The following is a 72,089-nucleotide window of genomic DNA, read 5'->3' as shown; positions in this document are numbered from 1 at the left end:
AACATACACAAACAGTACTGTATATGCACATAAATGATACTTTGGGCCGGCGGGGGCGAGATGTGTTTGCAGCAGAGAGAGATCCACTGCTCTCTCTGCGCAAACATCTGCACATTAAAAATTATTTAAAATACATTTTTATTCATAGTGTACATGTGCAGGGGGTCTCCGGAGCTGAACCGCGTTGGTTTCAGGTCCGGGGACCCCCTGCTCCCCGAGATACAGCCCCCTTTATGAGGTGCCGGTATCCCTCTGCATTTAAAGGTCCCGATCACGTGACCGCGGCATGTAAACCAAGCAGAGGGATACCGGCACCCCCTAAAGGGGCCTGTATCTCGGGAAGCAGTGGGTCCCCGGACCTAAAACCAAAACGTTTCTGCTCCGGAGACCCTCTGCACATCTACACTGTGAATAAAAAACATTTATAAATAAAGAATCATTCCTTACATTAGCGGCTATGTGCTACGGTAACGAAGCAGCATTCCTGTATTTTAATAATATTGTACAGTGAGCAGGGGGTTCCCTGAGCCAGAAATTAATGCTCAGGGGACCCCCTGCTCCTGCACAATATTATTAAAAATACAGAAATGCTGCTTCATTACCATAGCGTATAGCCGCTAAGGCAATGAAGGTTTAAGGCAGAATAAACAATAAATATATTACATACATATTTTTAATGTGTGTGTTAAACCTCCCTGCCTTCACTGTAATCTATGTAAAAAACCCTCCCCCTATTGTGTGTTTTAGACCTCCCTGCCTTCACTGTAATCTATGTAAAAAAACCTCCCCCTATTGTGTGTGAAGCTTCCCTGCCTTCACTGTAATCTATGCAAAAAACCCTCCCCCTATTGTGTCTGCTAAACTTGCCTGCTTTGACTAATCTGTGTAAGCCCCCCTCCCAATATTGTGTCAGTTAAATCTGCCTGGCCTGTTTTTATGTGAGTGCAGTGTACTGTATGTAAATGTGGGGAGGGGGATCCCGTGTAAATAACCACACCCACTACCCACTACCCACCTGCACATGGCCCCTCCGCTGCTGCAAAAAGAGACAAAAATTAAAACATACAAAGTAATGTCCCCTAACCCCTTAATCACCATAGCGGTTATTAACCGCTACAGTCATTAAGGGATTAACCCACCCTCACCCACCACTCGGGATGCCTACATACCCTCCCACACTACCCCCCCCCCGTGAGGCCTAACCACCCAGTACCCACAAGGGAGGCCTACCCACATACCGTTGGGGAAACACTGCCCCCCCACCCCCAGAACCCACAATAAAAACAATATAGTGCCCCACAATAAACATCATTCTATTTATTAAATACAATACAATATTAAATACATTACCCACCCCCTGTGCCCTCCCCATAAATACAACATTTATTCTTTTACATACAGGGTTTATAACGCAACCCACGCGAGTCCCCGGTGGGCTGGCGGGGCACCTGGACAGACCTACAGTTTACCAGCAGCCCTTTTTACACAGGTTCTGGAGGCCTGCTGGTGGGTCCCGCCAGCACCATGGCCCCCAGGTGGTCTCCTTGGGTCACCGTGTGCCACAATTGGGTCCCCACGGTAGGCCGCGGATGTCTGGGAGCCCCGGGTCAGACCCACAGGTATCTGCGGGGCCTCGGGTGGTTCCCTCGGGGGTCTGGGGAACTCACGAGTGCTCACAACGGGTCCGCGGTGCCCCCACAGAAGTGGGACCACACATCATCATCCCCGCACCTACGGGTCGGCGGTGCCCCCACAGATGTTAGACCACCGCTTGATCCCCGCATGTGTCACCCGTGGAACCACCAGCTTGATACCCTTGGGATACCCGAGGATATCCGCAGGTGGTCTCCAGAGGTCCCACGCAGAACCACGGAACCAACCCTGAATGTAAAAAAATAAACCTGGCCTATACATTCAATACATACACCCTCCCACCCAACACCTACAGTACAATAATGTGCAAAATAACTATTATCCAGATATGGATAATAGATTAATTGCCCATTATTAAAAACATTAACTAGCATATACAGTACAAATAAATAAAGTACTACTGACCTCATCAATACGAAGTGTCCGTCGCCAGCAAAATCCTTGTCTTGCCATCAACATACATAGCAAATACAAAGCCAATACATTGCAATTACATTCAGATATTAATTAACCCCTTAAACACCTTATCAGATAATAACCGCAAAGGTGATTAAGGGGTTAAGTCACAGTGGCCCGATACCCACCCTTCACCCATGAATTTGTACAGTGGCTTCATCATGCAACTATATATATATACTGTATATATATACAGAGAGAGAGAGAGAGAGAGAGAGAGAGAGAGATACAGTATATATATATATATATATATATATATATATATATATATATATATATATATATATATATATATATATATTGTGACAAACGCCCCTCTTTTGTAGTGCTGACGTCTGTCTGGGTTCTTCCCGACACAGTCTTCTAGGGTTAATTATACAACAAACAGGATCATGCAAAGTATTATGCTGCTTAACTCAGGCTTCTGCCTGCTTTATTTTCATCCAAGTAAGGTACTGCAGCTTTAACATGTGAAGGTTAGAGGTACTCAGATACTTTCATTCAGCAGTTCACATATTTCAGTGTTACAATATTTCCCACACTGTTATTTCAAGAAATAAAACCAAAATCATATAAGCAAAATCCTATCCCTTTCAGGGATCTAACTACACATCAGAATCAGTCTCTCTAACAGCTGCTGGCCAACTAAACTGGTTCCCCAGCTTAAAACAATGCTCTCTCATTTAGGGTCACAAGATACAGCACAGTCTTGTAGCAACAGCAGTAACCATTTGTTTTGTCTTATCTGTATGTGGTGTCCAGGCAAATCCTCTGGTACTGTGATACAAACGGGCTGTCAACCCTGACACTGGAAACAGGGGAGCAGCGATACCCCCAGCCTCCAGGCTCTAAGGAGAGAGAGTGAAATGCAAAACCTCTCTGCTCTAAATACCTGTGCATGTGATTAGAAGAGCAGGTGAGGGAGAACTAGAGCCATTGTAATCTGTGGTCTGGATTTTCCATCCAGCTGCCTGAGTTAATGTGAAGCTGTGGAACGGATCATTTTTAGCTATTCCTGCACTTTCTGCTCTAAAATGGGGCAGAAAGCTGCCTAACATCTTTGAACTATGTCACATATCCCCCTCCCCAGCTCACACCTACTGGGGTGAGCGGCCATGGACCTCACTGGGGTGAGCGTTCTACCTGAAATACTTGAGCTAACTCCTCAGTACAACATTAAGTATTCACATGATACGAATATGAACTTCATTATAAATTTACCAACCGAAAAGGGCATTTTTTTTTTCCCCCATATTGTAAGCTACCAATATTTTTTCTCTTATACTACAGCCTTACAATCTTAAGGGCCATCAACCCGGTATATTAATTTGTAGTTTAGCTACATTTTCAACACAGAGAACCAATATAACATTGTAATATTGACAAAATGCTTATTTGCATAGTTAAGTGTCCGTGACATAGTCCACATGTGTAATAAAAAAAAAAAAATCGGTCAGTTCCCCCAAACATTTTTTTTTTTTTTTTGACTTCCAGACCATTACACCCTTTGACTTTATTTCATAGCCCGCTGCAACCTGCAAATGACTGGACTGTTTCTTTAGCTTCTGATGAGACCCTTGGACCAGATTCTCCTTGGCTCCACAGTGTGGTCCAGATTGGTGAGATATGGGACTATTCAGGCGCCGTGTTAACCTTCGTTGTTTTTTCTTTTCAATCTTTGATTTCCCTTTTGTGGCCATTACCAGGCCTTTGGGTTTTGGAGACCTAGTTGCCTCTGTACAAACGTAGTCCATATTAACCACGTCATCAGGATCTGTCAACAAGTTTGTGTTTTCAGGAACTGCCACCCACTTGGCTAAAACATCTTCTGTGGTGTCCTGGGTGTGTCCACTAGTTTGATAATCTTCTGGACAACGTAAATGAGATTGAGGATCTGGATTTTTGAATTCCAGATCAGGGAGTATATTCTCAGGAGGGTGCCTATCTGTTTCTGAAATAACAGCAGCACAATCAAAGTCAATTCTTTCTCCTTCCTCTTTGTCATCAGTGAGGGCATTGAGTTTACTTTCCCTGGTCTCCTTTTGTGACCGTGTCTCTTTTAGCCTTGGAATCTCTTTCTCCAACTTCATCTTTATAGCAAATCGTAATATTGCAACAGCATTGAAGATACACGTATAGGAACGTACAGCTTGCTTGGTTAGGAGGTAGGATTGATAGCCCGACTGAACCACTTTAGCCGCTTCTCCCATGTCCGTCATCTGTTTCAGAGCGAGGTTTAACTCTGTTTCATTTTCTCTATTCTTGACCTGCAGCTGCAGGTGCTCCTTCCGGGTCTTGTCCAGCTCCAGCTGCAGCCGGGCCCCCTCATTTGCCGTGTGGTCCAGCTGCTTGTAGATATCAGCCATCTCGCTTTTATAGCGCAGTGTCAGGCAAACCACCTGACGGACGGACACCTCCTCTCTCTTGGCGCACTGTATCTCGCGCTCAGCCATTTGCTTCTGCAGCTCTTCAACCTGATCGTGCCAGACCTCCCTCAGGGTCTTCACCTCTTTCTGGTGCTTGCTCTGGGTTTGCATCAGCGCCTCCATTTTTTGGAGCTCTGCAGTTTGTGTCGCCTGGATCGCCGCTGATTCTGTATTCTGCAGTGCTTCCTGCATTTCTAACTTTTCCTGGATCAATTGCTTCTCCACTTTTTCTGCTTGGTGAAGCTTCTCATCACCTTCACTGATCTGGTCAGTCAAGTCTGAATTTTTCTGTGTCAGACTTACATTCTCTCTTTTTACAGTCTCTAAATTACTCAGGGTATTCTCATAGGTTTCCTTCAATGTACACAGCTCTGTGCTGCGAGCGTAGACCTCATGGCGTGAGAGTTCCAGCTCTGCTTTAAGCGCATGAACCTCTTGTAGAGCCTTCCCGTATTTCTGTTTTAGGATAGTAATTACGGTGTTGGCCTTTTTCAGACTAGTCGTCACCTCTTCCAGCTCACTCCGTAAGAGAGACTCTGTTTTCTTCAAAGCCTCGTGCTCTTGTAAAGCTGGGAGTATACACCTCTGTAACTCTGCGTTCGTTTCTTGCACCTTCTTATAACATTCTCGCTCCTTCCCCAAATCCTGCCACAGGACTTCATAATCATGGCGGGCAGCTTGGAGTGCAGAAACCAAAGCCTCTTTACCCTGGTTCAAGGATTCAGCTTCCCTCTGCTCCTCCTTTTCCTTTGCCACTGTTCCCGTGACAATTCTGCCGGTCCCTCCGGTCTGCAGCACATCTTGGCGCCTTTCTGACGCATGTCCTGACAGCGCAGGTTCAAGTGGCTCGGTCACTTCCCCTGTGACTTGAGGAACAGTTTTCTTTTTCTTCTTCTTTCTTTTTGCTTTATTAGCTCCAGAGATATCAGTGGTACTGGGCACACACTCACTGGTATCAGCTTCCACATCTTGCTTGCACTCACAGGGCGTTGCTTGCTTTTGCAGCCGTTTGTCTTTGAAAATTTTGGGGCACACATCTTCCATGTGACCCACTTCACGACAGGTCCAGCACACCAAATTCACCTGTAGGTATGGCTCTCCTCCAGGGGCCACACACGAATCGTCATCATCATCATCATATGGCCTGAAGGGACACTGTTTTGCATGATTATGTACATTACAAAACAAACATTTCAAGTCGGCCATTTTAGAAACCCGGTAGGGACAATTGCTAGCTGCAACTTCACTCACTTCAGCAACTTACATACAGCACTTGCTAGCTGCAAATTCACTCACTTCAGCAAAAGGCATTAGCTTTACAAACAGCACTTGCTAGATGCAAAAAAAATTTTTTTTCTTCAGCAAAACATTTTGGTTTTCTGTTTGGGTTCAGGGTGCTATTGCATCCACACTTCGCACATTCTCTGTGTATGCTAGAAGCACAACTGATATACACAGTGGAACAGACTTCACTCATAGCATCTGTATTTTACTTCAGCTGGGCGGCCATTTTAAACCCCCGCATTTATTTGCAAACCCACAGACTTTAGTGTCTGCCCGCATTCTCTTACATATGTGACAAACGCCCCTCTTTTGTAGTGCTGACGTCTGTCTGGGTTCTTCCCGACACAGTCTTCTAGGGTTAATTATACAACAAACAGGATCATGCAAAGTATTATGCTGCTTAACTCAGGCTTCTGCCTGCTTTATTTTCATCCAAGTAAGGTACTGCAGCTTTAACATGTGAAGGTTAGAGGTACTCAGATACTTTCATTCAGCAGTTCACATATTTCAGTGTTACAATATTTCCCACACTGTTATTTCAAGAAATAAAACCAAAATCATATAAGCAAAATCCTATCCCTTTCAGGGATCTAACTACACATCAGAATCAGTCTCTCTAACAGCTGCTGGCCAACTAAACTGGTTCCCCAGCTTAAAACAATGCTCTCTCATTTAGGGTCACAAGATACAGCACAGTCTTGTAGCAACAGCAGTAACCATTTGTTTTGTCTTATCTGTATGTGGTGTCCAGGCAAATCCTCTGGTACTGTGATACAAACGGGCCGTCAACCCTGACACTGGAAACAGGGGAGCAGCGATACCCCCAGCCTCCAGGCTCTAAGGAGAGAGAGTGAAATGCAAAACCTCTCTGCTCTAAATACCTGTGCATGTGATTAGAAGAGCAGGTGAGGGAGAACTAGAGCCATTGTAATCTGTGGTCTGGATTTTCCATCCAGCTGCCTGAGTTAATGTGAAGCTGTGGAACGGATCATTTTTAGCTATTCCTGCACTTTCTGCTCTAAAATGGGGCAGAAAGCTGCCTAACATCTTTGGACTATGTCACAATATATATATATATATATATATATATATATATATATATATATATATATATATATATATATATATATATATATATACAGTATATACACACACATGATGAACCAATATACAAATACATGTAGAAGGGTTATCAAAACCATACTGTCCTACAAATAACACTGCTCCATAGAACTTCTCCATAGACACACTACATTAAAATCAATTTCCTTTAATAATCCCAACTGATTTTACAATCTAAATTATCACAATCCAATGAAAAGCCAATGAAACACCTCACATTCCAATATAAATGATGCATAAAATCTATGCACCATATACATTCTGCAAATGAATCAAACAAGTAAACAAAAATCAATTAGCAATCATTATTTACATCCCTAAACAATTCACACTCCATCCCGAACAATGAAACAATTAACTAATTCACGCCTGGAGCAGAACAATTTAGCCTGTGAAAAAATACAGTACCGACCAGAATACAACCTTTAAAACCAAGGCAACACACAATACAATACCAATGATTACATCTATCTAATTTTAAAATACTTTAAACTCACAATAAAGCATAGCAGCATAGACAAATTAATTTAAAACACATCAAATCAAGCGTTTAAAACAACATCACTTCTTACCCTGTATGTATATATCTCTCTAGACATATATACATACATACATACAGTGGCAAGAAATGATATACCTCAAAAAAAAAATACACATGTTAAAAAACCTTTTGAAAAAATTAACAAGTTAAATAAAATACATTTCTTTAGTTCACTTACCATTACTTGCCCCCACCGATTCCCGTTGCGCACCTTACTCACGAACCAATCCACTAGGCACAGGAACCCATAAAATAATAAACCATAAAAAAATAAACTTTAAACTAAAAATCCAAATCAATCCACGGGTCTTCTATTTGTAATCCACCTTCATCTGTATTCTTCTTTCTTCTATCTTCTTCCGGGCGGGGCGGGGTCTTCTTTCCGTCCTCGGCCACGCCCTGGCCTTTTTTCTTCCCCTGGGGGTCCTTCCTCCGCGGCGTCTGGCTTCAAAATGAGACGACATAGGTTTTAAAGGCCTATGACGTCACATTTCGTCATGGTTCCCACGGTCCTGATTGGGCCGTGAAAATCATGTGGTTTGGCCGATAAAAAAAAAAATGATGACGGCACTTAAAGGGAAGGAAAGCACAGCCAATCAGAATGGCTTTGCTTCAATTGCCTTTAAGATGACGTCATGAAAAGACACATGGCTGCCCTCACATGGTTTGGTAGCCAATCAGAGCGTGGGAACTCCATCCCTACTCTGATTGGCTCTAGTATACCATGTGACAGAGGCTTGGGGGGAAAAAGGATGTGACGTACTACAGACAATCAGAGTAGGGATGGAGTTCCCACGCTCTGATTGGCTCTAGTACCATGTGACAAGCTTTCAATGACGTCACATCCTCTGTCACATGGTATACTAGAGCCAATCAGAGTAGGGATGGAGTTCCCACGCTCTGATTGGCTACCATACCATGTGAGGGCGGCCATGTGTCTTTTCATGACGTCATCTTAAAGGCAATTGAAGCAAAGCCATTCTGATTGGCTGTGCTTTCATTCCCTTTAAGTGACCTCATCATTTTTTTTTTTATCGGCCAAAATACATGGTTTTCACGGCCCAATCAGGACCGTGGGAACCATGACGAAAAATGTGACGTCATACACAGGCGGCACACTTTATTTGAGTACGGCTCATTCCGCAAGCCTGGATATGTCCCGGCTTGCGAGCCGCACTCCCTCAGCGTGCCGCCTGTACGCGTGCCCAGGGCTCCCTGAGGGAGCCCTGGTGTCGCGCGGATGTGAGGACGGCTGCGGGACATTCCGGGGGACCCGGCGGACCCGGTGAGGAGAGGGGGAAGCCCCGATCGGCGGGCCTCTCCTCTGAGGCTTCGGCGCGCGCCCGGCACCCTCCGGCACGCGCCAGGTTACTGCTGCGGCCGAGAACGGGCAAATGCTCGAATAAACTCGGCCGCAGCAGTAGGCCTTTAAAAGCCTATGTCGTCTCATTTTGAAGCTAGACGCCGCGGAGGAAGGACCTCCGGGGAAGAAAAAAGGCCAGGGCGTGGCCGAGGACGGAAAGAAGAACCCGCCCCGCCCGGAAGAAGATAGAAGAAAGAAGAATACAGATGAAGATGGATTACAAATAGAAGACCCGTGGATTGATTTGGATTTTTAGTTTAAAGTTTATTTTTTTATGGTTTATTATTTTATGGGCTCCTGTGCCTGGTGGATTGGTTCGTGAGTAAGGTGCGCAACGGGAATCGGTGGGGGCAAGTAATGGTAAGTGAACTAAAGAAATATATTTTATTTAACTTGTTAATTTTTTCAAAAGGTTTTTTAACATGTGTATTTTTTTTTTTGTGGTATATCATTTCTTGCCACTGTATGTATGTATGTATATATGTCTAGAGAGATATATGCATACAGGGTAAGAAGTGATGTTGTTTCAAAAAAGCTTGATTTGATGTGTTTTAAATTAATTTGTCTATGCTGCTATACTTTATTGTGAGTTTAAAGTATTTTAAAATTAGATAGATGTAATCGTTGGTATTGTATTGTGTGTTGCCTTGGTTTTAAAGGTTGTATTCTGGTCGGTACTGTATTTTTTCACAGGCTAAATTGTTCTGCTCCAGGAGTGAATTAGTTAATTGTTTCATTGTTCGGGATAGAGTGTGAACTGTTTAGGGATATAAATAATGATTGCTAATTGATTTTTGTTCACTTGGTTGATTCATTTGAGAAGTGATGTTGTTTTAAAAGCTTGATTTGATGTGTTTTAAATTAATTTGTCTAAGCTGCTATGCTTTATTGTGAGTTTAAAGTATTTTAAAATTAAATAGATGTAATCGTTGGTATTGTATTGTGTGTTGCCTTGGTTTTAAAGGTTGTATTCTGGTCGGTACTGTATTTTTTCACAGGCTAAATTGTTCTGCTCCAGGCGTGAATTAGTTATTTGTTTCATTGTTCGGGATGGAGTGTGGATTGTTTAGGGATGTAAATAATGATTGCTAGTTAATTTTTGTTTACTTGGTTGATTCATTTGCAGAATGTATATGGTGCATAGATTTTATGCATCATTTATATTGGAATGTGAGGTGTTTCATTGGCTTTTCATTGGATTGTGATGATTTAGATTGTAAAATCAGTTGGGATTATTAAAGGAAATTGATTTTAATGTAGTGTGTCTATGGAGAAGTTCTATGGAGCAGTGTTATTTGTAGGACAGTATGGTTTTGATAACCCTTCTACATGTATTTGTATATTGGTTCATCATGTGTGTGTATATACTGTATATATATATATATATATATATATATATATATATATATATATATATATATATATATATATACTGTATCTCTCTCTCTCTCTCTCTCTCTGTATATATATACAGTATATATATATAGTTGCATGATGAAGCCACTGTACAAATTCATGGGTGAAGGGTGGGTATCGGGCCACTGTGGCTTAACCCCTTAATCACCTTTGCGGTTATTATCTGATAAGGTGTTTAAGGGGTTAATTGATATCTGAATGTAATTGCAATGTATTGGCTTGGTATTAGCTATGTATGTTGTGGGCAAGACAAGGATTTTGCTGGCGACAGACACTTCGTATTGATGAGGTCAGTAGTACTTTATTTATTTGTACTGTATATGCTAGTTAATGTTTTTAATAATGGGCAATTAATCTATTATCCATATCTGGATAATAGTTATTTTGCACATTATTGTACTGTAGGTGTTGGGGGGGAGGGTGTATGTATTGAATGTATAGGCCAGGTTTATTTTTTTTACATTCAGGGTTGGTTCCGTGGTTCTGCGTGGGACCTCTGGAGACCACCTGCGGATATCCTCGGGTATCCCAAGGGTATCAGGCTGGTGGTTCCACGGGTGACACATGCGGGGATGAAGCGGTGGTCTCACATCTGTGGGGGCACCGCTGACCCGTAGTCTGCGGGGATGACGATGTGTGGTCCCACTTCTGTGGGGGCACCGCCGACCCGTAGGTGCGGGGATGATGATGTGTGGTCCCACTTCTGTGGGGGCACCGCGGACCTGTAGTGAGCAATCGTGAGTTCCCCAGACCCCCGAGGGAACCACCCGAGGCCCATCAGACACCTGTGGGTCTGACCCGGGGCTCCCAGACATCCGCGGGCCTACCGTGGGTACCCAATTGTGGCCCACGCTGATCCAAGGAGACCACCTGGGGGGAATGGTGCTGGCGGGACCTACCAGCAGGCCTCCAGAACCTGTGTAAAAAGGGCTGCTGTAAACTGTAGGTCTGTCCAGGTGCCCCGCCAGCCCACCGGGTACTCGTGTGGGGCTGCGTTATGAACCCTGTATGTAAAATAATAAATCTTGTATTTATGGGGGGGGGGGGCACAGGGGGTGGGTAATGTATTTAATATTGTATTTAATAAATAGAATGATGTTTATTGTGGGGCACTGTATTGTTTTTATTGTGGGTACTGGGGGTGGGGGGGGTGTTTCCCCAACGTTATGTGGGTAGGCCTCCCTTGTGGGTACTGGGTGGTTAGGCCTCACGGGGGGGGGTTAGTGTGGGAGGGTATGTAGGCATCCCGAGTGGTGGGTGAGGGTGGGTTAACCCCTTAATGACTGTAGCGGTTAATAACCGCTATGATGATTAAGGGGTTAGGGGACATTACTTTGTATGTTTTAATTTTTGTCTCTTTTTGCAGCAGCAGAGGGGCCATGTGCAGGTGGGTAGTGGGTAGTGGGTTTGGTCATTTACACGGGATCCCCCTCCCCACATTTACATACAGTACACTGCACTCACATAAAAACAGGCCAGGCAGATTTAACTGACACAATAGGGGGAGGGGGGCTTACACAGATTAGTCAAAGCAGGCAAGCTTAGCAGACACAATAGGGGGAGGGTTTTTTACATAGATTACAGTGAAGGCAGGGAGGTTTAACACACACATTAAAAATATGTATGTAATGTATTTATTGTTTATTCTGCCTTAACCCTTCATTGCCTTAGCGGCTATACGCTATGGTAATGAAGCAGCATTTCTGTATTTTTAATAATATTGTGCAGGAGCAGGGGGTCCCCTGAGCATTAATTTCTGGCTCAGGGAACCCCCTGCTCACTGTACAATATTATTAAAAATACAGAAATGCTGCTTCATTACCATAGCACATAGCCGCAAAGGTAAAGAACGATTCTTTATTGATGTGTGTGTTTTATTTATACTGTACATGTGCAGAGGGTCTCCTGAGCAGAAACGTTTTGGTTTCAGGTCAGGGGACCCCCTGCTCCCCGAGATACAGTCCCCTTTAGGGGGTGCCGGTATCCCTCTGCTTGGTTTACAGGCCGCGGTCACGTGATCAGGACCTTTAAACGCAGAGGGATACCGGCACCTCATAAAGGGGACTGTTTCTCGGGGAGCAGGGGGTCCCGGACCTGAAACCAACGCGGTTCAGCTCCGGAGACCCCCTGCGCATCTACACTATGAATAAAAATGTATTTTAAATGTATTTATTTATTTTCATTTATTTATTTAGATTTATTTATTTATTTTTTGGGCGGCTGCTGTGTGTGAGTTTTTTTTATTGTGGGTAGCGGGGGTGGGTGAAGGGGGTATTAGCCCCAACGGTGGCTGTTTAGGGTTTGCGGGGGGTAGCGGGAGGGGTTAAACCCTTCATGACCGTAGCGGTATTAACTGCTACGGTCGTGAAGGGGTTAACTGCACCCGCAACCCCCCCGCAAGTCCTAAACTCACACCAAGGACCAAATACCCCCCTCACCCACCCCCGCTACCCACAATAAAGCGGGCACGGTGGGTTAACCCCTTCATTGCCTTAGCGGCTATACGCTATGGTAATGAAGCAGCATTTCTGTATTTTTAATAATATTGTGCAGGAGCAGGGGGCCCCTTGAGCATTAATTTCTGGCTCGGGGACCCCCTGCTCACTGTACAATATTATTAAAAATACATTAATGCTGCTTTGTTAGAGTAGCACATAGCCGCTAAGGTAAGGAACGATTCTTTATTTATATATGTTTTTTATTCACAGTGTAGATGTGCAGAGCGTCTCCGGAGCAGAAACGCTTTGGTTTCAGGTCGGGGGACCCCCTGCTCCCCGAGATACAGGCCCCTTTAGGGGATGCCGGTATCCCTCTGCTTGGTTTACAGGCCGCGGTCACGTGATCGGGACCTTTAATCGCAGAGGGATACCAGCACCTCATAAAGGGGGCTGTATCTCGGTGAGCAGGGGGTCCCCGGACCTGAAACCAACGCGGTTCAGCTCCGGAGACCCCCTGCACATGTACACTATGAATAAAAATGTATTTTAAATAATTTTTAATGTGCAGATGTTTGCGCAGAGAGAGCAGTGGATCTCTCTCTGCTGCAAACACATCTCGCCCCCGCCAGCCCATAGTATCATTTATGTGCATATACAGTACTGTATGTGTAAAGTACTGTATGTTAGGGGTTATAGGGGTTGTTGTTATACAGTATATATATATATATATATATATATATATATATATATATATATATATATATATATATATATATATATATATATATATATATATATATATATATATATATACAGTATATATATACTGCATTATATTTCATGAATTTATGCCATCTGGCGGACACGCGAAGCATTGCAGCCTATTAAAATCCGAATCATTATCAATAAACACATCAATCGCGCGTCAGCCGGGCATGACCCTGGCTGGGAGCCCGGCATGCTCCGGGTGAACAGCATGGCATTCCAGGAACATGCCAGATACAAGCCGGTGATTACTTCGAATAAAAGCTGCCGGAGCAGTATTAATTCTTAGGGAAAAGTTACTGTAGTATTACACTCTCATCCGATGGATCTACGAACACACATTGTACCCAATTCATTTCTCTAACCGAATGTATCTACAATCAATCATATGCGAGGAATCGGATAAATGACCATGTGGAAGGATAGAGGTGGGGGAATGCCAATAGAGAATCGGAGAGGATCCCAAACAAGATTTCAAGTCAACGTAAGTGCAATTTAATGCACATCAGTGCCAGATGAGTACAAAGTTCAACCACGGAGGGTAGAAGTGCATCAGGGAGACCTACAAAGGAGAGACACACATAAATAAAAAGCTAGTGAGACCCAACATGCGATGGATACCACAGTGCAATCACAGGGTACAAGCTGTGATGGTGTTTGTCAGTTCAGGAAGCATACCCGCAGGGCTGAGGAAGGGATGTAAATTAACCGACCAGAGCCCAGGGACAGAACCCCTGTTAGAGTATCCATAGTCCATAAGCAGACAGGAGGTCAGGGCTGGTGGCAGTGTTGCAAAGTCCAGGCAACAGGTAAAGAGTCAGTCATAAAAGAAAAGGATTCCCCAGCTCGTGGTTCCACTTTAACTCTGGGACACATGAAAATAAAAAAGGAAAAACCATAATCAGAAGTATTTAAAATGCAATAAAAAACCTTGATTGAACTTGATAGGAAATACACTTACATAAAATAATGCCTCTTCAATAGGGATAGGGGAGACATCCTGGTGATTCCTCAAAATTGGAGAAAAAAAACAGATATAGTGTAACACCATTTTATTAACAAATACTTAAAAAAGAGATTGAAAACTCACAAACAGCCAGCAGTTTAAGGCTGCATACAGAATCCACAAGCCGTCCTCCAGAGTCCCTGGTTGTCAGTGTGGATCCCGCTCCAGCAGTCAGAGTGGTTCTTTGCAGGGATATAACAGCATTGAACACCAGACCGGAGAGAAAGAATCTAGTAAGGGCACTCTAAACACATAGGTGGTTTGTGATCACTTTAAAACATACACTTTATTCAAATAATTTAAAATAATGAGTGATAAAATAAGAATTAAATGTTTAGATCCTTCATATGAACACTGAATGTGGTGTTCTGGATCAATTAATGGTGACTGCATATATCCTCTATTAATGTATGTTGCAGTTTGGACCAGTGAGTATGGTGAGTCACTGTCCAAATGAACCAAAGCACCCTAAATGTCGCTGCTGTAACAGTATGTGCCAGTATAAACAATCCCTAATACGCAGAATATACAGCACTCTAGCATACATAAGGAACCCTGGCCAGGTCTGCCAAAAAACAGTGAGTTAGTGTGACTGGCTGAATGAATGGGATCCTGGCTAATAATATAGCTAGTACAGAGCTAGGAATACTGTAGATAGATGATAGAATATAGGGTTTGTATATAATCAGCTCAATATCACTGGCTATGAATATAACCCTAGGAGAAGTGATTATGAGTATAGGGAGCAAAACAATAAGTCCCTAACCACAATGTGGGTATAACATACTAGGCTCACATACATAGTAACAACGGTAGGGCTGACTCAGATCAGGTAGGTATAAAATATGTTCAGTGTCTCTCAGGTAGGTGGTGTGTATAATAACCAATCTATCTATAAGGTTTTAAACAGTACTGACCCAACACCAACTCTGTTGTCAGAGTTGATCTCTAAAGGATCAGTACTCAGTGAGAGGTAGGAGATAAATACATGGTAATGCTGAAATAAATAAACAGCTTACTGCTACCGTGTGACAGCAGGGAGAAGGGTATCTTGGTTCGTGTGGGCTCCCTATAGATCATCCGATCGCAGAGAAGCACCTAATGTGAAAATTAGCGCGCTGCAGTTGTTGACGAACACTGCCGTCAGCTGACTCATGTGTGTGAAGGAGTCCTGCGCGTGCACCCATCTGCCTATATTCCAGCATTGGTTGATTTCCTGGTGCTTGTGCACAGACCAGGTCTCTCCCTCGGCTGTTCTCCTTGCCGCAGCTTCAGTGCTGCCTCCAAACTGGGTGAAGCTGCAATTTCCTCAATACGGTGGCCTGTGATGCCCAAAATTTGTCAAACCGGTTTCGCCCTTGGCTTCCTCAGTGACAATCAGGTAAAGAGTCAGGGCAGGCAGCAGAAAGTGAGGTTGGGGTCACGGACTAGGGTCAGCAACAGGGATTTCAAATTATCAGGCTAGCCACAGCAACAGGCTAGCCTCTGGAACAGGGAAGCAACAGGGATGGCTCAAGAAAAAGGAAAGCTCAGCATCAGGCTAGACACAGCAACAGGGAAGGCTTACAAACAAGGAAGGCTCAGCTATTAGAACCCAAGGTGGCCAGGAACACAGGGAAGGCTCACGAACAAGGAAGGCTCAATAACAAGAACCCAAGGTGGCCAAGAACACAGGGAAATATATACAATGCTTGAACAGGTGCAGCCAATAGAGCAGGCTGCCAGTAATCAAAATGCCCACAGCAGCCAGGTAAGGGCGGGTTTCAGCCAAAGCCCGGACTGTAACCCTTACACAAGGTGTCCAAAAATCCCTTTTTCATGGGTAATTGGAACATTAAGATCTACCTCAGCCCACAACGGTATATGTCATAGTCCATCCCATTGTGTAATCTTATAGGGTCAATAGACAGGAGAAAACAACTTGAACCGCTCTAAAAAAAAAAGCAGCTCATGTCCAACTCCTTATTCATATCAGCTGGAATCAGTGTGTTCAATCTCAAAATTCATTCTGATTCCTTTTGTAGCAGCAGTTTGATCTACTGCACCCCCCCCCCCTCCTCCAGTGTGGCTTCTCCACCCCATTAATGACCTGAAACCTCAGCTGGTTAGCTTGGTGGCCATTGAAAATAATGTCAAATGAGACCGGCGCCTCCAATCACCCCTCCTTATGGCTGCCTTGTGTTTGACAATCCTATCCTTGACCATCTGAGCGGTCATTGGCCATTGGTCAATAAATGGACATTTAATCAGACAAATCACATACTTTGAAAGACAGGAATAATATTTTTTTATGTTATATTTATACCCTACTGTAGGTGTGAGAAGAAGCTATCTTCTATTACACTGTTGCACTGTGATCAGGAACACCATCTGTAAGTACCTAATTTGGAGGGTCTCAGAAATGTCTGTGTTGGACCACCACCACTCAGATCGGCCCTTGCAAGCATATCATTCACATTTCTTCCCCTTTTATAAGAAAATAATGAAGGGGCTTGAATTAGATTGCCCAAGTCATGGGACAGTTGTGTCCAATCGGTTACGATGGTATTTTTAAGTTTCCCTCTTAGTGTATTAAACACTGAAACAAATGGAATCTCTGATAATATAAAGAAAGCTGATACAAGGGTTATTCAGACAAATTAAATGAGTTTATAACCTCTCAACACCTATTTATTTGGTTGCTTAACACTAGTGTCCCGTACGGCACATCTCTGAGTACGTTACCTACTTACGGGACAAAGGTCAAAACGCTGATCTCTATGGAGCCCACTTTTCACCTTCACAAAGGTTCCACAAATGAACAATATCTCCCCTCAATCTGTTACAATACACCATCTGTCACAAACAGCACACAATTGAGCACGTGACTTAATGTACAGTAGATATGCAACCAGGGTTAATACACATGGCTAATCTAGCCAACTCACCTATCTCCTCCGCAAGGTACCTTCAATGAGTTAATATTAACCCCTTACTCAATTGCAATATATCTCTGACTCCACCAACCAAGAAATATGCAAAATATGTAATGAATATATATATCTGCTATGGTGGTGAAGGGGTAAACACCTCCCACAACATACCTGGAAGGCCTAACCACCCACCCTGGGGCAACTACCCTTTCATTCACCCACTCTGCCCCCAATAAACCGGGTTCTCATGTTTAACCCCTTCATTGCCTTCGCTACTAGCTGCTAAGTTAATGAAGCTGTTTTTATTTCAATTTGAATACAAGTGTGCAGGAGCAGGGGGTCTCCGGAGCTGAACCACATTGGTTTCAGGTCCGGGGATCCCCTGCTTCATGATATGGGGTGTCAGTATCCCTCTGCAATGTTTAAATCTGTCCCATCACATGACAAGGACATTTAAATGCATAGGAGATACCCCATCGGGAAGCATGGGGTCTCCGGTCCTGAAATTAATATGGTTCAGCTACAGAGACCCCCTGCTCCCACACTCTAGTATTAAAATTTAAATGGGGGATAGTCATCCCAGGGAGGCTGGTTAGGCCTCTGGGTGGTTAGCGGGGGAAGGAGGATAACCCCTTAATTACTATAGCGGTTACTAACCACTATGGTGATACAGGGGTTAGTGGCTAGTAATGGTCAGTGGTGAAGCTACTAAAAGCTCTACAACAGAGAGTCCCAGAAATAATATTGTAATATAGTGGACACTGAGGTAGGCAACGAGGGGAAGTCAATGCGTGGGTGCTGAATAACAGATGATGGAAAAGGTCTCTGAGGACAGCAAACAGACAATAAATGAGCTCCAATTGACACCGCTACCTGGGATTGCTGTATGATGGAGAAACAATATGAGTACCTCTATCGATCCCTCTTGTAGCGCTCCTTGTCCTGTATTCAGCTGTCCTGCTTGCAGTGAAGACGTGGTGGTCTGAGCAGTCAGCTGCGCCTCCTCACATCAATGGCGTGGAGCTCACAAGTGCCGGCAGTGCATCAGAGCACTTCCGGTCCGTCCGGTGAACGCTCCCCTCCCTTGTTGAAGTGTATCTACGGGGGACAAAATAGTGAACGCCAACACCCATTAGCCGTGCCCTCTGATCCTCAGTGTGTCTAACCAATCAAAGAGCAATAACGTGGTATGAAATCCTTTCCTACCACGTTAGTGGCTAGTAGTTCTTTTTTATTGTAAAGTTGCTGCCCACAGAGGACAAAGAAGAGGCAGAGGAAGATGAGAATGGCCTTCATCCTATCAGGGATAAGTAGAACTTTAATTTACTTTATGCTGGCTAGCTAATATTTTATTTTTAATGGGCAAATGAGCTATTGTCCTGATCTGGATAATAAGAATTCTGCCCATTATTATACTGTATGTGTGTGGGGTTGGGAGGGGGAGGGGTGTTATTTGTTTTATTGTATTTCACTGTAATGTTTTTTTTCAATGGGGAAAACCACTTTTACCCATTCCGGTGTGATGTTGGTGGTACAGGGGTTGGCTGAAGGGGCTGGTTGCCACAGGATGGTGTTTAGGCCTTGCGGAAGGGTAGCACTAGGGGTTAACCTCTTAATTACCTTAGCAGTTGTAACCGCAAAGGTAATGAAGGGTTTAACTTTTACTGCAACCCACCTGCAAGGCTTAAACCACCACCCGGGGCAACTGCCACCTTCACCACTAGCCTTTACCAACAACAAAGAAGTGTCTGCTATTTAACCCCTTCATTACCTTAGAAGTTAGCTGCTAAATTAATGAAACTGGCTGTAATTTGTATTACATAGGACTGAATCTTGGGGTCTCCGGAAGTGAAATAAATATGCGGGTCATCTCCGGAGACCCCTGAAGGCCCCTGGAGACCATCAGAGAACCTAGGAGACTACTGGAGACCCCCGGATTAAATTTTATGCAGTAAGAAGAAAAGAAACTCCTTCATATCCAAATCGCAATTCTGATCTCGCCACCCTTTGGATTGCGAGAAAAGAATGCAAGGTTTTATAGTACGATATTCATATCGGAGTTTAGTGAATAGTAGTTGCTGGCAAAAAATGCGAGTTTGGGCATATTTTCACTTACTGCACTAAGCACTACTTGTTATAGCCGAAGTGTTTTAGCTCGTTAAAAAGCCATTTTAGTGCAATATTGCATGTGATTGAAGTTTATGAATAACTATGCATGCAATATCAGTCTAAAAAGGCACTTATCATGGATTGATGCACGTATTAATGTTTAGTGAAGCCCCTTAGTGTCATCAACAAAGATAGTGACTTTGCTCTCTAATCCAACCTCAAGTTCATTAATAAACAAGTTAAAAAGCAGGAGTCCCAGTACCGATCCTTGAGGTACTCCACGCAACTTTAGCCCAACTTGAAAAGGTTCCATTTATGACAACTCTCTGTTGTATATCCTTTAACTAATTTCCAATCCAGGTGAAAATATCTTTACAGCATTAAATGTCCTTTATTTTGTACACAAAGCTCCTGTGTAAAACCATATTAAACCCCTTTGCAAAATCTAAGTAGATCATATTAATTGCATTACCCTGGTCTAAATTCCTACTTACCTCCGCAAGGAAACTCATATGGTTAGTTTGGCAAAACATATCCTTCATAAATCCATGCTGACTATTTCTAATAATATTGTTTTCCATCAGGTATTTCTGAATATTATCGTTTACTAAATCTTCAAGTAGCTTCCCCACTATTGATGTCAGGCTTACCTATTTTGTGGCTTCCAGGTGAGGTGTCTATGTGCGTGTGTGTGCCTGTGTGTGCCTGTGTGCGTCTCCGTCCAATATTCCTGTTCATGGGGGGGGGTCCCCAATTGCTGCGCTGAAGCTTTGTGCCTTGCTATTGCTTGGGTTAAATGCCTGGGTTTTGGGTTGTGAATCACACAGAGTTTGGGTCTCCTTGTAATGAAGTTGTGTTAATCACAGGATATTCCGGGCGTGACACACTTCAATGTGCGCGGATTTTGATTATATAAATAAGCACGTTATATAAACAGCAGAGTGATAAATGTCATTCAGAAGTTTTGAGGGTTTCACGTGACCCCAAAACATATGGCAGTTTGTCCCCATGTGAGGCTCTGGTTCCCTGGTCTGCAGTTTCAGGCTCTGAATGGAGCAGGCTGGGGCACAGTCTCACACTTACACACACACACAGACACACACACACACACACACACATACACAGACTGACACACACACACACACACACACACTGACACACACACACACACTAACACACACTGTTAAACACTGACACACACACAGTCCGGTCCATACTGTCTGTGTAGTGTTTCGCCATAGCCATGAACAGCGCATGTGTCTGGATGTGGAGAGCATTGCACATGGCTTATGTAAACAAAGCATGGATGCCACAGTCTCTTCTTTGAAACCCGATCCCATGCACATGCGCAGTGCGATTGTAACACAGCAGTGATATGCTGGGCATTCCTAACACAAACAGAGACCGGGAGAAGAGCTGCCAGATGCCAGGTAAGAGCTGTGTGCGGTTGCCGCTGCCCCACCGGGTCAGGGAATGCTGGGAGAGTTCTCAGCTTTCCCCCTCCGGTGGATGTGGTAGCACTGATGCGGCGGCCATTTTTTTTTATATTTCTGTTTTTGCGGTGGCGGCCATTTTGTTTTTTCGCGACCCCGTTACTAACACGGTGGTCTCGGGTGGCTCCCGAGGACCGCGCTATAATGGGGTTAAGCTGTATATATCAAGCGTATGAGTGAACTGGGGGATATTTTGTGCCACAGACGTTTTGGAGACAAACGGGAGACAAAAATATAAAGACAATTACAGTATGTTTCACATATAGAGATTATTTCATGTTATTGCCCATATCCGCTTTGTGCGTGTGGCCAATTCTGTGAAATGAGGGTTTCCCCCACATGCGGCATCCTGCATGTGTAACCTCCCTCCTAAGGGGTTACTAGCTGGTTAGTTTATGCTGGGCCACACTGTGTTTTGCTAAAGGGGTCCTGACGTCACAATAGAGTATTTCGGATAGAAGGAAGGTTCTGGAGAGTCAGGTTCCAAGAGGACAAAAGCCACATGGGAGAGTAGATAGGGATGTATTTATGAAGTAATTAAACATTCCAGGCCCCCCTTATTTATTATGTTCTAGGTACAGATGCAGCGGCCGTTATTCGAAAATTTCACTGAGCCGTTTTTGTGTGCCATGCTGTATTCCACGGATCATTCACGCTGCAAATCACACCTGTTTTTACCGCGGTTGATTTGTTTGAATTTCATGGATTATGATTTCTTCGAGTGCAATTCTTCACGTATCCGTGGCAGAAATGAATTAATTGTAATGTGTACAGTACTGTGCTACTGTGATACTGTGTTAATTTGCAGTTGTTTAAAAACCAGAACACTAAAATGCCATTTTCTGCACTCGATAAAAACGCGAGTCAACAAGCCTTTTTAGGGGGGTAAGATTAGAAGAAATCACATGACATGGGTATTCCGGGTATTCAATGTGTGAAATGTTCGAATAACGGCCGCTGCATCTGTAGGGACAGTGCCCTTTAAGTTAAGATCCCAGAAGATTGCTAGTGGAATCCAGCAGGTCACAGAGAGGGGAAAGCGACATAGTTACATAGTTACATATATAACTATGCCACAGAGGGACTCAGACAGAGGATTCCCAGTTGTCGGCGGATCGGCTATAACACTAGGTCCATACCAGTATTTGGTTCAGCCTGTATTGAAGGTTCAGTTATCAGACAGGACAAAGGTATAATCTTCACTGGCATCGGACCAATCAGGATCTCAGTAAGGGTCCAGCTCAAATTTGGTGTTACAGAACTTACACTGAAAACAACGGGGTCCGGGTCCAATACCAGTAAAGAAACTAAGCAGATATACCTCTCTCTGAGTGTTATGACTGGGCACTTAAAGAAGCACAGTATTCATAAATATCACCAAATAAAGATGATGTTGTACTAAAAATGTTTCTTGTGCCCATTATTTTCACCCTTGCTACTGCACCGACACACTTTATTCGAGCAAATACCCAGTATGTACCTGGCAGATACCTGGAATGCGCCGCTCCTCACCTCTAACAAGCCCCGTTGTGTTTGCCTTCCCAGCCTGGGTTCATGCCTGGCTGACGGGCGGCTGATCTGTTAAATGATAATGATTAGGATTTAATAGGCTGCAATGCTTCGCGTGTCTACCAGATGGCATAAATTCATGAATTGTAATGCAGTATATATATATATACTGTGCAGTATTGCAGCCAGCGGGAATAAAATGCTTCAATCCCTGCTTGGAAAATACCTCAATGCACTCGGGCAGAAAACAGTCACAAACCTCAATACACCCGGGTATACCCGAATTCGTGGGACTAGCCGAGCTCGAATAAAGTGTGTCGCCAGTGTACCTCATCACTCAGCTGGCCTGAATACTGCACCGTGAGTAAAGGTAATCCATGCTGAGTAGCCAAATATTTTACTCCGATGTAATCTCCCTAGAAGCCGGGCCGGGAGGTTTACATATGTTAGGTATGTCATACTGTAAAAATGTTTTCTACATTTGTACCGCTTAAGGACAAAAGGGAAGTCTAGAAATAACTTTAACTAGATACAGATAACCGTTCTTATTCTTATACATATATAAGAAAATAGGAACATGAAAAGATTGTATCAGTGATATATGTTATAATTCTTTGTTATTTAATACACAAATGTAGTAAAGGTTATTGTTTCTACTAATAAAACAACATATCCCTTTGTAACACAGAATGCCATACAGTTTCCATAGGATTCAGTAGCAGTGATAACACAGAATATCACAGCATACTGTATGCCACCATAACTGTATACTGGCGCACCTGTGATCATTGTACACACTCACAGGGCTGTGTAACTTTATATCTAGGAGAAACAGACAATACATGAGTTAGGGTCCAGTACATCCCTGCAGATTCAAATTGGCTTTTTCACGTATCAGATGGAGTCATTGTTACAGAGTTTTTTTAGGGATTACATAATGTGGCTCAAGGCTTGCACTGATTAATGAAAGAACTGTTTTTCAGTATTGTACAACAAATACAGTGCAACAGAAAAAGAGAGCACTGGACTTGTAAGACAGGGCAGCATGACATAAGGCCAGGTGCCCCTTCCCTTAAGGTTATGTGCTGTAAGGCCAGTGGGAGGGGTTAAGGAAGGGGTACTTAAGGCAAAGTGGAGGTTTCCTAGCTTCCTCTTTCTTCTAATCTACTGGAGCGAAGTCCCATACACCCACACTGTTTTTTCAACATGAGAGATGTCAGCATAGGAAGAAAAGACCAGGATTTTTGTTTTGTTTTGTAACAGCTTGGGGAATGTTACTTTGGGAGAGGGACTCAGTTATAATTGGTTCTGGAGGGAGGTCGTAGACCTCAGAAGTATTTAGTTTTTGAAGGCGGTACCATTCCAGGCGGAATGGCCTGAATGGTGATGACCTTCCAGATGGAATTTGGGGAAGGTGGTGCAATTTCACACTAGGCTCGGTTGGTGTGATGGTGACCTTCTGATGAGGGCTCTGTGCATTCAGACTAAGGTATTGAAGGGCTAGGTGAGCACGAGCTGAGCGTATCCCTCAAGCTCAGGTAGGTGTGAATTGGAGCAATCTGTACAGGTCCCTAGTTCGGGATAAATATGAGATATTTATCTGTTGTAATAAATAAAGCTGTGGCCGTTAATTTCTCCCAAGAACTTATACAGTGCTTTTATTTGCAATGGGATTGGGATCAAGCTCGAGGCATGGGTACTGTAAGTCAAAAAATCCCTGAACTTCTAAGGAAGGGGCTGCATGACTTTAGGTTGAGGGGCCCACCCCTAACGTGCAATGATGTCAGGCCAGAGGGAGGGGTTAAGTAAGGGGTACTTAGGGCAAGGGGGAGGAATCCTAGCTTCCTTTTTTTTCTAGGCTCTACTGGACTGAAGTCCAACACACCCACCCTGTTTTTAGGCATGATTGATGTCGACTTAGAAATGAAAGATCAGGATTCGGCTCTGTTGTTGTCGCAGCTTGGGGTATGTGTTGGCGAGAGTAATATTACTCTGGGAGGGGGACTATTTAGTTGAGAAAGATGGTACCATTCCAGGCACGGTGGCTGGAATGGTGGTGACTTCTGGATGGAATTTGGGGCAGGACGTTTCATTCCAAACTAGGCTCGGTTGTGAGGTGGTGACAATCCGGGAATCTGTGCATTTAGACTAAGGTACTGAATGGCTAGATGAGTATGAGCTGAGGGTATCTCTCAATCTCCGGTAGGTGGGAGCAGAGCAATCTGTATAGGTCCCTAGTTGGGGATACATATGAGATTATATCTGTTGTAATAAATAAAGCTGTGGCCGTTAATTTCATCCAAGAAGTTGTACAATGTGTTTATTGGGAATGGGAGAGGGGTCCAGCTCGAGGCGTGGGTAAGTCATGTTTCCTATATCTGTATGTAACGGATTTTCTGGCCTAGCCTGACCAACCCAATCTCACATTGGCCCCTGTGGTCTAACCAGTCCCCATTACATGGTCGTGTCTGGTGGTGCACCTGTTGGCAACAGGACTCCTGAGTCTCCCGCATGATGTTGTGTGGGGATTGCCAACCCAGACAGGCAGCTGAGGTAGTGTTCGTGAGTCCTACCTATATCCAGTGCAGCGCCTCCACCTCATGAGGATCCCTGCGTCTGCGTGGGGATGATTCTGATGAGGAACTTCTCCGTGGTGCCATCATGTGTAGAGTAAGTTCAGACCCACACATGAAGATGTCTTTCATCAAGGTTGCTTTATTGTGGCTTACGGAGAGGGCCAACTGCCCCATCCAAGGAGTTCTCTAGCCACACATCTTGCTGTGTTATCCTTTCAAAGGTACACCCTCCCAATGGAGTGGGATCCCCTCACCCCTCAGAGAGATCACCCCTGTGCCAGGTCCCTGGACACAATATGGTTTGGACAGCTAGATGTCACTTAACATAACGTAAGGCCACTAGTTACAGCACTAGCGTACCATCGACTTCCAAGTCTCAACACAGACTTGCTCCTTCTCCAACACACACACAATTTTGAACAGTGCTGTGCCTTATATCTCTCAGGAGGCAGGCACATCTCTGATATCACTAACGGTGGACTCAGAGTATGTAGCCACTCCCATCCACACATAGGGCACCTCACCAGGGTGTGAGGGCAAACCTCCATGATTACTGCTGGCATCCCTGTAACTTACCAGGTGTACTGCCAGCAGGAGAGAAAACTGCAGTCCATTTTACAGCATGTATACAGCATGTATACAGCATTTATACAACATGTATAACCTGAAAATCTGGGTTTCCCAATATGCTGCTTCCTCCACCTTTGACCCAGCTGGCATATTATCATACGTATGCAACTCATCACCCTGTGCCAAAGGGAGTGGGAAGGAAAATGAAGAATGGTTCAACCTGTTTAATGCACATTAATATCACACAAATGTTACGGAGCAAACTGATTTATTCTATCACCCATTGAAGCAACAATTAAAAATGTATTTTTCAAAAGCTTTATTTGTCTGTTTTTAAAGGCATCAAAGATCAGGATTTTAGGCCTTACTGTACTTATGTCCCTGGTATTGGGTCACTCTTGTGCACATTTAAATCTCCCTCTCCTTACGTGCCACAACAAACACAAGGTGATCATAATCCAAAAGATCTGATTTCTTCTTACTGCTAAACACATCTAAGCTCTGGATGATATAACCTGTGTCACTGAGAGCCTGACGCAAGAATTCTTCATCGTATGTCAGAACATGCAATGTGTGCTCACCCAGCTTGTAATATGACATATTGAGAAGTCCAAAGAGTAAGAGATACCCCTCCACTTTTAGCAGTGATGACATGTTCTTCAGGATTCTGTGATAATCATCTTGGTGTTTGCTAAAAACTTCCAAGCATCCACAGCTAAGCAGACAGTCCACTTGGGGTAACACAACGGGTTCTGATGGGTTGGCTTTTGTGAGGTCACATTTTAGCACACGCGTCACTGCTCTTCTTGTTTTATCTTCCTTTTCTTGCCAATCCTCACTGAAAAACAGTAGAAATTATGATGTTAGCATAACCTTATGTCACATATACAGATGTATTGTATGTCTTTATTTATATAGCGCTAAAAGTGTACTCAGCGCTTCACAAAGAATACAGTACAGGGAATTATAATTATACAATAAGTGCAGCAAAATCAGACATTAGGAAAGGAAAGGATAACATGTAGTCATGTTATTGACCATCTCCCCATTGTGCGCTTGGCCAAGTCTACTAAATAAGGATTTCTCACACTGCAGCATTATGCATATTATGTATGTCCCACTGTAATAAAGTTTGCTACATTTGTACAGTACCCCTTCAGTACAAGAGAAGCGTGCTTTGAAATAACTTCAATTAGATACAGATAACCTCTTGTATTCTTATATAGGCTGAGAGCGACTGAGCCGTTCCGTGAGAGCAGGGGTGATTAGTGTCCAGTGTAGGTGTGCACGGGGGGTGGGAGGTGCGTGCCGGAAGCATGCCCATGAAGTCACATGAGCGGTCCACCCTCATTGGCTGAACAGTGCATGTGACCAGGGCAAGTGGGACAATGTCAAAAGAATTTGTCTTGGTAATCGCGGAGCGCTCACGGACACCTGCATCCGCACACTCAGGACAAACACATTGTCACAATGTGTTTGATCCCACTAAGCACGAGTGCGCACGCGCGCTCAGCTTCACCTTGGACACGACTTAAGAAGACAGGAACATGAAAATATTGTATCATTGCTATCAGTTATAATTCTTTATCATTAAATACACAAATGTACTAAGAGTTATTGTTCCTTCTAATAAAACAACATATCCCTTTGTAACACAGAATGCCATACATTTTCCATAGGATTCAGTGGCAGTGATAACACAGATTATAGGCTAAAGCAGTAAAATTCAGGGCATTATTGAAAAACCTGCTCTCTGATTGGTTAAAATTCCAGGCATTATCCACAGTAATGCCCTGAATTTCAGCAGCTTGCAAAATGCAGTTTTCAATCTGTTTATTTCCAGCCAATCAGCTTTCAGAACAGCTGAGACAGGGCAGGTGATTGGTTTGAATTAAGTGAAAGATCTGAGACATGGCAGGGTATTGGTCAAAAAGTATCAGTCACGGTTTGACTCCCCCGCCTCCCGAGCTGACTGAGATTTTCTGAGCGGATTCAGTTGAATTGGGGGAGGTGGAGGAGACTGCAAAGAAGTAAATGTGTTGTGTATAGAGGTTTAGTGTTGTGTGTGTGTGTGGGGGGGGGGGGTGTAGAGGTGCTGTGTTGTGCTGTGCTGTGTTGTGCTGTGTTGTGTGTAGAGGGAGGGAGAGTGCAAAGTTTAGTAAGTGGCTGCATTTTTGATTGCTGCTGCAGTGTGTGTGTTGTGCTTTTGTATGTGTAGCAGCAGTTTGTGTGAGTGTAGAACTAATGTGTGTGTGTGTGTGTGTGTGTGTGCGTGTGCGTGTGCGTGTGTGTATAGAGCTACTGTGTGTGTGTGTTTGTGTGTGTGTGTGTGTATAGAGCTCCAGTGTGTGTGTGTGTGTGTGTGTGTGTGTCAGTAGCAGTGTTTATGGGTGTAGCATGTGTGTGTAGCAGCAGAGTTTGTGTGTGTGTGTGTGTGTGTGTAGAGCTGCTGCTGTGTGTGTAGAGGTGCTGTGTAGTGAGGGTAGAGGAGATGCTGTGTTGTGTGTCTAAAGCTCCAGTGTGTGTGTGTGTGTGTGTGTGTGTGTGTGTAATGGCACTGTGTTGTGTGTGTTGTGCTGTTTTGTGTGTGTGTGTGTGTAGCAGCAGTTTGTGTGTGAGCTGCTGTGTGTGTGTGTATATAGAGGGGGCGGCAGTGTGTGGATATAGATATCTGCAGTGAACGCGTATATAGAGATGGTTTCATGTATTTACCATTTTATTTTAATAAAAAAATCTATTTAACTATACAAAAGTGTCTATTATTTATGAAATAAGCCTACATTTAGCCTATAATAGTAATAATCCCCTCAGAACAGGGCATTACTGGTCAATAATGCCCTGGCTGGGTTAAAGTCCCTCGGCTTCGCCTCGGGCCTTCAACTCTTCCAGCCAGGGCATTATTGGCCAGTAATGCCCTGTTCTGAGGGGATTATTACTTAAATATAACAGAATACTGTATGCCAGCATAACGCAGCAATGTGAGTAAGAAAGATTGCTACAGTACATCTGTATACTGGCGCGTCTGTGATCATTGTACAGTACACATTCACAGGGCCGTGCAACTTTATATCTAGGCGAAACAGGCACTACATGAGTTAGGATCCAGTACATCCCTGCAGATTCATATGTACATTTTCACATACCTGATGGAGTAATTGTTACAGAGTTTTTAGGGATTACTTAGTGTGGCTCAATGCTTGCACTGATTAATGAAAGAAATCTGGTGTTCACTGTTATACAATAAATACAGCAGAAAAAGTAAATACATGTATTATCCATACTGTATACCATTTGTTGATCCATTTCTGTTTGGCATCACATTTGACTGACTTGAAAATGAGACTAATATCTAAATGTATTTTCACAGGTAATATATTTCACAAATAAATAAAACAGGATCTAGAAAGTTCTCAAAATACTGTAACAGTACATATCTTTCAACATTTATAGATCTGCAGAATAAATGAGGACTGAACAGAAAATAGTCAAAAACAGCACTAAGTGGATAATTTATTTTTAAGGTTTTCAAACCTGATTACATTTTTCATGATTCTTTCTGTGCCCTTTCCCTATATTTTTGGGTTATGCACCTTGCAATCACTGTACGTATTGATTGGACCGGAATCTGTGAATTTAACACATGTTCTGAGCAGGGGCGACATTTGTGGCATTTATACAGTACCAACCGTATCCAAGATGTAAAGCAGAAACTGTAACTTTTAGGAAAGAATAATGGACTACAAATGACTTTTTACCCTTTGCCTTCCATGTCACAGACATATTTGGACAGATGAGACCAATCAAAGGACCCTGGATCCTTTTTCAACCACATTTCCAGTTCCTTGTGGTGGGTTTCCACAGGATCTAACACAATGATCTCCTTGAAGAGTTCGCTGGCTGACAGGAGATGACAAATTGCCGGACCCATGGTGATATCAATTAGTGAATCTCCACTGACACCGCCTAAAGCATAGAGACAAAGGTCCAGAAAATCATACTGATTAAACAATAATGTATTCAGCCTCCTTTTATTTAATCTTAGAATAAGCAAGCTTCAATGTTGATCTCTATGTAGTGATTGTGTTAATGCGACTATAGATGCTTCTATAGAAGATGTAGGGATTTTATTAACAAACATATATTGTGCAGTAGAACTATTCCTGGATGTAAACGGCAGCATGACAGTTAGAGGTAATTATTCCTGATAATATCTTTTAAGTAAGAGGATTCTGTCAATGGCATGTTTCTGTCTCTGTGTCACATTGCATTTATATTGAAAACTATCACCAACTGCTTGCAGCAGGTGTAATATGATTAAAGAAATTCACATAAGGAATAGTGAGGTATCTAACTTTCCGTCCATCCAAACATCTGTCTGTCTGTCTGTCTCTTAAGGGTTTTCGATTTGGGTTTAAAATGTAAGATTCTAGTGGGTTCTGATTTCTCACACCTTGTGTCACCCATCTTTATTAGTTATTATAACAAGATGAATTCCTATTTTCTGGAAAAGACAATATTACTGATATTTTAAATGAAAAATTGAACTTATATCTGACTGTCTCAGATTAGAGGGGTTATGTATCAAAGTTTCCCAGCTTCAAATCTGGTGCAAAAACTTTACCACATAAAATCAAGGAGACTTTTTTTTATTATCCTAGTATTTCCCTCTTAGATTTAATTTAAAACATACTAGTTAAAATCAAATGTATTGAATAACAGTTGCAAATAGCAAAGCACTGAGACCCAGATTTTACACCATAATGTGACATTAACATAAGTTCAAAAAAAGGGGGGGGGTTGGACTGGGCGCTTCTAAAGTGATATTATAGTGATAATAGACAAATGTAATGAAATACAAAATGCAAAGTGAATACATTTTAAATATCTGATCAAACAATATCTTTCACCAACCCATATTGAAGAATAGCAATGAAACAATATATACAATGTTAAATGAAGCTGCTCAACATCCAGGTGGGACTGTTCTTTGTCCCAATGGTAACAGTTTTCTTCTTTGAGAAGAGGAGCGCTGAATATATCCAGTAATATGTGGAATGAAAGAAAACAAGATAGTGCAGATGGTATATCTGATGTGGTTGCACTCACAAAAGTTCCAGGTATAAAAGGCATGTCAGAGATTCTTCTCTCTCTGACTGGAGCCCTTTTGTAGAGAGATGGTGTAGTCATAGGATATCCCTCAATATGTACTGTATGGTTTGTAGTCATCAAATATACAATGAGAGAAAGATGCCACAATAGTGTGTAATGTTTCAACAAATGTATTCAAAGGTTTAAGATAAAAAGTAACAAACTCAAATTTTCCATAATATAAAATTCCTTCATTCTTGTTTTAAGTAAATGTATGTTATTTGCCCTGATTTAGTGAAGCTAGTCATGAGTTTCCAGAACAGAAATAAACACACATACCTGATGTGAATGCCTTATGCAGTTGTTTTAGTGGATATTCCACTATCTCCTCTTGCAAATCATTATTTTCAGCACAAATGTAGGTGTCCAATATTATTCTTGGATCTATGTCCACATGGTGATACTGTTTGTGGCTGGAATCCATTGGGTTTATCTTCTGTTCTTCTGCTCTGACTCTGTGTCTTCCCAACTTCATGTGTGTGAGAATCTTATCATCTGATTGGAAAGATCAGCTGACTAGTCAGGTACACAGACATTGAGATAGGAATATGCAGAATTGTATTAGATAAATAAAAATCACTCAGTCACTGTAAATATTCTGGTCATAAGGTATCCTCTATTTTGTGCAGCACTGTACCCATGAGTGCATTTGCATGTGTTCCACGTCTATAAATACTATACTGTGTGTATATATATATATATATATATATATATATATATATATATATATATATATATATATAAATATATATATATAAATATATCACACAGAAAGACTAAGACAATCCCCAAAAATAGCACTCTAAATTTACCACAAAATAAATATAGAAGTATAAAGGCAAAGACCAGGATTCTGAGTCAAAGTAGAAAAAAGGAAAAGATTTTAATTGCGAGCAATAAGACACACCAACATTAAAAACATAAACACACTAAAGGCAGTAAGATGAAAATAAAAAGCTGTGACTAGAAAAATAATATAAACAAATAATAAGGTATAATCACTGCAAGTAAACCCTAAAGCAAAAAATGTATCAAAAATAAGATAATTAACCTATCAAATATATGAGGTGATACAAATGAGCTAAAAGATTACAAAACCCCCCTAAGGATCCTAGCTACAAATAATATAACTAAGCCCAAAAGAAAAATAAGAAATATAAGATGAATAAACTTATATACACAAAGGTGAACATAAGACAAAAATAATATATCTTAAACCAAGGGGGAGACACAGGGGAAAATAGGATGAAAAATACTCAAACCCTGTACAGCAATAACCAAAGAAAAAATAATAAAAATATCAAAAAGCATTAATGCAAGATATTCCTGTGGACTCTGCAAAAAAGGCAAAACACATGGCTGTATAGAATTTCAATGAAAGCCAGTGCTGAGTGCATGATCAGATAAGCATATGCCTAGATACCACTGGGGGGAAAGAGACTCTGGGCAGCAGGGATAGTAATACTCAGCTGTCCAAGATAGTATACGAGTCTGTCCAAAGGAGTATTGCTCCAACATGTGTAGCAGTCTCTCAAGCAGTCCACAGGAGTAGCACCATAATGCACAGGTCACGCTTAGCAAATGATGTACACTGCCGATAATGAACACTCAACGCGTTTCAGCCTAGGGGGCCTTCAACCCGAAGTGATAAAAGAATAGTGGAGGCTTGCTGGGCTTTATACTATGGCCAATCAAAAATTGGCGTCGCCATCACATGTCCGCAACCAATTGCAGTAAGGTTAACGGAGGGCGGCGTCATCTGCACAGGTACCCGAGTTGAGATAATCAATGACGATGCGTCTAGGGGAGGAGAAATCCCCAGAAGTAATGTGGTAACTCTTTTGTACATGTGCAGACACTCCCAATTGTAGCGTCTCAATTCAAGAGTCAGGGTGACGTAATCGGAGCATTGTAAACAGACAGGAGGAGCATATATAAAGTTCTTATCTACATGGAACAAACACATAATTATTAGACAAAGATGAGGTGATATGCCTTATAAAATATACAGTAAGGCACAAAGAGTTAGAAAGCAAGCACAAAACATATGACATTATGAGCATAAAGAAAATAGTATCTAATGATTACAAAAATAAATAGTAAAAACAGAAGAGGGAAAATAGGATGTATTGAAAGAGCGCAGAGAAAGAGAGTCATAACCAAAGAAAAGTGTACATAAAGAAGTTCCTACAGCCTCACTAAGCAATATAGCACAAATGAAAAAAGGAGAAGCTAGGTGAAGCTATAAGAATATTGCAAAACCAAGGGAGTCATTCATTCCCCTGGGTTGCATAGTATTAAGGAGAACTATCCATCTGCATTCTTTTTTGAGGAGGGCTTTCTCCAAGTCCCCTCCTCTAATCCCAGAGGACACTGTGTCAAACGCAAATGCAGAAATATGCGTATATATAATATACTAGCTGATATACCCGGCGTTGCCCGGGCGTGGAAGTTCAGGGGGCATGGAGTGGCGGGGCAAGGGGCATAGAAGGGCGGGGCGGGGGGTCAAGGGGCATAGAAGGGTGGGGGTGGCAAGGGGCATGGAAGGGGAGGAGCAAGGGGCGTGAAAGGGGGTGTGGAAGGGGAAGGGCAAGAGGCGTGGAAGGGGGGCGTGGAAGGGGTGGCAATGGGCATTGAAGGGGGGCAAGGGGCGTGGAAGGTGGGGCAAGGGGCGTGGAAGGGGGGGCATGGGCGGGGTGGCAAGGAGCGGGGGGCAAGTGGCGTGGAAGGGCGGGGCGGCAAGGGGCAGGCGTGGAAGGGCGGGGCGGCAAAGGAAGGGCAGGGAGTGAGGGGGGCAAAGGAAGGGCAGGGAGGGAGGGAGGGGGCAAAGGAAGGGCAGGGAGGTAGGGGGGGCAAAGGAAGGGCAGGGAGGAAGAGGGGGCAAAGGAAGGGCAGGGAGGGAGGGGGGGCAAAGGCAGGGAGGGAGGGAGGGAGGGGGGGCAACGGAAGGGCAGGGAGGGATGGGGGGCAAAGGAAGGGCAGGGAGGGAGGGAGGGGGGGCAAAGGAAGGGCAGGGAGGGAGGGAGGGGGGGCAAAGGAAGGGCAGGGAGGGAGGGAGGGGGGGCAAAGGAAGGGCAGGGAGGGAGGGGGCAAAGGAAGGGCAGGGAGGGGGGTAAAGGAAGGGCAGGGAGGGAGGGCAAAGGAAGGGCAGGGAGGGAGGACAAAGGAAGGGAAGGGAGGGAGGGCGAAGGAAGGACAGGGAGGGAGGGCAAAGGAAGGGCAGGAGGGAGGGCAAAGGAAGGGCAAAGGAAAGGCAGGGAGGGAGGGCAAAGGAAGGGCAGGGAGGGAAGGCAAATGAAGGGCAAAGGAAGGGATGAAGGGGGGCAAAGGGAGGGAGGGAGGGAGGGGGGGGCAAAGGGATGGAGGGCAAAGGGAGGGAGGGAGGGAGGGCAAAGGGAAGGAGGGAGGGGAGGCAAAGGGAGGTAAGGGGCTAAGGGAGGGAGGGGGCAAAGGGAGGGAGGGAGGGGGCAAAGGTAGGGAGTGGGGGCAAAGGGAGGGAGGGAGGGGGGGCAAAGGGAGGTAGGGAGGAAGGGCGGAGGGAGGGAGGGGGGCAAAGGGAGGTTGGGTGGGCAGAGGGAGGGTGGGGGGAGGGGGAGGGGAGGAGGGGGGAGGGAGGGAGGGGGGCAAAGGGAGGGAGGGGGGGCAAAGGGAGGGAGGGGGGGCAAAGGGAGGGATGGGGCAAAGTAAGGGAGGGCAAAGGGAGGGGAGGGAGGGCAAAGGGAGGGAAGGGAGGGGGGGCAAAGGGAGGGGAGGGGGCAAAGGGAGGGGAGGCGGGGCAAGGGGCAGGGAGGGGAGGGGGGCAAGGGGCAGGGAGAGGAGGGGGCAAGGGGCAGGGAGGGGTGGGTAGGGCAAGGGGCAGGGAGGGGAGGGTAGGGCAAGGGGCAGGGAGGGGAGGGGGGGAAAGGGGCAGGGAGGGGAGGGGGGGAAAGGGGCAGGGAGGGGAGGAGGGGCAGGGAGGGGAGAGGGGGCAGGGAGGGGAGGGGGGCAAGGGGCAAGGAAGGGGTCACAAGGGGAAGGGAGGGGAGTCAGGGAGGGGAGGCAAGGTGCAGGGAGGGGGGCATGGAAGGGAGGCAAGGGTCAGGGAGGGGGGCAAGAAGGGGAGGCAAGGGGCAGGGAGGGGGGGCAGGTAGGGGAGGCAAGGGGCAGGAAGGGGGGGCATGGAGGGGAGGCAAGGGGCAGGGAGGGGGGCAGGGAAGGGAGGCAAGGGGCAGGGAGGGGGGGAAGGGAGGGGAGGCAAGGGGCAGGAAGGGGGGCAGGGAGGGGGGGCAGGGAAGGGGGGCAGGGAGGGGAGGGGAGGGGGGGCATGGAGGGGAGGGAGGGGGGGCAGGGAGTGGAGGAGGGGAGGGAGGGGAATGGGGGCAGGGAGGGGAGGGAGGGGGCAGGGAGGGGAGGGGAGGGAGGGGGGGCAGGGAGGGGAGGAGGGGAGGGGGGGCAGGGAGAGGGAGGGGTGGCAGGGAGGAGGAGGGGGGAAGGGAGTGGGAGGGGGGCAGGGAGCAGGAGGGGGGGCAGGGAGGGGGAGTCAGGGACCCATTCCCCTGTGTTTCCTCACCTTGCACCCGGCCACGCTCCTCTTCCTCCGGGTACCGGCCGCCCTCCTCCTCCACCTCGGGTGGTGTCCATGACCCCCGGCGAGGCTGAGATGCTCTGGTGAGGAGGTGCTGTGCCCTTCACGGGAGGGGCGGAGAGAGCCAGAGGAGCACTCTCGGGGATGGGGAGCGGTGTGTCGGAGGTGAGAGCCGCAGAGAGCGTGCTCTGTGTGTATGGGTGTGGGGGGGGGGCTGGTGTGTGAGAGGGTGAGAGCGCTGGGTGTGAGAGGGTGAGAGCGCCGGGTGTGGGAGGTGAGAGCGCCGGATGTGGGAGGTCAGAGCGCCGGGTGTGGGAGGTGAGAGCGCCAGTTGTGGGAGGTGAGAGTGCCCGGTGTGGGAGGTGAGAGCACCGGGTGTGGAAGGTGAGAGCGCCAGGTAAGGGAGCGGCCTGTGGGAGGAGAGAGCATGCTCTGGGGGGCCAAAGAGAGCCATGGAGGTTACCTCCTTGCGCCAGGCGGTGCTCCCGGCTCGGCAGCGGGGGGGGGGGTGTTACCTGCTTGCTGGCTCTCCCGGCGGTAATACAGGGCCCCGAGGAGAAGAGCCGAGTTGGCAGGCAGCAGCGTGTGAGAGGCGGCGGGAGTTTTGCTGGCGGCGTGTCGAGAGGTGAGGTGGAGGAGGCTTGGCGGCGGGGAGGCGTGGGTTTGCGGTGAGGGGGGTTTGCGGTGAGGGGCGGGGCGGGGTGTTTGTGGTGAGGGTTGGCGGGGTGTTTGTGGTGAGGGGGACATAGGGGTGTGTTTGAGACACTGTTAGAGCACACCAGCCAATGAGAGGTATGCGGGGGCGGGTGGGCCAAGGGAGCCATCTCATTGGCCTGAGGCGGAGTGACGGGCCAAAGGTCCAATGTGATTTCCCCTAGGGACACAGGACAGACAGACAGGCATACAGTGGTTTGAAAAATATATAGTAAGATATATAATATATATAGAAAAATAAAGAAAAAAAAAGGAAAAGTGTCCCACTGAAAGCACTCAAGCAACAATAATGATGAAAAAATGTTTATTTATGGACATGGAAAACACTAGACAGATATAAATATAAAACAATCCCCCAAGGATCTCTTCAACTGGAGAAATATAAGAATATCCGGGTAATACTATGACCCTAAGTAAATATAGAAAAAAACAGGATCTTACTACTCAGGTGAAAAAAGAGAAATAACCTCCTGAGATATATAAAGTCCGACCGGTCAAAATATTGTTACAACAGCTGTATGCTGTGAAGTATTAATGGCTGATAATAGTAATTGCCAGAAACAGTACCACCTAGGTCACCAAGAAACAAATAAATAACATGAGGTCACCACTGATGAAATAAAGAAGACATTATGTATACTTGCAGATAATCATGAGAATAATGTACTTGTAATGAAGTGCTAGGATTGTATGAAGGGCAAAAAGATGGTGATATTGTTGCAGAAAGAGTTCACAGTCGATGAAAGGGATCCAAGGGGAGTACACACAGAGACAAGCCCGACGTGGCTTTTCACACCCTTTGCTTCTTCTAGGGGCTTCAAAAATCAAGAATTGATACTCAAGCTCATTGCTTATATACATGGGGTGGAGGGGGGAGGTTTTATATATATAAGATGTATCATGTTAAGGTGTTTAGAAATGTCTGCTGTCATGGGTTTTGGCTATTATGATTGTCTATTAATTTATATAAGTTTTTATTCTCAAATTATTTTGATGTGGGCACATTTTTCAGCTAGAACTTTGTATCAAAGTTTTTTTTTTAAACTACCAGTTTTTCTTGTTATGACTTATTGCACCAGCTTATCCTATTGGGTTATTTTAGTAACAAATATAACCATGTACCATCTAATGATATGGGTCTATTTTTTTAGCTACATAGATATTTAATTTACTCTTTATTTGATATACAGTATAAAAAAAACAGCTGGTGATTTCATTTCAAGACAAGGGGAGTATTTTCTTTGCACATGCCATCATCTGATAATTGTTATCAAGTGTGTTTGTTAGAAGGTAGGGCAATATTACCTACCTTTGCACCTGCCACAGTATACTCCTTGAGAAAGCTCTCTAAGCATGAAACTCGTGGGAGGAGAGCTCCCCTGTTTTGTCCACAGTATGTCTTTGTTTTTAATCATCTAGTTTAATACATTTTTCTTAGTTTTCTACACCCGGTGAGTTGTTGAGATCTTTTTCGGAGTGTTTGCTGTCAAACCAATGCTTTGCAGTTTTTCTATGTTACGCTTCACGATTGGATGGACGCACAGCGGTTGTGCAGGATTGGACATTGGGGACTGGTGCCAATTGTTTGATTGAAGACGGTGGATCATCGTAAGTAGTTGGACGCAGCGCCGTGACCACAGGAGAACAGGAAAATAACTTCATCTCGAGCGGGGTTTCAGAGGTAATTAATCCCTTTCCCTCTTGAATACATATCCCCGCTAGTCGTTCACATAGAGCCACCGGGCTCATCCCGCATACTAACTGTGTTGTCTTTGTCTTCTGCGACAACTAACAGGCTGTTCCCCCTAAACAATTTCACTACACCTGCATCTCAAGACTGCAGAAAACACACTGATTACTTATATATATACTTATATGATCTACATTGCTGGACTTGTTTTAGTTCATTTATATGAGTTACCTTTGAGCTATGAATAGCTATTTTTTGTTTGACTGCTGAGTATCCCCTGCACACACACACAATATCACGTTAGGAGACAGTGAAACACTTTGGTGTGGTACCTCTTCTATTGGCCGGGGGTAGAGGTGTTACAAGTACAATAACTGCAAGCTGAAGACCCCACGTGCCCGGCGCTCCCGCTGCCTGCGCAGGGCAGGAGATTGGCGTGGGAGGAGGGGAGGGGGAGCGGGGTGGAGGTGCTGGTCGTGGCCTTTCCTCTCTTCCGACCCCCTCCGTGTGTGTGTAGAGTGAGTGTGTGTGTGTGTGTATATATATGGGAGAGAAAGTGGCGAGCAGATTTCTTGGTTGGGCGAATCAATTTTTGGGTGATTTGTCGAACACTGTATATATACATATATATATATATACATATATATATATATACATATATATATATATATATATATATACTGTATATATATATATATATATACTGTATATATATATATATATATATATATATATATATATATATATATATATATATATATATATATATATATATATACAGTTGTGCACTCACAAAATGGAGGCTATCTTGTGACCAGAATATTTACAGTGACTGAGTGATTTTTATATATCTAATACAATTTAGCATATTCCTGTCTCGATGTCTGTGTACCTGACTAGTCAGCTGCTCTTTCCAATCAGATGATAAGATTCTCACACATCTCACACACATGAAGTCTGGAAGACACAGAGTCAGAGCAGAAGAACTGGAGCTAACCCCAATGGATTCCTGCCACAAACAGTACCACCATGTGGACATAGATCCAAGAATAATATTGGACACCTATTTTGGTTCTCAAAATAATGATTTGCAAGAGGAGACAATGGAATATCCACTAAAACAACTGCATAAGGCATTCACATCAGGTATGTGTGTTTATTTTTGTTCTGGAAACTCAGGACCAGATTCACTCATCTCCATGAATCAGGGCAAACATGGTGATTTTACCTGAAACAAGAATTGACATTACTTTCCCTGAGACAATGACCCTTATTCACCGAGATAAGGATAGGCTAAAACAACACACATATTATACTTAAAGCATCTGCACTTTAAAAAATATGTATTATTATTTCCCCCTAGGTAGGAAGCAAGGAGTCTCTGGAGTAAACCCGATTTAATTAGGGATCCCCTGCTTCCCAAGATACTTCCAAAGTTGATGCCGGTTTCTCTGTTCAGACTAAACTTCCCGTGTCACGCGGGACAATATTAACCGTAAGGAATGATGTCACGGCTTCCAATTGGAAAGCGGGACATGGGACCTTTAAACCGCCATACTGGGTGCCCGGCCAGAGCTGATACCGGCAGCCCCTTCCTAGGTAAGTATCTCCAGAAACAAGGAGACCCGGAGATTAAATCAATGTGGTTCAGTTCCGGAGACTCCTTTTTTTTTCAGAATAACATTACAGTATTTTAAAATTACTTGATGTTACTCCCATCCCTAGAATTGCTGATAAAATTGAATGAAATAAACTTGTAACAACTTTTTAATGGATTAACCACTTAGCAAACCATGGCTAGCTGCATGGTTGGGTTAGTTAAGGGTTAATACTGTATATTAAATAGGGAATAAAAGTGAATTCAATCGACTTTGCAACAAGATTTGAAGCTGGGAAACTTTGATACAGTACTCCTCCAATCTGAGGCAGTCAGATATAAGTTCAACTTTTCATTTAAAATATCAATAATATTGTTTTTTCCAGCAAATAGGGATTCATCTTGTTATAATAACTAATCAAGATGGGTGACACAAGGTGAGAGAAATCAGAACCCACCAGAATCTTACATTGTAAACCCAAATCTAAAACCCTTAAGAGACCGACAGACAGACTTACAGATGTTTGGATGGATAGAAAGTTAGATGCCTCACTATTCCTTATTTGAATTTGTATAATCATATTACACCTGCTGTAATCAGTTGGTGATAGTTTTCAATATAAATACAATGTGACACAGAGACAGATACGTGTCAGTGACAGAATCCTCTTACTTAAAAGATGTTATCAGGAATAATTACCTCTAAATTCCATGCTGCCTGTTACACCCAGGTATAGATCGACTGCACAATATATGTTCGTTAATAAAATCCCTACATATTCTATAGTAAGGTCTATAATTGCATTAACACAATCACTACATAGAGATCAACATTGAAGCTTCATATTTCTAAGATTAAATAAGCGGAGGCTGGATACATTATTGTTTATTCAGTATGATTTTCTGGACCTTTGTCTCCACGCTTTAGGTGGTGTCAGTGGAGATACACTAATTGATATCACCATGGGTCCGACAATTTTTCAACTCCTGTCAGCCAGCGAAATCTTCAAAGAGATTATTGTGTTAGAACATGTGGAAACCCACCATGAGGAACTGGAAAAGTGGCTGAAAAAGGATCCAGGGTCCTTTGATTGGTCTCATCTGTCCAAATATGTCTGTGATATGGAAGGCAAAGGGTAAATAGTCATTTGTAGTCCATTATTTGTTCCTAAAAGTTACAGTTTCTGCTTTATATGTTGGGGTATGGTTGGTATAAATGCCACAAATGTCGCCCATGTTCAGAACATGTGTTAAATTAAGTTTCGGGTCCAATCAAAACGTACAGGTGGTGCATATAAAAATATAGGGAAAGGGCACAGAAAGAATCATGAAAAATGTAATCAGGTTTGATATAATAAATAAAACCTTAAAAATAAATTAGCCATTTAGTGCTGTTTTTGACTATTTACTGTTCAGTCCTCAGTTATTCAGCAGATCTATAAATGTTGTAAGAAAGTTGCTGTTATTTTGAGAACTTTCTAGATCCTGTTTAATTTATTTGTGAAATATATTACCTGTAAAAATACATTTAGATATTAGTCTCATTTTCAGGTAAGTCAAATGTGATAGCAAACAGAAATGGTACAATAAATGGTATATGGATAATACAGGTATTTACTTTTTCTGCTTTATTTGTTGTACAACCCTGAACACCAGATTTGTTTCAGATCAGTACAAGCCTTGAGCCATACTAAGTAATCCCTAAAAACTCTGTAACAATTACTCCATCTGGTATGTGAAAATGCACATATGAATCTGCAGGGATGTACTGGATCCTAACTCATGCAGTGCCTGTTTCTCCTAGATATAAAGTTACACGGCTCTGTGAATGTGTACAATAATCACAGGCGCGCCAGTATACAGATGTAGCGGCCTTTCTTACTCACATTGCTGCGTTATGCTGGCATACAGTATTCTGTGATACTCTGTGTTATCACTGCCATTGAATCCTATGGAAACTGTATGGCATTCTGTATTACAAAGGGATATGTTGTTTTATTGGAAGGAACAATTTCCCTACTACATTTGTGTATTTAATGATAAAGAATTATAACTGATAGCACTGATACAATATTTTCATGTTCCTATCTTCCAGGGTGAAGCTGAGCGCACGTGCGCACTCGTGCTTAGTGGGATCAAACACATTGTGATAATGTGTTTGTACTGAGTGTGCGGGTGCAGGTGCCCATGAGCGCTCCACGCTTAGCTGCCTCCCTAGACAAATTCTTTTGAAATTGTCGTGCTTTCCCAGGTCACGTGCACGGTTCTGCCAATGAGGGTGAACCGCACAAGTGACATCATGGCATGCCTGTGACGATCGAGACCCTAAATAGTGTTGGTACTTAAGGGGTTAATGTGTAAACTGTGCGTAATAACTTGCATTCCCCTTCACCATCTGTATTTGTCCCAGATTGCAGCTGAATTTCCCAGCTGCAATGCGTATTAACGGTGTGTCCCCTAAATCATCTTGGGAGGGAAAGGGTTAACTGTATTGTGTGTATAATCCTGTGTTCCCTGCCCTAAAACACAATTCCTTCACTGGAAAATGTGTTTTAGAACTTGTCAATGTTTTTGCTATAAGTTATAATATAGAGCAGAGCTCACCAAATGGAGCTTTGATGGGATAAGTGTGGCAAGGGGAGGACACTTTAAGTCCTTTTGTGATGTCCTACACTTCCTGACCCCTGTGAATAAGTAACACAAGAGGTGAGACAATATGCTAACGCTAACATCATTATTCTACTGTTTTTCAGTGAGGGTTGGCAAGAGAAGGAAGATAAAACAAGAAGAGCAGTGAAGCGTGTGCTAAAATGTGACCTCACCAAAGCCAACCCATCAGAACCAGTTGTGTTACCCCAAGTGGATTGTCTGTATAGTGGTGCATGCTTGGATGTTTTTAGCAAACACCAAGATGAATATCGCAGCATCCTGAAGAACATGTCATCAATGCTAAAAGTGGGGGGGTATCTCTTACTGTTTGGATTTCTCAATATGTCATATTTCAAGCTGGGTGAGCACACACTGCATATTCTGACATACGATGAAGAATTCTTAAATCAGGCTCTCAGTGACACAGGTTATATCATCCAGAGCTTAGATTTGTTTAGCAGTAAGAAGAAATCAGATCTTTTGGATTATGATCACCTTGTGTTTGTTGTGGCACGTAAGGAGAGGGAGATTTAAATGTGCATCAGAATGACCCAATAGCAGGGACATAAGTAAGGCGTATAATCCTGATTTGATTGTTTAAAAACAAAGACAAATAAAGCATTTGAAAAATACATTTTTAATTGTTGCTTCAATGGGTGATGGTATAAATCTGTTTGCTCCGTAACCTTTGTGTGATATTAATGTGCATTAAACATGTTGAACCATTCTTAATTTTCCTTACCTCTCCCTTTGGCACAAGGTGATGAGTTTGCATACGTATGATAATATGCCAGCTGGGTCACAGGTGGAGGAAGCAGCATATTGGGAAACATAGAATTTCAGGTTATACAGATATAGATAACATGACTTACCCACGCCTTGAGCTGGACCCCTCTCCCATTCCCAATAGACATACCATACAACTTCTTGGGTGAAATTAACGGCCACAGATTTATTTATTACACAGATACATACTGTATCTCATATGTTTCCCCAACTAGGGATATACAGATTGCTCTGCTCACACGTACCGGAGCTCGAGAGATACCATCAGCTCGTGCTCATCTAGCCATTCAGTACCTTAGTCTGAATGCACAGATTCCAGGAAGGTCACCACCTCACCAACCGAGCCTAGTTTGGAAAGATACAGCCTTCCCCAAATTCCATCCGGAAGTCACCACCATTCCAGCCGCACAGCCTGGAATGGTACCATCTTTCCCAACTAAATAGTCCACCTCCCAGAGTAATATTACTCCCGCCAACACATATCCCAAGCTGCGACAACAACAGAGCCGAATCCTGATCTTTCATTTATACGTCGACATCAATCATGCCTTAAAAACAGGGTGGGTGTGTTAGATTTTAGTCCAGTAGATCCTAGAAGAAAATGGAAGCTAGGATTCCTCCCCCTTGCCCTAAGTACCCCTTACTTAACCCCCCCCTCTGGCCTGACATCATGGCACCTTAGGGGTGGACCCCTCGACCTTAAGTCATGCAGCCCCTTCCTTAGAAGTCCATGGATTTCTTGATTTATCCATGCCTCGAGCTTGATCCCTCTCCTATTCCCAATAAATGCACCATACAAGTTCTTGGGAGAAATTAACAGCCACAGCTTTATTTATTACAACAGATTAATATCTCATATTTATCCCCAACTAGTGACCTGAACAGATTGCTCTGCTTCACACCTACCAGAGCTAGAGTGATACGCTCAGCTCGTGCTCATCTTGCCCTTCAGTACCTTAGTCTGAATGAACAGAGCCCTCATCGGAAGGTCACTTCGAGTGATGTCACTGCCGTGACGCCCAACATTCCCAACGCACGTTTCACGTGCCCACCACGCTTCATCAGGGTGAGGAGGGATAGCTATGACGTCACTCGAAGTGGCAGCATCCGATCACATCAGATGAGCAGGCTTGTATCGTGTAGCGGCATTTTGATCCAGACTATCACTAAATGTCTATTGTTACAAGAGGGGACTCTGTTATGGCATAGAAGGTTTTGCTTTATTACACTGCCCTGATATCGCTAATTGCAACAACTCCTATACATACAGTGGTAATGTTCCCTATTTTTTCACATATAGAGAGCTAATTAGAGGTGGTAAATATCCTTGCTGTAGGGGTTTCACGGCTGTATCTTATGGGATCTACTAGGTTTCTCTACTGCCCGTGAATCCCTATTTCCACACACCACTATTAAAATAGATGTTTGTATTTACATTCTATACGTCCATGATAATATCAATGCTCTACTGCTACATGTTTATGGTTACAAATGAGATTTTGTTATAACATAGAAGACTCTGTTACAATACTATGCATATATATTGTTACTTGTAATTAACTCACACACATGCAGTGTCTCTATCCCTCAGCTCACACACATGAGAGCTAATTAGAGGTGAGAAACACCCTTCTCTAAGGGGTTTAAAGGCTGCAACTTTGGTATTTACAGAGTTTTTCTATTGTTTGTGATCACCCTATCCTTTAACATCATAACCAACATTGATATGGGAAGTTATTTAGGGTACTATCATTGCACCTAGATACAATATTAGCCTATCTCTGAAGTTTCATCCATTGCAAGCTATTTTGTTTGGATGTTAAGATATGAATGGTTGAAGAGACTAACCAATTATACTTACCTTATTATTCCAACTATTCATATCGGCCACAACAATATGGGGATTTTTAATATTGTATCTGTGTTTTTAAAGGTCGATATAGACATAATAAAATGTTATTGTTTTTGTGCAGCATTTCTGCTTGACCATTTACTGTGTCCATCAGTACACTATATATGATTTAGTGCTGTTTATAGAGGTTTGCCTTTCTGATCAAATTCTTTTTTTGATCAATACTCCCAATGGTATACATCCATGAGTTCTTAAGGAGTTAAGTTCAGTAATAGCCAAACCATTACATTTAATATTCAAGAACTCCATTTTCACAGGCTCAGTAGAGTACCACAAGATTGGCGTAAAGCAGATGTGGCGCCTATATTTAAAAAGTGAGTGTTAGGGACAGTAGGTAAGGCCAGAAACTGCATTTGTGTTAAACCATCCATTTTGTCTGTTCATAACCTGTTAAGATTCTGTAATCAGCCTTTTGCTGAAATATAATTTCTAATGTATTCAGCTTCTGACAAAATACATTTCCTCTTTCCTTGCTAAGATACTTTTTGTGTTGTCAGTTTCCTGCTGTTTTACATTAGTCAGTAAACAATAAGACTCTGAGAGAGGAATGATAACCTAACATACTGTCGCGGCCGAGTTTATTCTAACATTTACCCGGTCTCGGCCGCGACAGATACCGGGCGCACGCCGAGGTGTCCCATGTGCGCGCCGGAGCCTCGGAGGATCGTCCTCCAATCAGGGCTTCCCCCTCCCTCTACGGGTCCGCCGGGACCCCTGAAGCCCCCCACCACCATCCCCCACATTACAGCAACCCAGGGCTCCCTCGGGGAGCCCTGGGCACGCGCGCAATGCGCGCACGCTCCCGATGAAGCGTGAACGCGCATCGATGACGCGCTGCACGCCGAGGGAAAAAAACGAGCAAGCCGGGAAACCTCCCGACTTGCGGCTCTAGCCAACTAAGGATAAAGTGTGCCGCCTCTGTAGTTGCTCGAAGAAATTCAAGGTTTTTGATAACAGACAATGAACAGGCTATGCATTTAGACAGTGCCTGTATAGGGAGAATTACGCCCCCAAATCATTCCCCTAATACTGTATGTCCTGCCCATAAATCACGCCTCTAATCTAAACCACACCAAAGCCACACCCAGGTTACACCTACGTTACGCCTCTAACCAAACCTTTCTTTTTTTTGTATAAAAATCTTTACCCTATGCTTAATAAACTGAGGCGGAAGGATTGAAACACTGTCTGTGTGTCGGTTCTTTCGCTTTCCCGGGCCTGTACGTTCATCAGATTGGAGATAACAGTGCTAGTGCGTGATAAAGCTTCCCAGGGGAGTCTGCAGCAGGGCGGTGCTGTGTGTTCGTATCCAGTCACAAGGCCTCAAGCCCTTTTGGCAGAGGAAAGGTTCCTCTCAGAAAGCTAGATCACAACTGGGGAATTTCAGAAATGTTAGCCTGACATAAATAGTGTGGAAGCTACTTGAAGGTTTACTACATGATAATATTCAGGAATACCTATTGAAAAACAAAATTATTAGTAATAATCAGCAAGGATTATTGAAGGATAGATCATGCCAAACTGACCTTATTAGTTTTGTTTGAGGGGGTAAGTAGGAATTTAGACAAAGGTAATGAAGTTGATGTGGTCTACTTAGATTTTGCAAAGGCTTTTGATACGGTTCAAAACAGGAGGTCAGTGTACAAAATAAAGCATATTGGACCTGGATTGAAAACTGGTTGAAGGATAGTCAGGCAACAGAGAGTTGTCATAAATGGAACTTTTTCAGGTTGGGCTAAAGTTGTAAGTGGAGTGACTCAGGGATCAGTACTGGGACACCTGATTTTTAACTTGTTTATTAATGACCTTGAGGTGGCAGAGAGCAAAGTCTCCATCTTTGCTGATGACGCTAAATTGTTTAAGTTAGAAGAATCAGAGCAGGATGTAATTTCTCTGCAGAAGGACTTGGGTAGGTTGGAAACTTGGGCAGGTAAATGGCAGATGAGGTTTAATACAGATAAATGTAAGGTTATGCATTTGGGAAACAAGCATAAACAGGCGACTTACAAATTAAATGGGGATAAATTAAGGGAATCCTTGATGGAGAAGGATTTAGGAGTGTTTGTAGACATCAGGCTTAGAAATAGTGCCCAAAGTCATCATGCAGGAGCTGCAAAGGCAAACAAGATCTTATCTTGCATTAAACGGGCAATAGATGGAAGGGAAGTAAACATAAATATGCCCCTTTATAATGCATTAGTAAGACAACAACTTGAATATGGAGTACACTTTTGGGCACCACTCCTTAGAAAAGAGATTATGGAACTAGAGAGAGTGCAGAGAAAAGCCATCACATTAATAAAGGGGATGGATAATCTGATTTATGAAGACAGGCTAGCTAAATTAGATTTGTTTACATTAGAAAAGAGGCATCTAAGAGGGGATATAATAACTATATTGTATACAAATATATTCGGGGACAGTATAAGGAGCTTTCAGAAGAACTATTTATTCCAAGGGCAGAACAAATGACTCAGGGGCATCCCTTAAGGTTGGAGGAAAGGAAATTTCAATAAAGCAACAAAGGAAATGGTTCTTTACAGTAAGGGCAGATAACATGTTGAATTAATTACCCATGGAGGCTGTGATGGCAGATACAATAGATTTGTTAAAAAAAAGGTTGGACATCTTTATAGAATGGAAAGGTGTACAGGGATATAGAGTACCAAATAGGTAGACACTGGAAGAATGTTGATCCAGGGAGTCATCTGATTGCCAATTCATGGAATCAGGAAGGAATTTATTTTTCCCCTTATGAGATATCACTGGATGATATGTCACGGGGGTTTTTGTTTGCCTTCCTCTGGATAAATATACTGTAAGTGCAGATATAGAACTACGTATCTGTCGTCTAAATTTAGCATAGTTTGAACTTGATGGACGCATGTCTTTTTTCAACCTTATCCACTATGAAACTATGTAACTACCACCCTGTGCCAAAGGGAGAGGGGAGGAAAATTCAGAATGGTTCAACCTGTTTAATGAACATTAATATCACACAAAGGTTATGGAGCAAATGGAATGATACCATCACCCATTGAATGCAACAATTAAAAATTTATTTTTCAAAAGCTTTATTTGTCTTTGTTTTTAAAGGCATCAAACATCAGGATTATAGGCCGTACCTATGTCCCTGCTATTGGGTCAATCTTATCTACATTTAAATCTCCCTCTCCTTACGTGCCACAACAAACACAAGGTGATCATAATCCAAAAGATCTGATTTCTTCTTAATGATAAGCACATCTAAGCTCTGGATGATATAACCTGTGTCACTGAGAGCCTGATGTAAGAATTCTTCATCGTATGTCAGAATATGCAATGTGTGCTCACCCAGCTTGAAATATGACATAATTAGACTGCCAAACTGTAAGAGATACCCCTTCACTTTTAGCAGTGATGACATGTTCTTCAGGATGCTGCGATAATTATCTTGGTGTTTGCTAAAAATATCCAAGCATCCACAGCTAAGCAGACAGTCCACTTGGGCAATACAACTGGTTCTGGTGGGTTGGCTTGGGTGAGGTCACATTTTAGCAATGTGATTTAAAAGGGGTGTGCTGCACTCCACAATGAAAAGATCAATACATATAGTTTACTGGTGCTGCTGGTTCAAGGAGGTACCTGTCAGGTATATTCCAAGGTAATACTCAGGAAAGAAGGATCCAACGCTCTACAGATTTCTGAATAAAGAAAATGTATTGTGCCACACAACGTTTCGACCAATAGCTCTTTCTCAAGTGACGAGGCATGAAACAACTGAGGATAAACCTAGTATGTATACCCTCAACCAAAGACAATACAACAGGGGAAAACAAGTGAAAAATCAACCCAGCTGACCCCAATCTGCCTCCCCTGATCAGTCCAATCATCATGCTTTTACCACAATAGCTCCTGAGAGCCTCTTTCTGCTGTTGCGTTTAGGTGACGCCTTTCTCCTTCTTTGTTGGACTCCTTCATCTCTATTCTCTTCTGCGCATGCATCGCCAGCGCTTGCATTCCAGCACTATCTTCTTCTGCATTACGGTCGGGTCTGACGTCATCCGGCACTTCAGAATTGTTCCTCCTCTTATCGCGATTTTACGGGGGCTGCTCAGACCTCTTATGAGCTTACAAGCCTTCCCTCCTCACATCCGAGGAGCCAAATAAATTAAACAGGATCTAGAAAGTTTTCAAAATAACAGCAAATTTCTTTCAATATTTATAGATCTGCCGAATAACTGAGGACTGAACAGAAAATAATAAAAAAAAAAGCTGTAAGTGGATAGTTTATTTGTAAGGCTTTTTTAAAATTTATTATTTCAAACCTGATTACAATTTTCATGATTCTTTCTGTGTCCTTTCCCTATATTTTGGGGGTATGCACCTTGCAATCACTGTACATATTGATTGGACCGGAAACTGAAATTAACACATGTTCTGAGCATGGGCGACTTTTGTGACATTTATACCAATCGTTACCCAAGATGTAAAGCAGAAACTGTAACTTTTAGGAATAAATAATGGACTTCAAATGACTATTTACCCTTTGCCTTCCATGTCACAGAAATATTTAGACAGATGAGACCAATCAAAGGACCCTGGATCCTTTTTCAGCCACATTTCCAGTTCCGCGTGGTGGGTTTCCACAGGTTCTAACACAATGATCTCCTTGAAGAGTTCGCTGCTGACAAGAGATTAAAAATTGCCGGACCCATGGTGATATCAATTAGTGAATCTCCACCGGCACCATCTAAAGCATAGAGACAAAGGTCCAGAACATCATACTGATTAAACACTAATGTATCCAGTATCTTCTCATTTAATCTTTTGTCAGAGGATTCTGTCAATGGCATGTATCTGTCTCTGTGTCACATTGTATTTATATTGAAATCTATCACCAACTGCTTGCAGCATGTGTAATATGATTATTCAAATTCACATAAGGAAGAGTGAGGGATCAAACTTTCCGTCCATCCAAACATCTGTCTTTCTGTCTGTCTGTCTGTCTCTTAAGGGTTTTAGATGTGGGTTTACAATGTGAGATGCTGGTTCTGATTTCTCACACCTTGGGTCACCCATTTTTATTAGTTATTATAACAAGATGAATTCCTATGTTCTGGAAAAGACAATATTACTGATATTTTAAATGAGAAGTTGAACTTATATCTGACTGTCTCAGATTAGAGGGGTTATGTATCAAAGTTTCCCAGCTTCAAATCTGGTGCAAAAACTTTACCACATAAAAGCAAGGAGACATGTTTTATTATCCTAGTATTTCCCTCTTAGATTTAATTTAAAACATACTAGTTAAAATCAAATGTATTGAATAACAGTTGCAAATAGCAAAGCACTGAGACCCAGATTTGATGCTGTAATGTGACATTAATATAAGTTAACATATCATTAATAGTAACCCTGAATTAATTTACTAAAGTTAAGAATGCATTACTACCCCAGCGTTATTCCCTAAAAAGCATAGCTTAAATATTAATGTCTGTTAGTGAAAATAATATGCAATTAATATACAAATTAGATGTTATCAGAACATAATATTAGCTCCATGAAGATTAAATGTTAATTTTTTTATTTTACTTAAGTTTTTTATTAGTTTCCAACAGTTGGAATTGCTACAGTTTAGATATTCATTTTATCAGAAGTTAGTAACAACTCTATGTTTAGTTACTGTATGACTTAAAAATGTTACATTTTTAAGTCATAACTAAATATAGAGTTGTTACTGACCTGATAAAGTGAATACCTAAATTCGTTAATAGAAGTCGATTTAATTAACTTTTATTCCTAACCGTGCAGCTAGCCATGGGTTACTAAGTGGTTAATCCATTAAAAAGTTGATAAAAGTTTGTTTCATTCACTTTTATCAGTAATTCTAGGGATGGGAGTAACATCAAGTAATTTTAAAATACTGTAATGTTATTCTGAAAAAAGGAGTCTCCGGAACTGAACCACATTGATTTAAACTCTGTGGACTCCTTGTTTCTGGAGATACTTACCTAGGAAGGGGCTGCCGGTAGCAGCTCTGGCCGAGCACCCAATATGGTGGTTTAAAGGTCCCATGTCCCGCTGTCCAATAGGAAGCCGTGACATCATTCCTTACTGCTTAATATGGACCCGCGTGACACGGGACCTTTAAACTGAACAGAGAAACCGGCATCAACTTTGGAAGCATCTCGGGAAGCAGGGGGTCCCAAATTAAAGCGGTTTTACTCCGGAGACCTCCTGGTTCCTACCTAAGGGGGAAATAATAAAACATATTTATTAAAGCGCAGATGCTTTAAGTATAATATGTCTGTTGTTTTAGCCTATCCTTATCTCAGGGAATAGGGCATTGTCTCCGGGATAATAATGCCCATTCTTGTTTTAGGTAAATGTATGTTATTTGCCCTGATTTAGTGAATCTAGTCCTGAGTTTCCAGAACAGAAATAAACACACATACCTGATGTGAATGCCTTATACAGTTGTTTTAGTGGATATTCCACCATCTCATCTTGCAAATCATTATTTTCAGCACAAGCATAAGTGTCCAATATTATTCTTGGATCTATGTCCACATGGTGGTACTGTTTGTGGTTGGATTCCATCGGGTTTAACTTCTGTTCTTCAGCTCTGACTCTGTGTCTTCCAAACTTCATGTGTGTGAGAATCTTATCATCTGATTGGAAAGAGCAGCTGACTAATCAGGTACACAGACATTGAGATAGGAATATGCTGAATTTTATTAGATAAATAAAAATCACTCAGTCACTGTAAATATTCAGGTCACAAGGTATCCTCTATTTTGTGCAGCAATGTACCCATGAGTGCATCTGCATGTGTTCCACTGGTCTATAAATAAAATATATATGCAGGGTGATAATGGGGAAAGGCGGGGTTGCAGACCTGCCGAAGACATGGAGATGAGCATACAGTTGTATTTACATTTGCATATTTGCTTTGCTGTGGAGGGTTTTTGTCACTTTTTTTACTCACCATAACTTAACTCAGTATTATGGTTGGCCTATCCTTTAGCTTCTTTGCATACCCAGTTAATCAACCCCACACTGATGAGACCCATTAAGGTCGAAACAGCTGTCTGTGGGTAGTTTTCTGGGTATGCACATTAACCCTGGCTGTGCTCAAAGCTGTGACCATGCAGAAAGCTTAAGCCTATAGGGAACCATGTTAAAAATGATTTTTGAAGCAAAAAGTAGCACTGTGTGCTCATTTGCATGTCATTTCCCAGAATCCCTTGCTGCAGTGGAAGTGCTGTGTGCTGGGTGATAATGGGGTTTTACAGTCTCTGCCAAAACTTGTTCTTCAACTGCAGCAACAGTAACAGGTTCAGGTTCAGGCGGGGTTGCAGACCTGCCTAAGACATGCAGTTGTATTTACATTTGCATACATATATAAATATATATATATATATATATATATATATATATATATATATATATATATATATATATATATATAAAGAGAGAAAAATCTGCTGCGCTAGCTGGAATACCAAATAGTAAATAATGACAAATGCACAGTGATAATATACCAGAGGGATGCAGTCATGGGTTTTGGCTATTATGATTGTCTATTAATATATGTTAGTCTTTATTCTCAAATTATTTTGATGTGGGCACATTTTTCAGTTAGAACTTTGTATCAACGTTTTTTTTTTAAACTACCATTTTTTCTTGTTATGAATTATTGCACCAGCTTATCCTATTGGGTTATTTTAGTAACAAATATAACCAAGTACCATCTAATGATATGGGTCTATTTTTTTAAATAGCTACATAGATATTTAATTTACTCTTTACTTGATATATAACCAATACAGCTGGTGATTTCATTTCAAGACAAGGGGAGTATTCTCTTTGCACATGCCATCATCTGATAATCAATTAATTGTTATCAAGTGTGTTTGTTAGAAGGTGGGGCAATATTAGCTGCCTTTGTACCTGCCCCCGTATACTCCTTGACAGGCTTTCAATGACGTCACATCCGTTCTCCCCAAAGCCTCTGTCACATGGTCTACTAGAGCCAACCAGAGTAGGGATGTAGTTCCCACGCTCTGATTGGCTACCGTACCATGTGAGGCCGGCCATCTTTCTTTTCATGACGTCATCTTAAAGGCAATTGAAGTACAGCCATTCTAATTGGCCTGTGTCATTGCCTTTAAATGACGTGATAAAAATTAATTTTTTGCCCCCAAATCACATGGTTTGCATGGCCCAATCAGAGCCGTGGGAACCATACGACGAAAATGTGATGTCATAGGCCTATAAAAACCTATGTCGTCTCGTTTTGAAGGCAGACGCCGAGGAGGAAGGACCTCCAACAGAAGAAAGAAGACCAGGGCATGGCCGAAGAAGACAAGAAGACCTCGGAAGAGAGCGCAAGATACAAGAAAGAAGTATACAGATGAAGATGGATTACAAATAGAAGACCCCTGGGTTGTTTTGGTTTATTATTTTATGTTTTATTATTTTATGGTTTATTATTTTATGGGTTCCTGTGCGTTGATTGGTTCGAGAGTAAGCTGTTCAACGGGAGTCGGTGAGTGGGTCAAGTAATGGTAAGTGAACAAAAGAAATGTATTTTTTTTAACTTGTACATGTATTTTTGTTTTTTAGATTTTTTTTTTTAAAAATTAAAAGATCATTTCTTGCCTCTGTATGTATGTATGTCTAGATCGATATATACATACAGAGTAAGAAATGATTTTGTTTGAAAAGCTTGTTTTGCAGTATTTAAAATTATTTTGGCTATGCTGCTATGCATAAATGTGTGTGTAATGTATTTTCGAATTAGATAGATGTAATTTTTGGTCTTGTATGGTGTACTTTAGGTCATGGTGAGGCATGCTTTTGTATATTGTATTCTTTTTGGAATTTATATTTTGTCTGATGGTAACTTGTTCTGTTTAACTGTTGCATTAGTTAATTGTGTACTTGTTATGGATGGTATTTTAATTGTTTTGGGATGTGATTAATGAATGCTAATTGATTTATGGTGACTTGCTTGGTTTAAATAGTATAGTATACTTGTTTGGATTGGATTTAATGGTATTTTGTTTGGAATATTTTATTGTTAACATTGATTTGCAGAGTGTACATGGTGCATAGATTGTATGCATCATGTATACAATGTAAATTCAATGTTTTGATTGGCATTTGATGCTTTAGTTTGGAAGATGAGATTTGATTTGTTTCGGAAATAGGATTTTATTTGACTGTGGCTGATATGGAGAAGTGGTATTTTTATTAGAACATGTTTTTGATAACCCCTACACATTTATTTGTATATTGGTTCATCATGTATGTATGTATGTGTAACGGATTTTCTGAACTGGCCTGACCCACCCAATCTCATATTGGCCCCTGTGGTCTAACCAGTCCCCGTTACAGTGTAATGTCTGGTGGTGCACCTGTTGGCTACAGGACTCCTGAGTCTCCCGCATGATGGTGTTTGGGGATTTGCCAACCCGGACAGGCAGCTGAGGTAGTGTGCTGAGTCCTACCTAGATCCAGTGCAGCGCCTTCACCTCATCAGTATCCCAGCGTCCGCTTGGGGATGATTCTGATGAGGAACTCCTCTGTGGTGCTTCTCTCTGTGCAATGACTCCACACTTACACACGAGAGGGTCTTTGATCAGATGCATCTTTATTAGTATGGTGGGCCAGCTGCCCTCCACAATGGGGTGTATTCAGCCTCCCATGTTCACCGCACTTCCCTTTGAAAGGTATCTCTTCCCTTAATTTGTGGGTTCCCTATCTCCCCTTTAGGAAGATAGTCCCTGTGCCAGGTCCCTGGTCACAGTCTTATAAGCTGTCTCATCCCAAGCCTGCACTCAGACTTGCTCCTTGTCTCATAGCTCTTACATAACACTCCAACAGCTTTTCTCTGTCTGCTTTGTGCTGGCAGACTCACAGCTCTGCATCAGACTACTGCAACAATGTTGCAGACCTCCATGTGCCTCTTACTGAACAGAGGCAGCACAGCATCAGGAACTCAACTAACTTTAGACAGTGCTGTGTCTTATATCACCTAGGAACAGGCACATCTCTGATGTCACTAACCGTGGACACACAGCATGTTGTCACTTCCTATGAGACATATGACACCTCACCAGGGTGTGAGGGCAAACCTCCATGATAACTGCTGGCATGCCCATAACTTACCAGGCCTTACTGTCAGCAGGAGAGATGACTGCAGCCATTTTACAGCATGGTTACATTCTCCCCCTGGTGAATCCCACCGAACCTGGCTGGGACCTAAATTTGAAGTACCTTTCTTCAGAAAGCACTGTAAAATGGAAAACACACATAATTAGTCACAACATTACAGTACATATCTTCATCATACATAGTAACAGATACACCCTAACTTTAGATGATAACAACCAGGATTACTCCCTGCTGGAGTATCCATTACTGGTACCCCCCATACCCTCTTAAGGTGGCTTGCGCACAGCATGGTCCACTGGGCTTAGAGCAGCAATGCTGTCACCCTCTGGGTGACACTTCTCATGTAACCCGACAGGATCCCAATCTTCTTCCCCTGATCCTTCCTCCTCATCAGTACCATATCCCCTATCCTCTGCCTCACTCTCCTCCATGAGGGGTTCAGGGACATACGGGTACTCCAACCCGTGGGACGCCTTGTATTTGGCGATAATGGCCCTTTCAGCTTGACTGCTCCTAATTAATTCGGCATTCCCTGCCCGCCCGGGCAGCACCCATGTTAGGGGTTCATCATGGTCCACTGGGTCGGATAAGATATCAGGACCCCTGGGCTCTAGCTCATTCATCTCTGTCTTAAACCACCTCTCATTTAGCTCCCTCAGTCTCTGCTCGGGTGTGAATTCTCCTACTGCCCACCAGTAATCCCCTAAATCCTCCCTTCGGATAAGGAATCGTGTACGATCCATCCAGGCCACATAGCCCTCAAATAATGGGGCCCACCACCGGGTTTCTTTACCTTTCTCTGACTCTATTGAGTCCCCTTCCTCTGCATCCCCCCAAGAGGATATCCCCGAGGTTCTTTCCGATCGAGGCTTGGACCATGGGTATGATCCTGGTACCTTTTCCTCTTCCGAATCGGGTACGTTAGGCACCCACCGGTCCACCGATGCCTTACCCAGTTGCCCTCCACCCCTGGAACCCCCCTCTGAAGCGTAACTGTTCAGTCTCTCCCCAGTCCGTTACTCACCGGTTCCCTGGGACCCTCCCGACATTCCCAAACTGGACGTGGACCCACGGGAAAAGGTGACTGGGACAGGGGCTTTATCTAGGGCATGGGTTTGGGCGTAGGGATGGGAAAATGGTATCCGCGGGGTTCCGACCTGCTCTCTACCCCTGGATTGTCCCGGATCACTGCGAGGACTCACCGCTGGCTGAGCCTCACCCTTCTCGGCTCTCCTCGCAGCCTGCCAGCTCTTTGTTGTCACAGGTGATCGGGAAGCACTGCCCGATCGCCGAGGCGTTGTGGTTCTCTCTCTGGTCGTTCCGCTACCTCCGCCGGAAGTGACGTCATCACCGGAACCAGATACTCCGCCATCTTGCGATGGATCCCCAGGCGGGATCTCTTCCTCCACAACGACATCCGCCGCCGGAAGTGATGGTTCTGCTCTCCGCTACGCTCGAGCCTGGGCTAGGCCTTCCTCCACCGTTGCCACCACCGGCGCCTGGGGAGGGTAAGGATGTATCTCACCGCTCTGTCGGCTCGGGATGGAATTTTCTCCTCCTTCCGCGCTGTAAGTCACCACGGCCATGGGACTCCGCCGCTCCGGTTGTCTCCGCACAGGCGATCTCGGCACCTCGAGAATCCGCTCCGCTGCGACACAGGTAAGTGCTGGTTCTTTTGCAGCACCGCTGTAGTGGTCCGCCGGTAGGCGCATCACCACCGATGTCGGGCTTGCCTGCTCCTCGTCCGATGAAGCAGACTCCGACACTAGTAGTGGCACTTCCGCAGGGGACCGACGTGGAGGTTCCGGATTCTCACCGCGGTTGTAGACCCCTTTCTCTCTAGGCTCCGTTACGATCACTAGGAGCGAGACCCATTCTCCGGGATCAACTGGTTCGGTGCAGGCCGCACGCGGGACTTCAGCCGTCAGCATGGCTGTGTCCGCTCCTGCCTTGACTACCAGGGAGCCTCCTGGCAATAAATAGGGATATACCCCAATGTCTATCTCGCTCTTTGTTGTGCTGGTTACGGGAGACACTTTGCACAGTGGTCTCTCCTGTTCCATAGATAACGGGGCAGGTGATTCCTTATCTCCAGCTTCACTGGTGTGGTCCGCCGGCTGGGGCATCACCACAGCTGGGTGTTGGTCATGGGAGGCACTAAGTAACTTCTCCCTGAAGACAGCCTGAACTTCAGCAGGACTCATAGTGATATAGAGTCCCGGCTCCTCCTCCTGGTGAACAGAAACGGCTGATGACTGCTCAAAACTCTCGCTCCCCCTGGTGGAATTTAAAGGAGGGGCGGAGCACTCTTTCAAGGAGTGACTCTGGCTCTGCACGGCGTCACTCGGATGGCGGGGGTGGGGAGGGTCCCACAAGTTAATTGTATGCCCCGGCACAGGGGCTGAACTTTTCACAGTCCTGGGGGGCGTGGCTTCAGGTTTCGCGCCAACACCCAAGCACCACTCCTTATTTGGCGCCATCCCCGGCCAAATTTGCTCAGTCTCTTTATCCTTTCCCTCACAAGCAGCACCAATTACAGGGATTACATTCTGTAAGGGTGCGGCCGGCTCACCAGTTCCTTGTTCCGCTGGATTCATGCCCACGGGGCATAATTGGAAACCACCCCCCCTGGTTGAGATTAGGGGCGGGTCCCACAACGGGATAGGATGTCCTTTAATTAAGGCTGCACCTCTTTCAGTCCTAGTGGCTGCGGTCACAGCTTTCGCGCCCTTATCCCCAACAGGGTGGGGTTCTGCTTTTGCCGCCAATTCCAGCCGCTTCCTTTCAGCTGCCTTGCGTGCAAAGTATCCCTCCTTTTTGCACGCCACTCCCGCGGCCGGAACTATTTCAGGTAGTTGTACCGTCACGGCGCCAGTTCCTTGGCTCTCCGGATTCATGTCCACGGGGCATAGTCAGAAGCCACTCCCCCTGGTTGAGATCAGGGGAGGGTCCCACAGACTAAGCGGTTGGCTCAACACTGGGGCTGAGCTGGTCACTGTCCATGAAGGCACGGCTGTAGCTTTCGCGCCATACCCACCATCAGGGCGGGGCTTTCCTGTTGGCGCCATTCCTGGCCAACTCTCTGCAAGTCCCGTATTTGCAGAATTCTCTGCCACTGGCCCACGCGGTCTCCCAGGGAAGCGGGAGCCGCCATTTTGGGTTGCACTGTCAGTCTGTTCAATGAATGAGGTAGCGTTCATCTGTTTGTATGTCGACTGACAGTCACTCTCACAATGTTCTCCACTTGTTACAACAATGTCCTCCAGGGTAGTACCCTGCGGCCCTAGGTAGGACCAAAACGGTGCGGCTACAGCCTTAGCACCACTCCACAGCAGGCTCGTGAAAGTCATTTCCGTAGCATGCTCTTCACCCGCACACACACCATGTGCGCTCTCTCCATTAGCCTCCGTCCGCCATTTTGGACTATCCGCACCGCGCTTATCCTCCATTCTTGCGGTCGTCATTCCCTTGTAGTAGTTATCGTACATGGGGCTCCTCTCTGTGGGGCAGCCACCACACAGGTACAATAAAGATTGCCCTGATGCACCACTTTGTGTACCTAATGTAGGCTGAACTCGTGTTGCACTACCTCAGGCTAGGCTCACTCTCTCAGTGTCTGCTGTATCTCCTTCCTCCCAGTCTTTGCTCCCTTCGGCAAGCGGTCTGGAATAGGCTAGAGTACTCTGGGGCTTCCATGCAGTACTTGGGTGTCTACCTATCTTGGTTAGCCTAGCGCAGACCCTCTCCAGGATTCCTGACCATGTTAACAGGCTATCCCTTTAGGCATCCTACCAACTAGCACTACCTCAAGGTGACTAGGTCAGCTATAGCCCGGCTCCAAACCCCTCACTCCTTTCAGGCCCCTAGGTCGTCCCTGCGAAGTGACATACTCCATCAGCCCCCTGACTACCCCTAGGTCCGTTCCAACGCAGCACAAAGTGGCAGCAGACACTTCACCCTGTTTCCAAGTGACCTAGCTAAAGCCTATCCTGTTGACAGGTCTACTTATCTCAGCAGCGCCTCCAATTGTAATGCATTTTCTGAACTGGCCTGACCCACCCAATCTCATATTGGCCCCTGTGGTCTAACCAGTCCCCGTTACAGTGTGATGTCTGGTAGTGCACCTGTTGGCTACAGGACTCCTGAGTCTCCCGCATGATGGTGTGTGGGGATTTGCCAACCCAGACATGTAACTGAGGTAGTGTGCTGAGTCCTACCTAGATCCAGTGCAGCGCCTCCACCTCATCAGGATCCCGGCGTCCGCTTGGGGATGATTCTGATGAGGAACTCCTCTGTGGTGCTTCTCTCTGTGCAATGACTCCACACTTACACACGAGAGGGTCTTTGATCAGATGCATCTTTATTAATACGGTGGGCCAGCTGCCCTCCACAATGGGGTGTATTCAGCCTCCCATGTTCACCGCACTTCCCTTTGAAAGGTATCTCTTCCCTTAATTGGTGGGTTCCCTATCTCCCCTTTAGGAAGATAGTCCCTGTGCCAGGTCCCTGGTCACAGTCTTATAAGCTGTCTCCTCCCAAGCCTGCACTCAGACTTGCTCCTTGTCTCATAGCTCTTACATAACACTCCAACAGCTTTTCTCTGTCTGCTTTGTGCTGGCAGACTCACAGCTCTGCATCAGACTACTGCAACAATGTTACAGACCTCCATGTGCCTCTTACTGAACAGAGGCAGCACAGCATCAGGAACTCAACTAACTTTAGACAGTGCTGTGTCTTATATCAGCTAGGAATAGGCACATCTCTGATGTGCCCATAACTTACCAGGCCTTACTGTCAGCAGGAGAGATGACTGCAGCCATTTTACAGCATGGTTACATATATATGTATGTATGTATGTATGTATGTGTATATATATATATATATATATATATATATATATATATTGTGACAAACGCCCCTCTTTTGTAGTGCTGACGTCTGTCTGGGTTCTTCCCGACACAGTCTTCTAGGGTTAATTATACAACAAACAGGATCATGCAAAGTATTATGCTGCTTAACTCAGGCTTCTGCCTGCTTTATTTTCATCCAAGTAAGGTACTGCAGCTTTAACATGTGAAGGTTAGAGGTACTCAGATACTTTCATTCAGCAGTTCACATATTTCAGTGTTACAATATTTCCCACACTGTTATTTCAAGAAATAAAACCAAAATCATATAAGCAAAATCCTATCCCTTTCAGGGATCTAACTACACATCAGAATCAGTCTCTCTAACAGCTGCTGGCCAACTAAACTGGTTCCCCAGCTTAAAACAATGCTCTCTCATTTAGGGGCACAAGATACAGCACAGTCTTTTAGCAACAGCAGTAACCATTTGTTTTGTCTTATCTGCTTGTGGTGTCCAGGCAAATCCTCTGGTACTGTGATACGTGGAGGAGCCGTCAACCCCGACACTGGAAACAGGGGAGCAGCGATACCCCCAGCCTCCAGGCTCTAAGGAGAGAGAGTGAAATGCAAAACCTCTCTGCTCTAAATACCTGTGCATGTGATTAGAAGAGCAGGTGAGGGAGAACTAGAGCCATTGTAATCTGTGGTCTGGATTTTCCATCCAGCTGCCTGAGTTAATGGGAAGATGTGGAACGGATCACTTTTAGCTATTCCTGCACTTTCTGCTCTAAAATGGGGCAGAAAGCTGCCTAACATATTTGGACTATGTCACATATCCCCCTCCCCAGCTCACACCTACTGGGGTGAGCGGCCATGGACCTCACTGGGGTGAGCGTCCTACCTGAAATACTTGAGCTAACTCCTCAGTACAACATTAAGTATTCACATGACACGAATATGAACTTTTTGCACGGCAATTATGGACAATAGGTTTCGTCATAAGAGACTATACTTGGAAAACAAATTTTGTTGGTCTCTATTAGGGAACTATTTTGAAAAATAAGTGTCTAGCACACATTCTTACAACCCAGGATATGCTAAATATATTCACAAAACCAGACAATTTCTATTACCTCCCTGGGTTTTTCTACTCTATGAATCTCATATATTTACCAACCGAAAAGGGCATTTTTTTTTTCTATATTGTAAGCTACCACTATTTTTTTTTTTTTCTTATACTACAGCCTTGTAATCTTAAGGGCCATCAACCCTTTATATTAATTTGTAGTTTTACCTACATTTTCAATGAAGAGAAAAAAAAATACAACATTGCAATATTTACAAAAATGCTTTTCTAAAGGCATAGTATAGCATATACTGTAGTAGTGACATAGTCCACTCGTATAACATAAAAATCGGTCAGTTCCCAAACATTTTTCCTTTTTTTTTTTCTTGACTTCCAGTCCATTACACCCTCTGACTTTATTTCAACACCCGCTGCAGCCTGCAAATGACTGGACTGTTTCTTCAGCCACTGACGAGACCCTCGGTCCGGATTCTCCTTGGCTCCACAGTGTGGTCCAGAGTGGCGAGATCTGGAACTATTCAGGCGCCGTGTTGACCTTTGTTGCTTTTTCTTTTCAATCTTTGATTTCCCTTTTGGGGCCATTACCAGGCCTTTGCGTTTTGAAGACCTAGTTGCCTCTGTACAAACGTAGTCCATATTAACCACGTCATCAGGATCTGTCAACAAGTTTGTGTTTTCAGGAACTGCCACCCACTTGGCTAAAACATCTTCTGTGGTGGCCTGGCTGCGTTCACTAGTTTGATAATCTTCTGGACAACTTAAATGAAATTGAGGATCTGGATTTTTGAATCCCAGATCAGGGAGAATATTCTCAGGAGGGTGCCTATCTGTTTCTGGAATAACAGCAGCACAATCAAAGTCAATTCTTTCTCCTTCCTCTTTGTCATCAGTGAGGACATTGACTTTAAGTGTATAGGAACGTACAGCTTGCTTGGTTAGGAGGTAGGATTGATAGCCCGACTGAACCACTTTAGCAGCTTCTCCCATGTCCTGGTAGCATCTTTGTTGCTGTCCTTTATTTCTTTTTCCACTCAGTGCAGCTGCTAATTCAACTTCTTTGGAGTTGAGTTGCGACTCCATGCCTGTCATTTGTTTCAGAGCAAAGTTTAACTCTGTTTCATTTTTTCTATTCTTGACCTGCAGCTGCAGGTGCTCCTCTCGGGTCTTGTTCAGCTCCAGCAGCAGCCGGGCCCCCTCATTTGCCGTGTGGTCCAGCTGCTTGTGGATATCGGCCATCTCGCTTTTATAGCGCAATGTCAGGCAGACCACCTGACGGACGGACACCTCCTCCATTTCGGCGCACTGTATCTCGCGCTCAGCCATCTGCTTCTGCAGCTCTTCCTGTATTTCTAGCTTTTCCTGGATCAATTGCTTCTCCACTTTTGCTGCTTGGTGAAGCTTCTTATCACCTTCACTGATCTGGTCAGTCAAGTCTGAATTTTTCTGTTTCAGAATTACATTCTCTCTCTTTACAGTCTCTAAATTACTCAGGGCATTCTCATAGGTTTCTTTCAATATTCCCAGCTCTGTGTTCAGACCGTGGCCCTCCAGGAGTGAGTTTTGAACCTCTGTGCTGAGCGTGTGAACCTCTTGCAGAGCCTTCCCGTATTTCTGTTTTAGGATAGCAATCGATTTGTCAGACTTAATCTGTTTTTCCTCTATGGTGGCAATTACGGTGTTGGCCTTTTTCAGACTAGTCGTCACCTCTTCCAGCTCACTCCGTAAGAGAGACTCTGTTTTCTTCAAAGTCTCGTGCTCTTGTAAAGCTGGAAGTATACACCTCTGTAACTCGGCGTTCGCTTTTCGCTCCTTGTTCCAACATTCTCGCACCTTATTGTTAGATTCTTGTTCCTTCTTCCAACATTCTCGCTCCTTCATCAATCCCTGCCGCAGGACTTCATAATCATGGCGGGCAGCTTGGAGTGCAGAAACCAAAGCCTCATTATCCTGGTTCAAGGATTCAGCTTCCCTTTTCTCCTCCTTTTCCTTTGCCACTGTTCCCGTGACAATTCTGCTAGTCACTCCGGTCTGCAGCACATCTCGGTGCCTTTCTGACGCATGTCCTGACAGCGCAGGTTCAAGTGGCTCGGTCACTTCCCCTGTGACTTGAGGAACAGTTTTCTTTTTCTTCTTCTTTCTTTTTGCTTTATTAGCTCCAGAGATATCAGTGGTACTGGGCACACACTCACTGGTATCAGCTTCCACATCTTGCTTGCACTCACAGGGCGTTGCTTGCTTTTGCAGCCGTTTGTCTTTGAAAATTTTGGGGCACACATCTTCCATGTGACCTACTTCAGGACAGGTCCAGCATACTAAATTCATCTGTAGGTACGGCTCTCTTCCCGGGGCCACATACGAGTCGTAGTCATCATTATCGTATGGCCTGAAGGGACACTGTTTTTCATGATTACGTGCATTACAAAACAAACATTTCACGTCGGCCATTTTAGAAACCCGGCAGGGACAATTTGCTAGCTGCAATTTCACTCACTTCAGCAACTTACATACAGCACTTGCTAGCTGCAAATTCACTCACTTCAGCAAAAGGCATTAGCTTTACAAACAGCACTTGCTAGATGCAATTTTTTTTCTTCAGCAAAACATTTTGGTTTTCTGTTTGGGTTCAGGGTGCTATTGCATCCACACCTCGCACATTCTCTGTGTATGCTAGAAGCACAACTGATATACACAGTGGGACAGACTTCACTCATAGCATCTGTACTTTAGTTCAGCTGGGCGGCCATTTTAAACCCCCGCATTTATTTGCAAACCCACAGACTTTTTAGTGTCTACCCGCATTCTCCACCATATGTGACAAACGCCCCTCTTTTGTAGTACTGACGTCTGTCTGGGTTCTTCCCGACACAGTCTTCTAGGGTTAATTATACAACAAACAGGATCATGCAAAGTATTATGCTGCTTAACTCAGGCTTCTGCCTGCTTTATTTTCATCCAAGTAAGGTACTGCAGCTATAACATGTGAAGGTTAGAGGTACTCAGATACTTTCATTCAGCAGTTCACATATTTCAGTGTTACAATATTTCCCACACTGTTATTTCAAGAAATAAAACCAAAATCATATAAGCAAAATCCTATCCCTTTCAGGGATCTAACTACACATCAGAATCAGTCTCTCTAACAGCTGCTGGCCAACTAAACTGGTTCCCCAGCTTAAAACAATGCTCTCTCATTTAGGGGCACAAGATACAGCACAGTCTTTTAGCAACAGCAGTAACCATTTGTTTTGTCTTATCTGCTTGTGGTGTCCAGGCAAATCCTCTGGTACTGTGATACGTGGAGGAGCCGTCAACCCCGACACTGGAAACAGGGGAGCAGCGATACCCCCAGCCTCCAGGCTCTAAGGAGAGAGAGTGAAATGCAAAACCTCTCTGCTCTAAATACCTGTGCATGTGATTAGAAGAGCAGGTGAGGGAGAACTAGAGCCATTGTAATCTGTGGTCTGGATTTTCCATCCAGCTGCCTGAGTTAATGGGAAGATGTGGAACGGATCATTTTTAGCTATTCCTGCACTTTCTGCTCTAAAATGGGGCAGAAAGCTGCCTAACATCTTTGGACTATGTCACAATATATATATATATATATATATATATATATATATATATGTGCGTATATATATAGTTGCATAATGGTGATTAAGGGGTTAATTGATATCTGAATGTTATTGCGATGTATTGGCTATGTATTTTTTTGGCAACGGAGGACAAGGATTTTGCTGGCGGCGTGGGGCTTCTTCTTGATGCGGTCAGTAGAACTTTATTTATTTTATTATGCTTGTTAATGTGTTTAATAATGGGCAAATAATCTGTTATTCCTATCTGGATAATAGTTATTTGGCACATTATTGTACTGTATGTGTTTGGGGGGTGGGGGGATTGATGTATTTAATATATAGGTCCAGTTTATTTTTACATACAGGGTTGGTTCCTTTTGTTCTGCGAGAGACCTCTGGAGACCACTTGCGGTATCCTCGGCTTCTCACGGGTATCAGGCTGACGGGTCCACGGGGGACACTGCGGGGAAGAACCGGTGGCCCCACATCTGTGGGGGCACCGCAGACCCATAGGGACCACCTGTGGGTCCCCTGAACCCCGTGGGAACCACCCAAGGCCCCTCAGACACCTGTGGGTCTGACCTGGGGCCCCCAGACATCCGCCGGCCTACCGTGGGGACCCAATTGTGGCCCACGGTGACCCGCGGAGACCACCTGGTGGGCCATGGTGCCTGGCAGGACCCACCAACAGGCCTCCAGACCCTGTGTGAAACATGATGCTGGTAACCTGTAGGTCTGTGAGGTGACCTGTCAGGCCCACAGGGGACTCACGTGGGCCAGGGGTATGAACCCTGTATGTAAAATAATATATCATGTATTTATGGGGGGGGACAGGGGGTGGGTTATGTATTTAATAAATATAATGATGTTTATTGTGGGGCTGTGTATTGTTTTTATTGTGGGTACTGGGGGTGGGGGAAGGGGCTTTTGGCCCCAAGGGTATGTGGGTAGGCCTCCTGACTGGGTAGTGGGTGAGGATGGTTAGGCCTCACGGGGTGGGGGGTAGTGGGGGAGGGTATGTAGGCCTCCCGAGTGGTGGGTGAGGGTGGGTTAACCCCTTAATGACTGTAGCGGTTAATAACCACTATGGTGATTAAGGGGTTAGGGGACATTACATTGGCTGTTTTTATTCTAGGTCATGTTTTGCAGCATCAGAGGGGGCATGGACGGTGATGAAGATGAGGATGGCCTTCATCGTGTCAGCCGGACATGGTTGAGTACTATATGTATTTATTGTATTTATTGTTCTTTATGTATTTCAAATGGGCAAATGCACTATTATCCATATGTGGATAATAGTAATTTTGCACATTACTATACTGTATGTGTCAAGAGTGGTGTATTTCTGTGTTGTAATTTTTTTGGGGTGCACTGAATTGGTACTGCAGGCCTGCGGGGAACACCCGAGGGTCCCCCTCCCGGCCTATAGTATGATTGATGTGCATATACTGTACTGTATGTGTATGTTAGGGGGGTATAGTGGTTGTTGCTGTAATATATATATATATATATATTGTATTGTATGTCTTTATTTATATAGCGCCATTAATGTACATAGCGCTTCACAGTAGTAATCATGTGGTAATCAAATAAATAACAGATAATATAAATAACAAATCATGGGAATAAGTGCTTTAGACATAAAAGTAACATTAAGGAAGAGGAGTCCCTGCCCCGAGGAGCGTACAGTCTAATTGGTAGGTAGATAGAACGTACAGAGAAAATAGCAGGGAGTTCTGGTAAGTGCGTCTGCAGGGGTCCAAGCTTTATGTATCATGTGGTCAGAATATCCACAGTGCTATTCATATGCTTCTTTAAGCAAGTGTGACTTAAGTTGGGTCTTAAAGGTGAATAGAGAGGGTGCTAGTTGGGTACTGAGGGGAAGGGCATTCCAGAGGTGTGGGGCAGTCAGTAAAAAAGGTTTAAGGCGGGAGAGGGCTTTAGATACAAAGGGGGTAGAAAGAAGACATCCTTGAGAAGAACGCAAGAGTCTGGATGGTGCATAACGAGAAATTAGGGCTGAGATGTAAGGAGGGGCAGAAGAGTGTAAAGCTTTAAAATTGAGGAGAAGAATGCAGTGTGAGATGCGGGATTTGATCGGAAGCCAGGAGAGGGACTTCATGAGGGGAGATGCTGAGACAGATCTAGGAAAGAGTAGAGTGATTCTGGCAGCAGCATTTAGGATAGATTGTAGGGGAGACAGGTGAGAGGCTGGAAGGCCGGACAGCAGGAGGTTACAGTAATCAAGACGGGAGAAAATGAGGGCCTGAGTCAGAGTTTTAGCAGTCGAGCAACAGAGGAAAAGGCGTATCTTTTTTATATTGCGGAGGAAAATGCGACAAGTTTAAGAAATGTTTTGAATGTGAGGGGCGAATGTGAGAGAGGAGTTGAGTGTGACACCTAGGCAGCGTGCTTGGGCTACTGGGTGAATGATTGTAGTTCCAACAGTAATGTCAAAGGAGGTAGTAGGGCCAGGTTTGGGAGGAAGTATGAGGAGCTCTGTTTTAGCCATGTTGAGTTTAAGGCGTCAGAGGGCCATCCAGGATGATATAGCAGAGAGACATTCAGAAACTTTGGTTTGTACAGCAGGTGTAAGGTCGGGTGCTGAAAAGTATATATGTGTGTCGTTGGCATAGAGGTGATAATTAAACCCAAAAGATGTTATTAGGTCACCTAGAGAGAGTGTGTACAGAGAAAAGAGAAGAGGTCCCAGGACAGAGTCCTGGGGTACCACCACAGAGAGATCAATAGAGGGGGAGGAGGTGTTAGTAGAAGAGACACTGAAAGTACGATGGGAGAGGTAGGATGAGATCCAGGATAGAGCTTTGTTCCGAATACCAAGAGTATGGAGAATGTGGAGGAGAAGAGGGTGGTCCACTTTGTCAAATGCTGCAGAGAGGTCGAGTAATATTAGCAGAGTATAATTTATTTATTTATTTATTTATAAAATATTTTACCAGGAAGTAATACATTGAGAGTTACCTCTCGTTTTCAAGTATGTCCTGACCTCTGTCTTTGGCAGCATGGAGGTCGTCAGTTATTTTAGTGAGGGCTGTTTCCGTGGAGATAGTAGTGCGGAAGCCAGATTGTAGAGGGTCTAGGAGAGAATAGGTGTTGAGAAAATGGAGCAAGCGAGAGAATGCAAGACGTTCAAGGAGTTTTGAGGCAAAAGGCAGGAGGGAGACAGGTCGATAGTTAGAAAGACAGGTAGGGTCAAGCTTGCTGTTTTTGAGTAATGGTATAACGGTTGCATGTTTGAAGGAGGATGGAAAGGTTCCAGAGCAGAGGGAGGAGTTAAAAATGTGTGTGAGCGTAGGGATTATAGTAGAAGCAAGAGGTTTTAGGAGATGGGAGATAATGGGGTCAAGAGGGCAAGTGGTAGAGGGAGAAGAGGTGATCAACAGCGACACATCCTCCTCTGAGACAGTGGAAAAAGAGTCAAGGAAGGCAGGAGGAGAGTTAGGAAGAGGTGTAGGATGGGAGGAAGAAACAGAGGGGATGTTCTGCTGTATGGATTCCACCTTTTCCTTAAAATAGGTAGCAAAGTCCTGAGCGGAGATGGAGGAAGGAGAGGCAGCTGAGGGTGGCTTGAGTAGAGTATCAAAGACAGAGAACAGTCGGCGTGGGTTAGACTTGTGCATGTTGATTAGTGAAGAAAAGTAGGCTTGTTTAGCTTGCGAGAGGGCAGAGTTGAAACAGGATAGCATAAATTTGTAGTGAAGGAAGTCTGCGAGAGTGTGAGACTTCCTCCAGAGGGGTTCAGAGGAACAAGTGAAGGAACGCAGCATGCGCATGTGGGAATTTAGCGAGGGTCTAAGGTTAGAAGGGTGAGTGCGGCAGAGAGAAAGCGGGGCATGTATATCAAGAGACGAGAACAAGACAGAGTTGTAGTTCCTGACCAGGTTGTCAGGGTCTGTAGCAGAGCTGAGAGAGGAGAGGGAGGGGCTTAAAGTGGACTCAAAGTCAGGTAAGTGAATAGAGCGCAGGTTTCTGCAGAACTGGTGGGTAGATGGAGGTGGAGAAGGGGAGAAGCGAGATAGGGAGAATGAGATGAGTTGATAGTCAGAGAGAGGAAAAGGGGAAATGGAGAAATTGGAGAGATAAGTTTTTAGTGAAAACCAGGTCTAAGTAGTGGCCATCCTTGTGGGTGCTGGCTGCAGTCCACTGTTGAAGGCCAAAAGAAGAGGTTAGAGAAAGAAAGCGGGAAGCCCAAGGGAGAGAGGGGTCATCAATGTGGCAATTGAAGTCCCCAAGGAGAAGAACAGGGGAGTTTGAGGAGAGAAAGAAAGAGAGCCAGGATTCAAAGTGAGAGAGAAAGGCAGAAGAGGGATGAGTAGAGGTAGGTGGGCGATAGATGACCGCCACATGGACAGGGAGAGGAGAGAAGATCTGGACAGTGTGAGCCTCAAAGGAGGGAAAAGCAAGAGATGGAGGAATAGGATGGGTTCGGTAACGGCAGAGGGGGGAGAGCAGGAGACCCACACCTCCACCCCTGCCATCAGTGCGCAGAGTGTGGGAGAAGGAAAGGCCACCATAGGAGAGGGCAGCTTCCAGAGCAGTGTCAGACTGAGTGAGCCAGGTCTCAAATATAGTAAATAGGAGCAGAGAGTGAGAGAGAAAATGTAATGTACAGAGAGGAACTTGTTAGAAAGGGAGTGAGCATTCCAAAGGGCACAAGAGAAAGGGAGAGAGGAGAGAGGGTGGCAGGGGATGGGTATGAGGTTGGCGGGGTTAACACCAGAAGGAGTAGAGATTGCATTTGGCAGGCGAGGACGAGAGCAAGTAGAAATAAGGCAGGGACCAGGATTGGGAGAGATATCCCCAGAAGCAAGGAGGAGAAGCATGGATAGAAAGAGAATATGTGCGGATGATTTGTAGGGGTGTGATTTAGTGCAGGGGATATAGCTGTGTGGTGTCAGAGGACGCAGGTAAGAAAGGAGTTCATGTGAACTGAGAAGTGGGGACGGAAGGAGAAATGGAGATATATGAATAGAGTTAGAGACATACTGAGGCTGGTAAAAAGAAGTGCATAATTTATTTATTTATTTTAGCTAACCACAATAAACCTGGCACGGCTGGTTAACCCCCTTCATTGCCTTAGGGATTAGCCACTAAGGTAATGAAGTGGGCTTTAAATGCATTTGTCCTGCCTCTGATGCATGCCGGGGGGCTCCGATGCTGGTATTAATGGTATGAGCTCCATATGGCATTACCATAGCACATAGCCGCAAAGGTAAAGAACAATTCTTTATTGATGTGTGTGTTTTATTTATACTGTACATGTGCAGAGGGTCTCCTGAGCAGAAACGTTTTGGTTTTAGGTCGGGGGACCCCCTGCTCCCCGAGATACAGGCCCCTTAAGGGGGTGCCGGTATCCCTCTGCTTGGTTTACAGGCCGCGGTCACGTGATCGGGACCTTAAAATGCAGAGGGATACCGGCACCTCATAAAGGGGCCTGTATCTCGGGGAGCAGGGGGTCCCCGGACCTGAAACCAACGCGGTTCAGCTTCGGAGACCCCCTGCAAATCTACACTATGAATAAAAATTTATTTTAATTGTATTTATTTATATTCATTTATTTATTTAGTTTTATTTATTTATTTTCTGTGCGGCTGCTGTGTGTGAGTTTTTTTTATTGTGGGTAGCGGGGGTGGGTGAAGGGGGTATTAGCCCCAATGGTGGCTGTTTAGGGCTTGCGGGGGGTAGCTGGAGGGGTTAACCCCTTCATGACCGTAGCGGTATTAACTGCTACGGTCGTGAAGGGGTTAAGTGCACCCGCAACCCCCCCGCAAGTCCTAAACTCACACCAAGGGCCAAATACCCCCTTCACCCACCCCCGCTACCCACAATAAAGCGGGCACGGTGGGTTAACCCCTTCATTGCCTTAGCGGCTATACGCTATGGTAATGAAGCAGCATTTCTGTATTTTTAATAATATTGTGCAGGAGCAGGGGGTCCCCTGAGCATTAATTTCTGGCTCAGGGATCCCCCTGCTCACTGTACAATATTATTAAAATACAGAAATGCTGCTTCGTTACCGTAGCACATAGCCGCTAAGGTAAGGAATGATTCTTTATTTATATATGTTTTTTATTCACAGTGTAGATGTGCAGAGGGTCTCCGGAGCAGAAACGTTTTGGTTTTAGGTCCGGGGACCCCCTGCTCCCCGAGATACAGGCCCCTTTAGGGGGTGCCGGTATCCCTCTGCTTGGTTTACATGCCGCGGTCACGTGATCGGGACCTTTAAATGCAGAGGGATACCGGCACCTCATAAAGGGGGCTGTATCTCGGGGCGCAGGGGGTCCCCGGACCTGAAACCAACGCGGTTCAGCTCCGGAGACCCCCTGCACATGTACACTATGAATAAAAATGTATTTTAAATAATTTTTAATGTGCAGATGTTTGCGCAGAGAGAGCAGTGGATCTCTCTCTGCTGCAAACACATCTCGCCCCCGCCGGCCCATAGTATCATTTATGTGCATATACAGTACTGTATGTGTAAAGTACTGTATGTTAGGGGTTATAGGGGTTGTTGTTATACAGTATACAGTATATATATATATATATATATATATATATATATATATATAGTCAGATAAGGCAGTTGGCACTCCAATAGGTGCTGGTAAGCCACAGGTGCACGTCCCATATAGAGAATGTAGTTATACGTTATAAAATGGATACCCCTGAGGAAGGTCCCATTCTGTAGGACCGAAACGTTGGGTTTCTGGATGTATTTTTGCTTTCACTAATACACTTTGATTTTCAACATTGAGTGCTGTCTCTTGTTTACCTATCCTTGGAACGGTAACGTATAACTATATATATATATATATATATATATACAGTATATATATACTGCATTATATTTCATGAATTTATGCCATCTGGCAGACACGCGAAGCATTGCAGCCTATTAAAATCCAAATCATTATCAATAAACACATCAACCACGCGTCAGCCGGGCATGACCCTGGCTGGGAGCCCGGCATGCTCCGGGTGAACAGCATGGCATTCCAGGAACATGCCAGATACAAACCGGTGATTACTTCGAATAAAAGCTGCCGGAGCAGTATTTATTCTTAGTGAAAAGTTACTGTAGTATTACACTCTCATCCGATGGATCTACGAACACACATTGTACCCAATTCATTTCTCTAACCGAATGTATCTACAATCAATCATATGCGAGGAATCGGATAAATGACCATGTGGAAGGATAGAGGTGGGGGAATGCCAATAGAGAATCGGAGAGGTTCCCAAACAAGATCTCAAGTCAACGTAAGTGCAATTTAATGCACATCAGTGCCAGATGAGTACAAAGTTCAACCACAGAGGGTAGAAGTGCATCAGGGAGACCTACAAAGGAGAGACACACATAAATAAAAAGCTAGTGAGACCCAACATGCCAGGGATACCACAGTGCAATCACAGGGTACAAGCTGTGATGGTGTTTGTCAGTTCAGGAAGCATACCCGCAGGGCTGAGGAAGGGATGTAAATTAACCGACCAGAGCCCAGGGAAAGAACCCCTGTTAGAGTATCCATAGTCCATAAGCAGACAGGAGGTCAGGGCTGGTGGCAGTGTTGCAAAGTCCAGGCAATAGGTAAAGAGTCAGTCATAAAAGAAAAGGATTCCCCAGCTCATGGTTCCACTTTAACTCTGGGACACATGAAAATAAAAAAGGAAAAACCATAATCAGAAGTATTTAAAATGCAAT

General features: G+C 44.1%; 2 protein-coding genes across 2 annotated transcripts; one reads left to right on the top strand and one right to left on the bottom strand.

Annotated features, from left to right (window-relative positions):
- Positions 1–26,032: 26,032 nt before the first annotated feature.
- On the bottom strand, positions 26,033–31,277 carry LOC142496448 (nicotinamide N-methyltransferase-like). Its single transcript, XM_075603143.1, has 3 exons — positions 31,067–31,277; positions 29,395–29,602; positions 26,033–26,477 (listed from the first exon to the last, which is right to left on the bottom strand). The coding sequence occupies exons 1-3, from the start codon at positions 31,260–31,262 to the stop codon at positions 26,048–26,050; spliced, it is 834 nt and encodes a 277-aa protein (XP_075459258.1). The 5' UTR covers positions 31,263–31,277; the 3' UTR covers positions 26,033–26,047.
- A 7,428-nt stretch (positions 31,278–38,705) lies between these two features.
- Positions 38,706–42,535, top strand: LOC142498083 (nicotinamide N-methyltransferase-like). The gene is made up of 3 exons (XM_075606590.1): positions 38,706–38,901; positions 40,281–40,488; positions 42,106–42,535. Exons 1-3 carry the CDS (start codon positions 38,706–38,708, stop codon positions 42,533–42,535), a joined length of 834 nt encoding a protein of 277 aa, XP_075462705.1.
- Positions 42,536–72,089: the final 29,554 nt, after the last annotated feature.

This window comes from Ascaphus truei, chromosome 6 (genome assembly GCF_040206685.1).
Source record: "Ascaphus truei isolate aAscTru1 chromosome 6, aAscTru1.hap1, whole genome shotgun sequence".
Classification (NCBI taxonomy): Eukaryota; Metazoa; Chordata; class Amphibia; order Anura; family Ascaphidae; genus Ascaphus; species Ascaphus truei.
The sequence above is the reverse complement of the archived record's forward strand: the minus strand, read 5'-3'. Positions and strand labels throughout refer to the sequence as shown.

Coding starts and splice junctions, on each gene's coding strand:
- LOC142496448 (XM_075603143.1), bottom strand. CDS start 31,262: ATGAAGTTGGGAAGACACAGAGTCAGAGCAGAAGAACAGAAGATAAAC. Junction 29,603..31,066: donor GCATAAGGCATTCACATCAG/GTATGTGTGTTT, acceptor TCTATGCTTTAG/GCGGTGTCAGTGGAGATTCA. Junction 26,478..29,394: donor TGTGACATGGAAGGCAAAGG/GTAAAAAGTCAT, acceptor ACTGTTTTTCAG/TGAGGATTGGCAAGAAAAGG.
- LOC142498083 (XM_075606590.1), top strand. CDS start 38,706: ATGAAGTCTGGAAGACACAGAGTCAGAGCAGAAGAACTGGAGCTAACC. Junction 38,902..40,280: donor GCATAAGGCATTCACATCAG/GTATGTGTGTTT, acceptor TCCACGCTTTAG/GTGGTGTCAGTGGAGATACA. Junction 40,489..42,105: donor TGTGATATGGAAGGCAAAGG/GTAAATAGTCAT, acceptor ACTGTTTTTCAG/TGAGGGTTGGCAAGAGAAGG.